Genomic DNA, 70,727 nt, shown 5'->3' on the forward strand with positions numbered 1-70,727 from the left:
GAGAAGACTTAAATGCAGACCAGTACCAAGGACACTAGACCAGAAGCACATTCCCATATCCGCACTGCAAAGCCAAAGAAATGGAAACATGCGCTGATGCCCTCACACTCCAGCTCTACACACAACCTCATGAGCATTTAGCGTAAGAAATCATACTGACAGTCGACAGTCCCACTGACAGCCATAACTAATAATTAACTTGTATGCCTAGTATAGTACAAACAAACAAACAAACAAACAAACAAACAACTGGTGTCAAAGAGCACAGATTGAGAATGTGATGAGAATTATATAATTCACCCACACATACACATGTATACATAAACTACAATTACATAAGCTACTATTAATGTTTAAAATAACTGCAATAGGGGGATGTCTCTGTGTCAGCTGGCCCTGCTGAAACATACTTGCTGATGTTTAACACCTATTATGGATTTTACACCAATAATCTATTATTAACAAACCAGCAAACAGTGTATATCTGCACGGACTCTCCTTCTACACCTCACAAAAAAAGAGATGGTCCTCTTGAAACGCAAATGCCAGTGGAACTAAAGGCATGATCTAAAATGAAAATATTTAAGCAGAGATTCTGGTAAAATTTCTGATATAAATGTGGTTTAAATCTTAGCTAAATCTGTGTGCCATCTTGCTAATAACACCTGTGGCCATGGCATATTCACAATATATTGTGTGGAATATATGCAATATACAATATAACATGTCATGTACTGCTTGAAAACTCTCACCAAGACCATGTTCATTTGAAACCCAGGGGATTTGAAGGCTGAGTGTCACTTGACTGGTGAAAGGTTGCACTAGCAACAGATTGCATGACTGTGTTAAATAATTTGTTCACTGGCACTACAGTTTAAACAAAAGGGTCACAAATTGACACCACTTCTAGATTAGAAGAGAATTCACTACACACCACATTTCGTCCAAACTGGCCAAAGAGTAAAATTAGTAAAAGGTGTTTCTGTGGCCTCTCAATTGTTGTCAAATGATATCTGTGTATAAAAATAATGAATTTGTTCCCCAATATCCAAAAAAAGTGCAAAACAAATGACATTTACATTATGTGGATCTGCTAAACCAAACTCTCTCTCTCTCTATCTATCTCCCTCTCTGTCCCTACCCTCTTGTAGCAAGGGCGCATGCTATTGTTGACAAAAGACAAATCTCACTTTCTCCATAATGCGAGGTCAAGATGGCAAACAATCATCGGAGGGTTTCATAAGGGCGCTGGTGCAAAAGTCAGGCTTTGTGCCAACACCAGTGCTTGCTAAAATCTAACCTTTGTCCTGCCATCGCAGTGAATAACACTACGTACATGTATGGCAGTATGACACATTCATGACATTATGGCTTGAACGAGATGTGGTCAAGGTAGTGAGAAAATTGGAGGGATCACGTAGGGGTCAACAGGGTACCTAATAACATCACAAATGTGAAAGGGTTCAACCGAGGAACATGGTCGTCAGACAGCGGCAAATTGGTGTTCTTGTAAAATTGCTTGCGACCTTGTTGACATGATTTCAAGTTTGACACGATTTCAAGTCCTTTGGCGGAATTGCTTGAGCTGTTTACTCTCTGAGGAGGACAAGAGTGGACACAAGTAATCTTACATGCACTGTATGTGCAAAGATTACCCAGCATCAGTGAATCGTTACATAAACAAAACACTCGTGTCTATTGACTAACTTTAAGGTGAATCAGAAATAAGACAGGGGACATACCATTATAAAACTGAATTACAGCCATAAACCTCAGGAAATAGAAAAAAAAAACATCAATATATATATATAACGATCATGAAAACAGACATGACATCTATCTCCATAGTTTCAAATCATACGGAACACAGATACATTCAAATGCCCTCGATTCACAGCAATATGCCTTTGGTTGGTGATGACAGTGATATGGTTGACTTTAAGTGATATTCTGACCTCTTTGCCCCTGACAATCTATCTCCCGCCAGAGTTTGCAGTGGGTACTGCACGGACTCCTGCATGCCTACCCTCCTCCTGGTTGGCCATCTGCTCCATAAGCACAAGAGCCATGCGCTAAGATGGCACTACAACATGTTTCCCTTTGTTCCTCTGACATGGTTCGATCTATCTTCAAAATTAATTGTCTGTAAATCCGTTTACAAAATTCAAATAGTCCTCTTTCACCTGCTGAAACAGTCAAATCAATTAACCTTTTTCTACCTGGAGCAGTTCACACACTCAGCTTGGACCCTGATGATCACAGCTTGCAGCCATTTTACAACATACTATTATGAGAGTGTATACCCCTGTCCTGTTATAAAGGTTGATATTTGTAGACCTATATGTAGCATTTACTCTACATTTAATATTGTATTCAAAACATATTCTTGCCTTCAACTAATAATCCTACAATTTTATATACATGTATATTTTTTGTAACTTTGTAAATTAATGCCAAGTACAGTAATACAATGAAGCTCATATTGTTACTTTTGTATACATGTAGATTTTACAAAATGCTCAAATTTAACATAAAGTCATTTTCATCCTCATATCCCTAACGGTGCAAACCCATGACACCGTTACGAGCTACACGATATTCTAATCCCATGCATTTCAACGGGAGCCAATCCATTGTGACGTAAACCACCGTTGTGGGCGACGCGACCGATAAAAGTTGGAAAATGTTGAATCCTATGCAAATGAGGAGCGATTTTTCCCGGCAGCGGCCAATCAGATTGTTTGGTGTCGTCTCTGACGGTTTGAAAATGATATTTCCACACGCTACAACACGCCCATTCAAAGCGATGGAAGCGTGTCGCTGTCATGGGTTTGCACCGTTCAAAACCGCATGACAACACTTACAGACACTGCTTCACGCCCAATCACTGTACCGTCGCCACATCCACAAACTCTAGTTCCTTAACTTTTCACTCAGAATAAGACATATAACAATCTTTTTAGACTACTGTTGCCAGAATAGTGAAACACGAGAGATGCTGAAGACGCTGAATTCAGACACAACAGATTAAACGGGGCGTGTCAAGCATCTCTGGTCTCAACCTTGATCATATAACAGCACTACCTGTCTGCCGTTCAGTCTTTCATATTAATGTGCTATGCACAGAAATCTCCAAGAGCACGTCAGCAATTTACTCCCATCACTTTTAAACTCCTGCCAAGAGATGAGTCTCATTTTCTTTATTTGTCAACCCTCACACACACATACACACACACACACACACACACACACAAGGGATGAATCTCATTTTCTTTATTTGTCAACTCTCCCTCCCTCTTTCCTTCCCTCCTCCCTTGCATCCTAGACCCTCCCTCTAGTGAAGGAATTGAGGAAGGGATGCCACGAGGATGGAGGAATGAAGGGCAGTCATACATGAAAAATGAGATGCGCTCGCTTACTCACACATCACTTTTAATCGGATGTCAACTACTGATGGCAAAGCAGCATCACCTCGTTATAGGACTTAAGAGAGGCAACAAATAACCACTTGGGTTGTTGCAACTTTTGGGGCGTGTCACCACAAAATGAGTCCTGTTGGTCAAAAAATGTATTATCTTTAAAATAAGGGATCGCTTGTTAAATTAGCAAAAATGTATGATCCATGCTCGATCTTCTTCCATATTGGATTTCATGAAAAAGTTCACTTCACAGGCCACAATTTTTTTCCCAGTCTTTACCAAAATCTTTTTCCGATGTTCAGGCAAAGCCTCACAAAAGTTATCAGATGGATTTCTTATTTTCCAAACCGTTACAGGCGCTACAGTCACCAAACAGGTGACCAAACAACTGAGCTTATAGGCATGCCCTTGACATAATGACATCAAGTTTCCATGGCAACTATGCCCTGCTGGACTGCTTGGCCCCCTCATCGCTGCTTGCGGCTATATTTTATGTTAGCTGTTGGTAAAAAAACAGTAATATAATTTATATCCACTGTATGCAAATATACGAAGTATGTTGTTGAAGAAGAGCAAAGTCAAATCTTTATCCTATTATACTGTTTGCAGCCAAGGTTTCCCTGGGACATAATGTACAGTCAAAAATGGTAATAAATTGAAGCCGACACAACTGCTGCTTATAATATACACTTTCTATTCACATTTGTGGCAATCTTTTTTCCTCCTGTTTCTACATTTTACACATGAATTAGTCTTTTTAACTCTAACCCTGACATCATGAGAATCCATGACTCATCCCAGTCTTCTCAGTGTTCTCTTCACTCTCTCTCTCATGTCTACTGAAATAATCTCCGATAATATTCCTTATTTGCCCTTTTTCTTTTCTTTTTTTTCACTACAATGTTTCAATCACTTACGTATTCCTGTTCACCCTTCTCCTTGTCCTTGCGGTTCTGTTTGCCTCCTGGGTCTTTGTTTAGGCACCCTATTTAGGCAGCCTCTTTTCACCTCTTCTCACAGAGGAGCTTTTATGATCAATACTCCTCATTGGTACAATTTAGATACACTGAGCAAAAAAAAAAAAAAACTCTCAATGAGACTTCCCTGGTGTTTAGGAAAGCAACTCCGGCCACCATTGTGTCAAGGAATGCAGATGTGCACAAAAGCAGGTAAAAACATAACTGCACCCACAGCACAGCCGCACTCTCCTCTAGATGAAGGTTTGCAGTGATGAGTGGAATGAGTAGAACAAGTAGAAGGAATGCAAAAATGTAAGACTGTGAAAAAAATGACGCCCAGTCAATACCTGTTGTGACATCGAACTTCACTGACTTGGCATAGGTTGGTGCATACAGTGCCATACTGGAAAAGCAGCAATCTGTCGCCGGATCTTTGAATTCATGGGGGGGTATGGGAGGAAAAAAGATCTATGACCTTGGCGTCAAGGATGCCAGCAATAAGTAGTTGCTGAAGTAGTCCACTCCAAAGTCTGCAAACCAAGACAAGGAGTTGCCCAATCTGAATGAAATGCTGTACTGGGCTGAGCTCAGGGGCTTTAAAATCAGTTTTACAAGGCGGGTCATGATAGTATTTTACAGACTCTTATTGTAATGTCCCTATCCTGTGGCTCAAAAGAGCTTGGGTCACAGCCGTAAGGTCCTAGCGTATTATGAATATGATCAGATGTAATCAAGCAATTTAACATGCTAGTTTCAATCAAGCCATTTATGAACTGGCCTTTTAATACTTGTGTCAGGGTTGATTCCTGCGGGGCTTTATCAGTATGCACTCAACTATTAAAAGATAATCAAATTATTGTGTCTTCCAGTCATCATTTGGGAGGCTAATGAGCTGTAAAAGGTTTAGCGGCTCCTGTCATACCACAAAATGGTATCGGAGTTTACTTACAGTGCCATGTGAACACATATTTGAACTTGTTTAAGAAGATTAGTATGGTCATACCAAACCTTATGAAATATTTTTGTGAGTAGTATCACAACACATCTTTTCCAATTACTTTTTATGTTTATCGAGTCAGTATTTTAGCCTCTGTTAGTCAAGCTTCAACATTTGCATAGTGACAGGCTTTTTGTGACCTTAAACATTACCCAGAATAATTGCTCTACCTGGAAACATGCAGGACGAATTCACGTTGATGGAGAAGGTAGCCTTTACGGATAAATAACAAAAATAAATAAAACAATATCACAGATGCAGTGCAGGCAGCAGGAGAACAAATATGCCACCACACCTTGAAGTGCCACATTTTATACCGTCGGCCAGTCCTTACACGTCTCACACAAGCCACCAAGACTAATGTGCTGGGTTATTCTCAAAAGTGGAACAATTTGTTTCCCAAAAGAGCCAAGACACAATGTACAAATGTCCTGAGGCCAAAGGCAACACGCTGGAGAGGGGGCAGAATGATCTGCTACACTACACAACTGGACCTGACTAGACTAGACTGGCCTGGTAGACTGTGCACAGACTTAGGCCAGTGTTGTCTACTCTGTGCCAACTCAAAGGCCTGTGACAAGAGCCAACTCAAAGGCCTGTGACAAGAGAAAGCAGTTACGTAACAGGCCAGGTGGGTGCCAGTGGCAGTACCTGCAAAGTGCTAGTGTGGGACATACACACATATCTAGGTCCTGCCCCAATTACAGCCCCATTCCTCTGGGGTTTCTGACAAGTCTTTAGGGACTTCTTGTCATTCCCATGTCGTTATGCCTTTAACACTGGGTCACTGAGGTGGGGGCTGTTTCGGCTGATAAGCAGGAAAGTCTTTTCAAGACAGATGTAAGATGGCACATGTTGGAAAATTTGCTATGGTGGTAAATATCTGCTCTAAGCATTTCCGCTCCTAGGGATGCTGGCAGCAGTCTCTGCCTGCCGATACCGAAGGCCATCCTGTGTTAACACTCACTATGGGGACATTTCTCTTCACAATACACTTCTAATGATGTAATACGGCTCTTCTCTGTAGTGTTCATTGGATGCTGAATTACAGTATTTTACAAAGACATCTAGGGGCCTTGGCCCAATGGAAGAACTGAGAAAGACATGTTTATATGAAAGGAATAATTGTATGTGTTCTTTCTTCGTATTCTGAGATAATGGCAGTGCTCTTTGCCACTATGTTTCAGCCAACACTCGACACACCTCAAATCAATCTAGCACTGAGTGCACTAGAGTTGAAACTGCATAATTAAATGATGACGCCTGCACGAGCAATTGATAACACACCAGATAGGAAGCACGGGCCGGAAAAACAGACTGAACACATGATAAGCAATCTCACTATCCGGTGGTTTCCACTGTATACCAACAGTCAGAAATATCAAAGAAAACTCTTTAAAACACCAAAAAAAAAGACACACACACAACGGAAGCAAGGACTGCTCTTACCGTTCGCATTCTTTCCACAAATGAGATGCTGGTATGGCTGCAGAAGACCCCATAATTCCGAGTCGTTGTTGATAGCCTGCTCCAAAGACTCCAAGGTAAACTTAGGGATTCCGTTGTCCTTCTCGATCAATGCACTGCGTTGAACACGGCTGAACACTTCTCTGAAGAGACTTTCCATGCACGCAGTAAGGTATATAGCCGCATGCTCATGGACCCGCAAGGCCACCCGGCTGTCGACCATCCACTTGAAGAACTTCCCAACTGAAAAGACCAGTCCACAGCGCGCTGACTTGCCCCGGCTGAACTTGTCACCAGTGCTCATATTATACAGCGACAGGGCACTAAGCGCTGCAGTAATACAATTGACAGAAATTGTCCATGAGAGGACCACCTTAATTGCGCTCTGAATTTCATGCTTGGTGCATTTAGCATAGCGTAAGCTCAGGCGTTGCGCCTCCCGGGCGATTCTCACCAGTGCGCGGCTCACCAGAGCTGAAAGCTTGGCCAGGATCTCCCTCGTTGGGCACCCTACTCGCAGTTCTTCCTCCTTTCTGAGCGCGCTCTCCACATCTCCGAGGTTCCATGGCACGTCCTCCAGCTCGGGCAATTTCGCGCACTGGCCAGAGCACTCCAGGATTTCTGTGTCTTCCGCCAGGACTGTGTTTACTGTGTCCAAACTGTTATGTCTGCTATGCATGGACTCGGTTAGATGCCAGCAGTTGCCCCCATGCGCGTACGAGAGATGCGTGTCCGAGCAGCACAGAGACACGCTGGACGACCTGAAGGAGTCCGCGGCTCCACCATAACCGGAATCTAACGTTAAATCCTCCAGCGTCTTCGCGGCAGTCTTACCGTTGCCTGACATGGCTGCACCTCATAGTGTATACCTGTTTTTTAAAGGAATGCCAAAAATCCGTTCTTGTACTTCACTGCCGCCAGGGTTGCAGTTTGGTCCTTGCGTCCGTCTTGATAATTGTTTTATCTGATCTCTAATAAAGACCGAAACTCTTCTTCCAATATCCTTTTTCCTACTTCACCGAAAATGTGGCATCAAGTCGCTGTTGCGCTTAACTTCGTGTGCGTAACTTGAGAGCTGGCGGACTCACGACTAACTACTGCATTGCTCTCTGCAAAGCATCTCTCACGAATGGGAGGGGTTATATGCATAAAGGAAGAAGGCATCCAATCAGAGATGTCAATAAGTCAGCTCTGGCAGGGCCAACCTGACAGCTCGAGATTTCGAACAGTGACTGTGCTTATCTGTTGCAGAGATGTTCAGCCGGGAAACAATCATGACTCAATTCGTGTTCACGTTTGTTCAACGCGTGGGCTATCGGTGCTACTGGCGATTATGTGTATAATGTTCCCACGTCAAACAGTCGATATAATTCCCGGTGTGTTTCTCACGTCCTATGACATCTACGTAATTGTCTGTTGTAATAGAATTATTCCTACTTACATGACATGAAACGAGCTATTTCAACATCTCAACTCTGCTTGTTTAATATGCCAGTATATAAAGAAGATTCGACTCTGTGCATAAAGGCAAAAGCATCTGTATTTTGATGGCTAAACATTTGGTAGTTAAAGAAAATCGTGATGTTGGGAGGTGATTCAAAGCAGGCAAAGTTCCTTTGATGACAGTCAGGATCAAAGCAATTTGGTGCAAATCTAGTTCCTTTTATCCATCCGAGCCCATCTAACTCTAAAATTGAAGTTATTATTCCCCAACCCGTGACAGGGCAGACTATCTACATCAATTTCAAGACAAATAATTAGATGTCAAAAACTAAATCATGAATCAACTGTGTTAAAGGGATGGAGGGGATTTTGGTTAAATCTTCTTTGAGAAATTATGTGAATCGTATGATGATGCAACAGGAAAATTCTCTGTGAGGTTTTTAAATCCAGAATAATCCAAAGTTTAAAGTTTCAGCAGCCACAAGCAGTCTGCACCACTGCAACAGTGCCTTTTCTGTCCTTCTCAAAAGGACCATTCGAGAGCTACAGCTCTTTCATGCTGCCACCAGAATTCTTACATAAATCAACTGAGCACATTATTCCTATCGCATACTGGCCTGCAGTTAGTAACATGATTTTTATTTTAAAGTGTCACTTGCATATTGGTCATTAATCGCCTTGGGGCCAAAATATATGTTCAGTAGACGCTTGAAGAATACAAAGTATGCAGCTTATCCCCAGCCCATCAGTCAAAAAAAAATCAAGGAAACAAATCAGGAAACAAATTGGAAATAATCATTAATAAACACACAACTTCTAATTTGACCATGACATGATCTCTGTGGTACCAAAAATCTAAACAAACAGTTGTAGTGGAGTTGTAAGCTTAATTACAGATTTGTCATAAGCTCATAAAACATTTACTGCATGGCCAGTCGTAGGATTGCACTGTCAGAACTGTCAGACTGCAGTTGACAGCTGAGTTTTTAGTAAATAACTGAGGGGGGGCCCTGCTATCACTCAACGGGCTGCACATTTCAGAAGTTACAATATATATATACGCTGAGCTTCATGCTGCTCAGCGGTTCCGGATGAACATGCTTTGGTTTAGTCACATATGTTAATTATGTGTATATATATATATATAGCATATAGCATAGAATCATATCACCAGAAAATGACCAGAACATGTCTAATTTGACAGGCAGACATTAATTGTTCCACAATATTGGAATGAATGCATAGCTTCCCACTGCTATCCAACCCGTTTCATTGTGTCCAATGTGGTCTGTGCTCCCACCAGAGATACACATATGGGTTAGGGCTGTTAGTAAGGCAATCTTCTGCCGAGGTTTCAATTAATTTAATCATGTTAAGTTGATCTTATCAAACTATTGACAGATGAAGCTCTGTCCTCATTATGAATGGCACATTAACACCTGACGCTATGCTCCACTTCCAAATTCCCAGGCATGCATACTGTAGAATCTATATCCTACAGCTCCCACTGATTCAGAAGGTTTAGCTCTTCTCTTCTCGAGCTCAAGTGTTCTAGCTCAAGTGTTCATCGCTGATAGGGTATTTTAAAGAGGAAGGACTGTGGTATGGATTGTGTATGTACAATCATTCATCCTCGGATGAGTAAACAGCTCTGATAATTACAACAGCCCAAGGAGATAAAAATGCCCTCTCGCTTCCAATTGCATTCCATCTGTCTTCTCCACCAATTAGGTGCCGCCACACATCGTTTCCGTGCAAAAGAGCCTGTATATGGCAGTAAGTAAGAGCTGAAGACCCACTCCATGCTTCGTCACCAACATTCTTTCTCCATACCAACAGCTGGTTGCCTGGAAACCGCCTGAGAAGTAGCCAGAGAGCAGCCGGTGATGTGCTCCTGGTAGAACCATTAGGCTATTACTCTATGCTCATTAATGCATTTACTAAAGTCACTGCATATTCCACAAATAGTTAATGCATTACATCCACCAGGGGTATCTGCACAGTGTTACCTTTGAATACAGTTTACATTTTAGTTATTTCAGTAAAATTTTGCAGCATTTTTTATTAAACCACCCAAACACATGATGAAGCCTTTGACAAAGATTGGCAGAAGTTAAGATGCACAGCTTGCCATCGTGTTACTGGAGCCTAACAATGTATTTTTAGCAGCACAGCTTACTAATAATGAAAAATGAACACAAACTTAACTTAGATAACGCTGGAAATAGGTTTAGAGAACAAATCTTAAAAATGCTGAGGAGGTGAATTTTTCATAAGTAGCATCATGAGTATTAGTTGTCATGTGAGTCGATGATTATTAATTCCTAATCCGAACTTTTTGCACCTTTCAATCATTGCTGTTGAAATAATACTCCAATTGCATTCATTAGATTGTCCATGTAACCAGCAGAAATAACTGCTATTGGTGTGCTTCTGTGTGAAGACTAGGGTAGACAAAGATGTGTCTGGGCAGTGTGGGTGTGGCTGCATGCAAGCTGATCCATCATCAGGGAGTCACCTTAGTTTTTTAGATTTAGTATTGAGATTTGAGATTTGACCACAGGGATGGTAATCATGGTCTAGGCACCTAGTACTCTGCGCTCCTCTAAATTCATGGCACTCTGCCCTGAACACAAATTGTTTTATTCATGTCCTTGAAGCTTTAGCTTAGATATGATGACCAGTTAACATGTATGGACTGTGAACTGTTGTCATGTAATGTGCTTTTAAGATTGATTTGCATGTGCACACAGAAGAGAGAGGGGAAAAAAAGAAATCCAGAAGAAATGAAAGTAAGCCTGATCTACTGTGCTCCACCCTTGATTTTTTTTATAATCTTAATTGTTTTATCTTAATATAATCTTTTAATGATGATCTCGGCTGCATAAAGTAGGGTGTGGTCCACAGAAAAATATTTTTTCCTGTGCTTTAAGACTTGTTGCCTGTAGCTGGTACCAACAGCTCTTATGTTAAGCCACTGAAGGGGCCCACATCTGAATATATGTGCTTATTACCATCCTAAATTAAATGGGAAGGGTCTAGATAGATAGATAGATAGATGGATACTTTATTAATTCCGAGGGAAATTTAGGTCATCCAGTATCTTATACACATATATACACTTATACACCTCACCGACATACATACATAAATCACATATACATACACATAGGGAGAACATATTCACACAGAGTGTTTCCAGATACAGGAAAGGGTCTGACCCTATTGTACAGAGTGCAATGATTGTGACAGTGTCGGTGTCCAGGAGGAAAGTGATCTTGTGGTGCTGGTGTGGATAGTGCAAAAAATATATAATGTTCTTGTGCTTGTGAGGATGGATAGTGCAAGATAGTGATCTTGTGCTTGTGTGTGTGTGTGTGTGTGTGTGTGTGTGTGTGTTTGGAAAGTGCAAAGAGCAAAGTGATAGTGCAGAATATGTAAGTGGTAAAGTCTGTGCATGGGGCTGAGATGAGATGAGCAGGTCTGTCAAAATACTAAAGCATAGCCTAATGACAATAGGTTGTATACTGCAACAAATAAGCTATATTGGGAAATTTTGAAAGCAATTCCATGTTACATAACACATAAATAAATAATATATGTTTTACACACAGAGAGACACAAATATGGCTTATTGGCTTACACACACACACAAATATAGGCCTATCTGTGTTTTAATATACAGGCCTACGTGTAAGCCAAAATGTAGGCTATATCGTTTAAAATTCCAGATGTTCTCAATTTAACAGATTTATTGTCAGATGTTGCCAACACTGAACCTATGACAGATTGAACATTTGTTGTCTTTTATCGCCACCTAGTGGTATATATTCACACAAGAACTGAACGCTCCTAAAATGCATCTCTATCACAGTCTGCCTCTGAAAACACTTTTATATATGCTGCGCAAACCGTTTGGTGAGTTAACATGTCAGTCGCTCTTTTTAAACAAACTGTTGTCTTGTCTCGGAAAAATAAAGGTGTTGCTACCAATATGCTGAAACAGAAAAAAGACTAGGCTAAATCGTGTCGCTTGCCTAAAGCAGCATGTTTGACTCTAGAGTGGTATCCATGGTTACAGATAACTCTTAACTCACAACCCGCAGTTTGTTATGCAGTGAGACTCACAGATTTTCAACATTTCTCATGTCTCACGTAGGCTACTTCACATTTAATCTCACGGATCTCACAAAATCGCATTTTTAAAACGGATTTTCACGCCCAATACCATACAACAATAATTGTCCAATGCCATGCTGTGCAGTGCGTGTGACACTGCCCCCACACTTTACGCCCTGTCCCACATTCTCGCAGCAGCGGATCACTGCATCCAGTTCCAATCATCCCCGTCCATTCCAAGATATTTGGTCAAATAAAGCAGGCAAACATAAAAAAGGTAGAATATTAAAATATCAACGAATATTTGTATCCAATCACATGTATACAGTGTGTACACTGCAACCAATACAAATGTTTCAGTGCTGTTACTTTCTTTTTGTTTGTTTGTTACGTTGTTCTGTTGGTAATCTAGCTATCTGAACCTAGCCATCAATATTCCGATCTAAATAGGATGGCCTAATTTATTACTTCTCTTCTTTAAGCGCTATATTTACAGAAAGGACAGAAACGTATTTTCCTGTACGCACACAATAGACAGCACATCAGCAAACAAAGCAACAAGTCCCAAAGTAAAACATATCTAATTAAGTTAGGATAACTTTCTCAACCTGCGCACGGTGGCATGGCTAGCTCACCAAACTCGCTTAATTAACACTAATTAGCGCTGTGATGTCTATGAAATTGATTGGTGAAACAAAAATCCAATCAATAAAACAACCAATCGGAACCATAGAACTTCGAAACAGTCCTGCCTTCTAATTCTGGCATTACATAACATAGCATGCATGTGTAAGCAAAGTGCTGAGAGGCCGTTGCGGGCTCAACAACACTGTGGTTAGCCTGTGCCCACAGAGCTAGGCAGGGTCATATTCAGTGTGTGATTGGCTCATTCCCACTGCAACCCCGCTATCTCTGTTGTTTGGATGCCCGATTTGATGGTAACTGTCCAGTGCTGAAATAGTGCGACAAAAGCGCCCCACACAGCTATCTCATGCATGCATTCACACAGACAGACAGATAGAGGCACTCAATGGCCCAGGACCTTAGATTAAATTAATTGAGTTACCTGTGGCTTTAGCCTTAACCATCATACCAGTGTGAGAGAAAGTGGCACGGTGGCTCAGGTACTTGCACTGCCGCAAGAAGGTCCTGGGTTCGCATTTTGCTATGATAAATTAAAAAGAATGCTTTGATGCCATTTTTCTCATTTTACTATGCAAGACATGAAGTATCACTCATTATTTGATTTACTGATTGTCACACTTTTGCAGGTTACTGGCACATCCATTTGTGGTGTGGATGGAGGTAAATCCAGGCTGGAAGCAGGGGAGGTTCTTCAAAGGAAGACGTTTTCTTAGAAGAGCTGGGGAAAGCCATGGTAGCATCCCTCATTCAATGGTGCCAACACCTTCCTCGAACACCATCCTCTGCTTTCTGGATTGTTGAGCGATCTACAAGGACCCAGGGCTATGCGGTTGTTATTTAGCTACCACAGGTGTTATTTTGTCGATTTTCCAAAACCCCAATCTTTCTCTCATAGGGATTTTTTCAACAAACCAGATAATCTGCAGCATATAAAATGACTGTCACTTGTGCACTTTATGTCTGGCTGGCAAGACATCGGCTTAGAATGAATTGCCAATGTAATTTATCGTGTATTGATGAATAGACAAGATTGTAGACTATGGAAATCAATAATGAACAGGTCATCATGTCATGTAATCATGTGCAATGGATACATTTTCAAGACATTTGTATTCATGAGCTGTAAGGTTCATACCGACATAATAGGGCTGGGCCATAACAGGAGGAAGTTATTGGAGTTTATAAATTAAATGAATGCCTGGATGGATAAATAGCGAGAGGGAGAGAGAGAGAGAGAGAAATATTAACACAAATACCTTCAGGGGCCGGATCCTAGTCCCTAGAAAACTAGGCTATATATTCAAAGACCAACAGAAGAATGGTCTTATATGCCTACTTACATGTAGGCATATGTGCTTGCATTTCTTTATCCTACTTAATCAGAATAGCTTGACCCGAAATACACCAACATTTTACCACATGCCTGGAGAAAAGGAGATTCACAACCATATGGTGACCAATCAGGTGCCAGGCACGTTCCCATTCAAGAGGACATCACTGGAAACTATGAGGTAATAAAGCCTTCAATTGTTTAGTTAATTGTTGTAAGAAGTTCTGCTGACCAGGAGGCCAATTGGTGAGCAGGGAGGCAGGTGAGCTCAGCCTCAGTGGGTGAGAGATAAAGCAGAGCTTTAAGCCCCACACTAGTTTATGAACTTCTTAATTTACGTTGTTGGATATAATAGGTCTAAAGTCTGAACAGACATGACATACACATGCATTGTATTGAACGGAATCGAATGCCGGGTTAGGGTTAGGATGCTCTCATAGTTATTTTTTTTTATTTACCCTTTTCATAACAAACCGGAACTTGCAAAAATGGCTCTCAGGGCCACCGTAGTCAGGTTCAGGACTATTTTCACCAAACAATAATAAGATGTATGTGCTGTTTGCTCAAAGTCCGTACAGTCTTGCTACAGTGACCCCAATAGCTCTGGACAGGAAGCTCGCCAAAATGCGCCATGGAGTCAGGCTTCATCGCACATGCGGCCAAACGGTGTATCCTCATACCCCGATTCATGTGCCGATCCGGGACTTTTTCAATCGACCAATGGAAATCAAGAGAGGGAAGTGACCGTGTAACTGTTGTTATTTTTATTTATTTTTGTACGTCCCTTGGGGTTTTAAGAGTGTTTGAACATTTAACTATAACAAAGCAGCACTTCAGGGTGAACATCTGACACGTAGCAACTTTGTAGAACCTTACCATAAACTATATACGACAGTTCAGATTACCACACTAGAGGAACGTGACCAAGGGCAAACTACGTATGTGGAGCATTCAACCAATCCATACAGAGTATTGGAAATGCGTATGAGCATGGGCGGAGCTGAAGTGTCAGAGATCGCAATTGAATTGTGTGGCTGCTTGTATGAGGAGTGCCGTTTATCTGACAGATTTTCGATTGGATTTTACAGAAAGTTTGGATCTATCGTTTCAACTTGAGTGTTTTAGAGTGGATACACTTGACGCAAGTGATATTTTTTTATATCAATTCAAAACGTAAAAGGCTCGTATAGACGTGTTCTAGCAGATGTTAATGTTTACATAACCTAGTCACCGAGGTTTGCACGGTTTTGTAGGCTACGGCCGTGTTTGCTAGTTGACATTTAATATTTTGGTCCCGTGAAGTGATACAACTTTGGGTCAGTAAAACAAGTTCTCAATTTTGTGATCTGTTGTATTAATTATTGGAAACTAAAGGTGTCTGATATTATAGTCTTTCCATTCAGAAAAAACACGTTATACAACAGGGAAGCGCAGACTAAGTATTAAGCGCGGTCCTAAAGCCGGTCAAATTATCGCCTAAACAGTGCGTGTAGCCTACTCTTGGCCAAATGGTTCAGTTTCGGTCATTGTCAAGATTCTTTGACATAATGGAAAACGTTTTATTGGAGCAAGGTTAATTCACAAAGAATATTTACAACAAAGCATATAGTAAGTCTTATCAAGTCGGTTAGTTAGTTTGACACAAGCCTTCCATCAGTAAGGGAATTTAGCAGTGGGTCTTAGCCGCGTCAGAGAGTAATTTGAGGTCGACGGAGACATTTAAAGCATTACATCCTAAGGGACTGGTCCAGTGGAGTAATGGTCGTAAATACGATCCATTGGTTCAGGAAGGGCTTGCGGCTCCACGACAATCCTTCGCTCAGGGAATCCATTCAAGGAGCAGACTCAGTCCGCTGTGTGTACATCCTCGATCCGTGGTTTGCGGGATCATCCAACGTTGGAATCAGCAGGTGGAGGTATGTACATAAGTCACTGGGTTTGGTTTGACTTTGTCTTTTCACTTGTTATATTTTCAGCTCTCGTTCATTGCTATTGTGATTACTGTATTATTCATGAAATGCTTGGACAAGAGACACATCATTTTTCATGACCATTTGGGGTGGGAGAAAATGTCATAGCGTCCTTTTTAGAATCGTCAAACTGCTATAATGGCCCATTTCACAAGTGACAAGGCAGCCTCTTAAGAAAAAGCATGAGGGGTTTGGAGTAATATGCAAGGTGCAGAGTGCTGACCATAATGCTTAATGGATACGTGGATGATTTAATCTCTCTGCTTTGTATTTCGTTACCGTCCTAAATATATTTAGTCTGTTAATAAGACCATCAGAAAATGTTGATATAGCATTGATAGTTGCATAAATGAAAGTGAGTCGGTACGTCTTATCACACATCTATTTCTTTATCATGTTTGAGAAAGCCGGATGTAGGTAAACAGTGGTGGTCGATCATAAAGGCATGCAAGCCTCTGGAACAGTGTGTTGTTGTTTCACGGAATTCAGCTAGGAGGTAAAACTAAGACGCGGTCACGCGGAACAGGAGCAAACGGAATGGAACAAGTAGCTGGAAAAAAGATTGGATCAGTGGAGACCAACCTCTAAGTGGGTGGATCTCACTTCAATGCAGTGTGCACCTCACCCCAAATGACTCATGTACAGTATTCCTGAGGACAGCTGCTTGAAAAAAAGCATTCAAATATGTCCGATTTTGGAGTCCAGCGAATGTCACAGTGACAGCCAGTTCAAAACCTCAGCAAGTACCTAGCATAGGTCATACAAGGTCTCACCACCAGGACTTGTAGAGAAATGCTAGACATATTTTGTTCTGGACTTAATCTCTGAGCATGTGGCAAAGTGGAAGCTAAAGAGTTGCTCACACACTCAAGCTGTAGAATGTGTTGCTTCTTGTAAGTGTGATAAGATTCTCTTTGATTCTGCTCTGTTTTTAAGGTGCCACACCTCCCCTGGTTGACTGGAAACTGTTGACTGTGGGTGAAACAGAATGTGAAATGTTATTTTCTGATATCTAGGGTGAGGGTTCATTTATCGAAAATGACAATATACATATTGTTATGTAATGATGAGGGTAGTAATGCAACTTAAGTAATGATTAGAGAGCTTAGAGTAGGGGCCTCAGGCAATGAGGCAATGTGCCATTAAGCAATATTGACAGTGTTTGGGGATACTTTGGAGCATTAACTGTGCACAGGCAATAGTATTGCCTATTATCCCCTCCATATTCTGCCATTGAATGGCTAGATCAAAAGAGTGGGTCGGTTAAAATATTGAGATGAACGCTTCTGAGTGTGCGTGACTAGAGAATATTATTCTATCCTTAATCTAAATGGCCTCAAGGACTCATCGGATATTGCTATTGTTCTGTTACCATTAATACAAGTACTCTGACTGTAAGAAGTAAGGACGATTTCTGTGATTGTGATTGATTGTCATGTCTGCTGCTTCCTACTACACAGATCATAAGTCCTCTGCTTTCAACAATATAGTGAACGGCTACATTATCAGTGTCTTGCGAAACACAGGCTGCCTATTAAACTGTCAATATCTTCAAAGGTCAACAGTTAAAATTTTAAGAGGAATGTGAACGAGAGAAGGAAAAAAAATGATTGTTGATGTTTTGACGAGTGACGCATCATTTGGGTCCTCGCACGTGTGTATGTCTCTCACCTGAGGTCATGTGATGTGGAGGTTGATGTGCCATCGCTCTACCCTCACCGTTAGGCATGGCTGTGCTCCCTATGGATCACCCACAAGCTGGTACAGAGAGAGAGACATGGTGCTCCCTATGGATCGCACACAAGCTGGTACAGAGAGAGAGAGACATGGACTGATGTCAATTTGACATGAGGAATAGCATCACTCTTCTGTCCTCCATGCACGAGTTTAAACGATTAACATGAGCTGGTAATCCTCCACATGGTGGCATGTTTCACACACATGACTAAGACGAGAATCCTGCCCTTACTTTATGTCCTACACAGAACATAATGGCCAAAGGGGCGTTTTAGGATATGTTGTATGCTGTGAAGTAAATGGTTTGGAAAATCAAAGAAAGTTTACTATCAGAAATGTGCCAAAGAGCCTGTGTGTGTGAGAGTAGTTTCCCCCACATTAGCAGTGTTTAGAGCAAACAGATCTCAGTGATTACAGTAACCACACGTCCTCTGCCTCATTAGTCATAACGGAGTTTCTCTGTGTGCCCGGTTCTGTGCTTGTCCTCGTCCAACAAAGGGGTGATGTAACTTATTGCGCTTATTGATCACAAATAGGTCAGTGTGTCACGAAAGGGGTGGAGGCACATGCACCCCCCCCCCCAACACCCCAACGTCTTCACTCGCATCTTACTCCAGGATGACCCTTGACCCTTGTTACCCCTTTTATTGGCAGGTTTAAGACAGAACGTGGTAGTAGAGGGGCAATGGAGCTCGGACACATGCATTCTTTTACCCGCCCGGCTCATGAGCGCTTATGCAACGGCGGCATAGTTTCTACTGTCATTGACAGCACTATGTCAAAAAGCAGCACGCTGGCTCAAACAAATGAAACATAGCCAAGCTTTTCCAAAAGCCTGGCTTTCATCCAGTGGCTAAAAAGAGAGTAATCTAGGCGAGTCATCGAGAGGCTGTGACTGCAGTCAATCAAACTGTGCAGACGGGGGGCTGGTGAACAACTCTGCTACGTCACAAAAACCAAACTTGCACAAATTTTGCAGATAAGGTATGTTTCTGGAACAAAGAAAACATGCAGTAACCTAAATACCTCTTGCCTACGTGCAGTTTCATTGACAGGGGAACATCTCATACTCACCTGTGCCAGATATTTCAGTTGAGCCTCCCATCACAGGGCCTTGATAACAAGGGGGAGCAGTTTCCATAGAGAAGATGGTAATTACCCCCCTCCCCCAGAAGTTTCCCTAACTGTCCAGACTAGCTGGGAGTGAGTGCAGATGAAGGATGTGCATCTGTGTGATGGAAGTGGTAACCATGACGATATGCAACAATATCAGAGAAGAGCTTTGGGCGCGCACGCAGATTACACTAGCAATATTTTCCTACCCTTCCTGTTTGTTTCATACAGAGATGCTACCCTTCTTCCACTTTGTACATACAGAGGTAGCTGTATTCATGAGCCCCACCCCCCCAATGTATTGACAAAGTGAGTGCATATTGCGCTATATGTGTGTTAGTCAGAGGATGTTATTTGTATTCTGGTGTGGGTGATGTTCTGGTCATCAGCCAGTTGCCTGGTGTTCAGAGCTTGCTGTTGAATATGAATGGTAATTCTATCAAAGAATAAAGTACGGGTCATCATGAGCAAATCTTTTAATAATAACAAACAGTGCTTATCCACTCACATTACAGAGGATATGGAGATACAGCATCAGCTTTACCTTTTTTAATATACAGAGTGGCTGTAAGATGTGTACATGGCAGAGAGAGATATCTACGTGTCAGCCCCCATCTAATTCCACTAGCCTGCTGTGATTTCAGAGGGGTTGGCCAGGGACTTGCCTTATAAATGGTAGCCTCTGTCCTCATACATATGGCTACAGCCGATTACCATGTTGGTCAAAACACCCTGGATCATGCGTCATATGATCCTCACATGATTTTCTGTTGTTACTGTTGCTCCAGCTGGACAAATCCCTTGTTTCTGATATTAGGCCAGTGTCATGTCATTGAGCTCATTTAGCTTTTACGTCCCTTGAATTTTAACCAGGCTGAGATGTTTTTTCCAGGTGAGATGTTGACTCCTGGCTGAGATGGACAATGTTCCTCCAATCGGGGGCCTTGTTGTGACGGGGTCAGTGTGACATCAGTCTGCGTCCGATTGTGCGGGGGCGTGAGGCGTAGGAAAAGAGAGGGGGCGTAAAGTCACCACATACCCTTTCAGCCTGGCACCCTGCCACTCGCAGAATTGAATTCTCATTGTTGACGCTCGTCATCCATGAGGGGCTAGATTGTCCGCCTTAAAAGGATGCCTCTCCAGGATGCACTCAGCCCTTTTTTTGTGTGTGTGTGACCTGCATGAGTCATAACGGCGCATATGCACAGCACTTACAGTGTTCACGGTGATCCACAATGTGACAGCGAGGTGTGAGATGTGCCTCCCACTCCTTTTGTCAAGCACCTTGGGTCAGCAGAGATGGACACGTGCATTATATCTCAAGTCCCAATGCTGCCTCAGCTGGCACTTCACTTTTATTCATAGTCCTCTGGGGAATATGTCAGTTCTTACTGTCTGGTTGGTTCATGCAACACACTCCTCCATAGGACAGTCACTGTTCACTGGGTGACCAGACTTGCTGTTCGGGACCCTGACTGCCTGTTTTAAATAACTGGCGTCTCCCATCTGGTATTATGTATTACAGCCATAGGCTTCTGCTGTGGGTTTGTCTGAAAAATGTTTGTGTGTCTGCTAGCTTGTCTGTCCTAATAACCACGCAAGTTTTTCACTGAAAGCTAAATTTCAGCTCAAGCGATGAGCCCAGTAAGCCTGATCATGACGCCAGTTGTCCATGAAATGCCATTCTTGTTCAGCCAATGCAAGCAAGCGTTCGAAAACAAACTCAATGTACTGTTGATTAGCATTAGCTTATCATTCTGTATCTTCCTTTATGAACCCCAACAGCAAAGCCAAGGTCATTTGTGCTTTGGCAAACTGACCCTCAGCCGAGATGTCTATCTGCTGGAATTGGCCTTTCTGTTAATGAGTGCACTGTAGAATGCATAGGCTGTATGCTGTTAAGCATATAACCCTACCACAGGGTCGGTGATGGGTTCAAAGCAGCAATAAGGAGTTATGTTCCAACAATTCAATTCAATTCAATTCAATTCAATTCAATTTTATTTATATAGCGCCATAACAATACAATTGTCTCTAGGCGCTTTACAGAGCCCAGAGCCTGAAACCCCCTTAGTGCAAGCACAATGGCAACACGGGCAAGAAAAAACTCCCTGTTAGTCAGGAAGGAACCTTAAGCAGAACCAAGGCACATAAGGGGGAACCCATCTGCTTGAGGTCGGCCGGGTGGAGATAGGAAGGGGGGATGGGGGGAGGGTTGTGTGGCAGAAGGGGAAGGGAAACAACAGGTGTTGTACATAGCCTGCATTTGGTAGATGTACATAATATATATACAGACATCCGGTGGTAAATACATGATACAGACAAGACCAGTTTAGTGGGTATACACTGTGCTGATAGGGTTACTATTACAGGGGTAAGGGGAGTAGGAACAGAGAAACATGTTGATGGTGGCAATAATATATATTGTATATAAATGCTAGCATAGGGTATGAGGTAGAGTAAGTGTACGGCAGTGCGGTGGCGGTGGGTGCAATTGGCCGAGGGTTTCTACAGGTAGACCGGGTGGAGAGATTACAGCAGCGTCCCATAGCGAAGATAGTCTAGATTAGGAGAGAAAGAAAGAAACCATAGCAAGCTTACTACCTAAAAGGCATGGAAAAACCTTGCAAACACCACCAACAGCCCAGTTGACACTGATAGAAGCTTGCTAACACAGTAACTGGTGTCTTTTGGCAGTATAGCTGGCAATGCCATACTGTGAAAGCTTTTCTTCCATTTTTGCAGGGTGTTCCAGCCTGGAACACAGAACTACATAGGGCATGTCCTGGATGGCTAGTGGGAAAGACACAGGTGTTTATCTGTCCTTCACATGACCATATGCTATCAAAATGAATTTGAGGAGGGTACCAAAACTAGTTGCCTATAAAACCATACCTCGAAATATGTCAAATTGTTGCATAGTGTTACTTTAAAACAGACACTATCTGTGGCGGGAAGGACAGCTGTGGCATCGAGGAGATTCCCGCCCAGCACACCGCAGACGACTGCCCAGGCTACCGGCAGAAGGCATGACGGAGGAGAGAGAGTTAAAGGGGACTGAGGGAGGAGGGGTGGTTACGTAAGAATCTTGGGCACGAGCCAAGTCGGGAAGTGGGTTTCCTGGTCACACCCTCGTCACATCAGGGGCTCTGCCCTCTTCACTCATAATTTTTTTTTAATGACGTTGTTAATGCATGACAGACCGCTGAGCAAACAGACTGACTGGTTTGAGCGGGACTGCTGTGGCGCTGTGGTTTTTGGCCGAGTTGTTGCCGTGAATACCGCTGCAAACTTGTCCTGCTTAAACGTCACAGTTCAAGCTTTTGGGAATAATTATATCCCTGCACATGCAGTCTAGGTGAAGTCATAGTTTTATCTGGTTTGTTTGTTTGTTTGTTTATGGGAGCCCTGCTGTTTAGCCGGTCTAATGCAACCATCCCCACTTCACTCTGAAGGTTCTCAGTCAGCACCGCAATGTCTAACTCTGCGCCCTACTGCCATCTAGTGGAGAGAATCACCATCTGCTCGTCTGATGCCGTCACTGAGCTGTGCTGTCTCCGGGCACATTTTGTTCTTTACTCCCACTAATCTATGCTGTGACGCAGCAGGAAAAACAGTTGGGCCTAACCATAAAAGAATGAATTATGACCATAAATGATGTCGATTCATGTGTTTGATATCATCATAATGCGATCCGAGACTCCTACATTTGTCTTTCATTCTGGGGTTGTCATTCTTTTTGTCTTTCATTCTGGAGCCCTCTTGTTCTGTTGGTGTCCACTCTGTACGTCCTGAGGACTTGTCCTTGTAGTAGACCCCTGTGAACCACCTGTGATCTGTAGAGCTGTAATCATTCAATCCAAATTGGGTGGCTGTACTGTGGCTTACTGCTATCTTAGGGATTGACCTTTACTCAAACCTTGTGACCATAAGATCTGTAATTGTCAGCCCCCTGTGTTATATCTTAAGGCTGTGATGAACTTAGCCATGTGTTTAATTTGATTTGTAATGATGCCTTCTGTTTTGTTTTTAAAGGTATTTAACGAGTGGAGTCGGTGACTTTTATCTAGGCTATTCCTTGCAGCGATCATGATTTACTTTGTTTTGCGTAACCGTGGAATCGTACTTGTTCTCAAGCAGATCAAAGTCAATCTTGGCAACGACATCAATGGCTGTGGTTAGTAAAAGAATGCTGTCCTACGGAAAGGTTCATGTTTGGTGTTCTCTGTTCCGCAGGTTCTTGCTTCAGTGTCTTGAGGACTTGGACGCCAGCCTGCGCAAACTCAACTCTCGGTTGTTTGTGATCCGGGGCCAGCCCACAGATGTCTTCCCCAGACTCTTTAAGGTACTGAGGGCAGGGATGAACACACACACAGATACACACACACACACACACACACACACACACACACACACACGCCCACCGATGTCTTCCCCAGGCTCTTTAAGGTATTGAAGGGCAGGGATAAACTTGATGTCTAAATTTGAATCATATATTGATTGTCAGATCTGCCATTGTTTGAATTACCAAATGAAATGCAAGGTCTTATCTTTGTGTGTGTGTCACTCACGCAACTGTTGTTTCCAGGAGTGGAACATCTCTCGCCTGTCCTACGAGTACGACTCTGAGCCGTTCGGGAAGGAGCGTGATGCTGCCATCAAGAAGCTGGCCAGTGAGGCCAGCGTGGAGGTGATCGTGAGAATATCCCACACGCTCTATGACCTGGACAAGTAAGTCACCTTGAGCCAGAGCTTATTAAGAGTCACGCACTTGGTGCTTGAAATTCATTCATGATTTGAGTTTTCTGTTTTTTTTTCCTGATATATTCTGTATACCTACTTCTGTTCTACACAGTATGCTTTCAATCGCTCATTGTCCCTCTCTTTTTTTCCTCCATTCTTCTCCCTCTATCCCTGTCTTCCCTTCCACCCACCCCTCCCTCAGGATCATAGAGCTCAATGGCGGCCAGTCCCCGCTGACCTACAAGCGCTTCCAGACTCTGATCAGCCGCATGGAGCCGGTGGAGATGCCGGCAGAGGTCATCACCGCTGACGTCATGGGGGCCTGCACCACGCCCATTTCAGATGACCACGACGACAAGTTTGGGGTTCCCTCTCTGGAGGAGCTGGGTAGGCATCGCCCCCTTGTCTCTCGCTCTCGCTTTCCCCTTTCCTCCTTTTTAAATATGAATATATTAATTTTCCCTGTTCAGTACAAATATGGCATGAAAGAGAAATCCTGTGGAATAGCAACCAGGATAACTATTTTCTGCATATATAATTTTTCATGTAGTCGTCTAGTATTTCCCCTTATTTGATCCAAATGTGAAAACGGATAATTTTTTATGGCCAGCTTTGAGAATTTTTTTTTACCCCCTTCCTTGTGTTTGTGTCCTGCAGGCTTTGACACAGAGGGTCTCTCGTCAGCCGTGTGGCCAGGGGGCGAAACGGAAGCTCTCACTCGTCTGGAGAGACACTTGGAGAGAAAGGTATGGGAAACACACCTTCAGCACACACACTTGTTCACACTAATCCACATAGTGACACTCTTGTGCACGTATTTTTGCCTGGTTATGCGTTTGCGTCAGCAGTCGTTGACTTGTGTTCTTGTCCACAGGCGTGGGTGGCTAACTTTGAGCGGCCCCGGATGAATGCCAACTCCCTGCTGGCCAGCCCCACAGGCCTCAGCCCGTACCTGCGCTTCGGGTGCCTCTCCTGCCGCCTGTTCTACTTTAAACTCACTGACCTGTTTCGGAAGGTGAGTCTTCACAGAGAACCGATAAACATCTCCTCAAAAACCTCACAAAGTCCTCTGTTTATTACCTTTAAAAAGAAATCTCTGCCAAACAGATAGTCACACTTCCTGTTATGTTTTTTTTCCCCCTGCAGGTGAAGAAGAATAGTTCCCCGCCACTCTCGCTCTACGGCCAGCTCCTGTGGCGTGAGTTCTTCTACACGACGGCCACCAACAATCCGCGCTTTGACAAGATGGAGGGCAACCCCATTTGCGTGCAGATCCCATGGGATCGCAACGCCGAAGCGCTGGCCAAGTGGGCCGAGGGCCGGACGGGCTTCCCCTGGATCGACGCCATCATGACCCAGCTGCGGCAGGAGGGCTGGATCCATCACCTGGCCCGGCACGCCGTGGCCTGCTTCCTCACCAGAGGGGACCTGTGGATCAGCTGGGAGGAGGGCATGAAGGTATTTTTTGGGGGGGCACCTGGAAGAAAGAGAATGACCTGTGTGGAAGTGGGCTTTGGTTTCAAACGGATGATTTTGACAGAATATTTTGAAGAGGAATGAGTGTGCAAATTAAGACATCTTTTATTAATTGACTGAACATATGGACGTACAGAACATGGTTCCATGTTAACAAGTCGGGCCAAGTCACTTATATAGCACATTTAAAAACAACAGGAGCTGAAGAAGGTTCCAAGGGAATGATATATGTATTTGTAAGGATAGGCGCGCTCTACTTCCAAAATAAAAGCGATTTTGGGTGCGAGTGAAAAAGACTGATAACTTAAAGTAGAAAAAACCGCACTCTCAAGCTTGTCTCATTGCTTATTTTGACCAGTTTATTCACAGACGCGTTTCGGCCTAAGCCATCGTCAGTGTGTAGCGTGAACACCAGAATGGATGCTTTTTATCATCATAATGATATATGTATGACATCATGTTTTTGTATTAAACTAAAGATATTTGTATACATTGATACATTGTGTACACAACAAAAACATAATTCGTTTCTGTGGCAACGTGTGTGAATGGCAGGTGTTTGAGGAGCTGCTGCTGGACGCTGACTGGAGTGTGAACGCCGGCAGCTGGATGTGGCTCTCCTGCAGCTCCTTCTTCCAGCAGTTCTTCCACTGCTACTGCCCCGTGGGCTTCGGCCGCCGCACCGACCCCAACGGAGACTATATCAGGTGGGCTTGCTGCTCCTGTACACAATATGATTGTCTGAAAACAGCTTTTTTTAATGGAGAAATCTGTTCTCTCTCACCGCTGTTTGTTTGTTCATCTTCGTGTTTGTTTACCATATCTAGAAACATATTGACCTCACCCTTTGGCAAATAGTGACTTTTAACCAATGTTTACATGAAGCAGCCCCCCACCCCCCACTCCCGCAAACAGTAATTGAGAGGGAGTGGGATACTGAGAAAAAGGGCTAGCAGTTTGAATACAAATAATCAGATGTAGAACAGATGCTTTAACTGCTCATTAATTACTCAAGTCAGTAGCGTTTCGCAATGCTGAATTTGACTGTAAATGTATGAGGTGTCTGCAGTCTCCCTCCCATTGGTCAGTCCTATGCTTACCTCTCCCGTGACCCCCTTGTGTTCTCAGGCGTTATCTGCCCATCCTGAGAGGGTTTCCAGCCAAGTACATCTACGACCCCTGGAACGCCCCAGAGACTGTGCAGAAGGCGGCCAAGTGCATCATCGGGGTTCACTACCCCAAGCCCATGGTCAACCACGCCGAGGCCAGCCGACTCAACATCGAACGCATGAAGCAGATCTACCAGCAGCTCTCCTGCTACAGAGGCTTGGGTCAGTCCAATATTATATATTTTACTGCTGCTTATAGAATCTAAGCAAATGTTGTGTGACTTGTTTGATCTTCTTTGGGGGGAAAAATATGAAGTTGCTGTGATGGAATTCATTTTCATTTAATCAAATCATTGTATGCCTGTGATTTTTTTATTTATTTTATTATTATTATTTATTTTTTATTATTATTATTATTATTATTATTATTATTTTATTTCATTTATTAGACACTTTGTTCTGTAGGCTGGGTAAAGTTATAGGCATAGTTTTGACTTTTCTTTGTGAACTTTGATGTGTAGGCTTGCTGGCCACGGTGCCGTCCAACGCCAACGGTAACGGCGAGGCCTCCAGCGGCATGATGGGATTCTCCAGTGCAGAGAATACACAGGAAACGGGCGCCACCACCTCTTCGGGTACGTCAGAACTTTATTGATTGAATCTACTGACAGAAGGCTTGACTGGTTCTACCATTATGATTTTGTGTGTGTGATGTAACACAATACTCCAACATCTAAAGAAACTTAAAACATTCAATCTGGTTGTAGTTGTAATGGCAGTAAGCTTTTCAAGGTTGCCAGTTAAAGTGACATTTATGGTGTTGGTTGCAGGGTACCAGATGCCCATGGCGTCCCAGGGAGAGTGGCACAGTGGGGTGCTGGCATACCCACAGGCAGACCCCAAAACTGCCAACACTCAGCGACCAGGTGAGGCGCAGCTACTTAAACATGAACACAATGAAGCCTCTCTGATATTTACATTTAGTCATTTAGCAGACGCTTTTATCCAAAGCGACGTACAAGGGAGAGAACAATCAAGCTACGAGCAATAGAGACCTAGTGTAACAATAAATACTATATCTAAGAAATAGAAAAAGTGCTGGAATGTAACTACTGTTAAGTAGTTAAGTACTAGTAGAAGTGCAAGTTAGTACTAGTAGAAGTTATGTTTGTTTAATATGTCAAGCCGGTGTGAGATTGTAATCTGTGGTTCTGCTTGTGTGTGTTGTGGCAGGTAACCTGGGCAACGGCAGCAGTATGGTGTGTTACAGGCAGGAGGCCCAGCTGATGGCAGGACCCTCAGCGCATCAAGGTATGTGTCTCACCCCCATGGGCCTCAAGGATCCAGTCGTGACCAGTATCAGTAACATACCAAAAACACATGATATAGTTTAGATTTAAACATTTGTATCTATCCATCTCTGATAATGGTTCTGGAACTTAAACGAAACTGAATGATATGTTGTACTTGCACAGTGTCAGTGAAGCATTTTTACTGCTGATATGTAGATTATGGCACACGTGTGTTAGTCTTGTCTGGGAAAGGGCCTGCTGTTGTTGGTTTTAGCATGGCGTCATCCATCTATCTCAGTTTCTGAAGGTGTTTCCCTCCTCCGTTGACATCTCTCTCTTTCACGCTTCCCTCCCTTCCTCAGGCCGAGGGCTCCACACGGCCAGTGTCCTTACGTCTGGGAAGCGTCACAGCGAGGACTGCTCTCCCATCACAGGCTCGAAAGTGCAGCGGCAAAGCATCACTTAGTCAGGTGAGCACCACGCTTTAACCGGGCCGGCTGAATCATGAGTCACCACAACAGCATGTAGGAAGAATTGAATTTTTGCCACCATTTTAATTGTCTTTTGCTTGTGTGTTTTTTGTTTCTTCAAGAATTGGGATGGTGTCAAGACCGCAACAGACACACAAAAAAAAACGAACACGCAACCAAAACCATATTATAATTCATGACAGGAAAACCCGGAGACCGAAAAAGCTGTCGTCACCTTCTCGGTTACATGACCGTAAACAGGAAGGAAGAAGACAAAAGCATCAACAACAACAACAACACTGATTCGACCAAGCTCATATTTGTTTGTTTGTTTATTTGTTTTCGCTCTAAGCACATCCACATCCAAAAGTCTAGAACTGTAATATAATTACTAGGACTACACCCAAGCTGGTGGAAGCGTTTTTACAACCCTGCAGCAAAAAAGACTTGACTGCCCTGTGGCCCCTCCAGCCACTGCACACCTGAACTGTACGCCTGAGCACTCGGACGGCTTGGGCTGAAGACCTTTATGTATATAAGGATTTGATGAGTTCAACTCGCATACAACCTGTACATATTTGATATTGTATGTGTTCTCTCTCTCTCTTTTTTCGTGTAGTCATAGACTCATTGATATATTTTTGATATAAAGAATTATTGTGAAATTGACTTTACTCTGCTTTTATGGAAAGTAAAATAAAAGTAAAAAAAAAAAAAAAAAACTTTGACTCCCCACCCCCAGAGGTCACCAATGGCCTGGGTCTCGCTGGCACTTTTGCTTCCTGCTGTTCAACCCAATGACACTTTTCACTCTCGTGTTTCCTTCTCTGCCCCCCCCCCCTTTTTTTTTTTTTTGCTGTCTTTTTGTCTCCATTTCCAAACATTTCCTTCTTCACTTTCTGTGGTTATTCTGCAGCAGATCACCTCAGAATGTTCCGGTAATCCCCTCCCCTCCTGTGATTATCTGTGTTGTACTATTTCAGTGTAACACATCACTTTGTGCTTCTTCTGCCCTTATGTTGTTTTTGTTTAACAAATAAAATGATAAATGTGAATTATTGCAGTAGTTGTATTATGACTGAAATGAAAATGGGTATTTATACAAAGCAAATACTAAGGCCAATGCTACTGTATTAACTTTTTGATGATAATGCATCTTTCAAAGTCTATCTCTTAATGTATTGGTTGGCTATGTTCGTTGCACAAAGCTAGTACATCTTAAAGGAACAAACACCAACTATAATGTAGAGCAGTAAATGAGATTGTCTCTAGCCTAATCAACAGGCATATGAAATCAGGGATTAATCAGGTTTAGTATTATATCCAGTCAATGCATTCAGCAGCAGCACTTTGTCTTCCAGCAGAACATCCGGTGAGCACACCTGAACCATACATCATGGATACACACGCTGAGAAGTTTGTTTTGACAGTTCGATCACTTCCCTGATTTACTCACATGATATTTTCAAATGCCCATTGCCTGGTGAGAGACGCATGCATGCTCACAGGGTTTCACGTTGACTAGGTCTGTGTATTTGCATAACCACTTAAGGGACAACACGGCATGATTCATTGAATTTTCCCCAAAGGTGTAGGTAGTCAACAGTGAGTAAATCATGCCATATCCTTCCTGTCTAAGCATATGCCCACACTATGCAGCGTTTTTTGTTGACTAATTTTAAAACTCAAAAACCTCTTACTAGACGTTGCAAAAACCTTTTCCCAGCCCTTTTCCTTAAAACACTGTCATAGGCAGCCAGGACTAACAAAGGACTGAGGACTAACACTGTTGTGCTCTCAAATTCTTAATCTTACACCAGAAGTTAAATAATATCTGTGGTTATCTAACAACCCTGTTTACTACTCATAAAGTTCAGGGTGGGTGGTAGCTGTTTCATAACAGAATATTATTAGCCTGGAGTGTATGAAGGCCGTGAGTGGACAGCATGAAGGCCTGGAGTGTATGAAGGCTATGAGTAGACTGCATGATGGCCTGAATGAAAACTAAAATTGCAAGTGCAAGTGGGGTCCAAACACTGGAACACTGGCCTAGTGAAAACCCTGTTATTTGGTAGTTCTGTCAGGATGATCTGTATGAGACGGAAAAAATCTTTTTGTGTGCAAATGAGGCCATACTGGGTTGATAAAAACGGATTGAGTCACGTCTAGACCAGGGTTGGACTTAATCAGTGTTCAAGAGTTGTGTGTTGCATAACACTAGAGTCAAGGAACAGTGGTTCTTTGCCTCCAAATAATTGCAGTGACTGCATGGCTCCACTGTAACCTTGGTGGGAAAGTTACAAAAGGATCATGATATTGATTAAGCCAGAAGACCTTCAGTTATCTGTGTGTGTGTGTGTGTGTGTGTGTGGCCAGACAAACCAAGAGTTTGCCCAATTTTCTTGGGCTGAGTGCAACCATACTAGTACTGCAGAAAAACTACATATCAATCCCACAAAGAAAAATGTCACATGCTAGAACCCAGAGCATTTTAATGTATATCAAGTGTGAATAGTGGAAAAGACTCTGCATTGGTGAATACTACATTTACAACTGACTAACTAACATATTTCAACCCCTTTTTTATTTAACAGGCTGACACAAATAAATAAACAAACAATTCAGATTTATTCATATGTATTTCACAGCTCTTTTCCCACGTCAGTGTTTACAAAAAACTGCCCCAGTGTTGTGTACATTTGGGAAGCGCACAAGCACTCAACCACTCAGAAGTCTGAGAGACTCCAGCCTTCCAGACTAATATTTCAAACTTCAAGAATTCCTACAAGTTTGGTACTGCATATATAAGGGTGGGTGGTATTTTGATGCTTCTGCTGATCTTAACTAATATAAGATCCATGTCATAATTAACTTAACACTCGTTAATTAACTCACTACCACGCAACATTATATTACCCTCTTACCCAACTTACATTTCACAGTACACTGCCACAAATAAGCCCCTTAACCGTCTAACTGTTGACATTTTGTTAGTCGATAAAAGCGTTTGCTAAATACCGTACCTTAACCTTAATAAACTTAATCAACATTTCAGGTTTACAGTAGTGATCTGAACACGTTTTTACTGTTCATGTAATAATGATAAACTCTTGTGTCCGGTCATTTTATCTCCAGTCTGGTCTCATCATCCTGGATTAACCCCACAGTTTATCATGGAAAGAGAAGTCAGCCGATCCCCACAGCACTGAGACTCATCACTCCTCAGAGGACCTTAGTGGGGCCACTGGGTTGAAGAGGGGCCGCTCCGTGCGTAGCTTCAGCCGGCCGTGGCTCTCCTCAAAGTCCTTCTTCGTCCCGACGATGACGTCCAGGCTCCCGAAGCGCACATCGTAGCCGTACGAAGCCAGCTTGCCGATGCGATACATCACGATCTGCGTGGTGAGCTCCAGCACGTTGGGCGTCTCTCGCACCTGCTCCGTCGACAGACCCGCGTCCAGGAGCGCGCTGAAGCGCCCGGCCAGCACGGGCACGGAGTAGTAAAGCAGCGCGGGGCAGCGCAGCAGGGTGTCCCGCAGCTCGTCGTCGGAGCACTCCAGCGCCCCCTGCGTGTAGTCCATGGCCTGCTGCATGGCGGCGGGGTCGAGCTCCGAGATGCAGGCACGCAGGCTGGACACCAGCTGCAGCAGCTGCTCCGTGGTGAAGCCGCGGTCGTGCAGGAAGCCCAGGCTGTCGCGCCAGGCGTCGGCCGGGCGCAGCATGATGAAGGGGTTCTGGCTGAGCAGCTTCTGGAGCCACACGCGCAGGTTGCCCTCGTCGCCGCCCAGGTCCAGGTAGGTCTCACGCAGCGTGTGGATGACCTCTTGGTTGCACCCGACGGGCCGGCTGAAGGTCTGTGGCGCGCTGGCGATGAGCTTGCCGATGATGCGCTTGCTGAGGCGCAGGCTCTGCAGGTAGCGGATGTTGGCGCGCTGGTTGGCGTAGTGCGTCACCGAGAAGAAGGAGGCCGGGAACTTCTCGATGATGCCCACCAGCTCCCGCTGGTTGGGGCACACGGAGGCCCACAGGTCCCGCTGGGCGACCACGTCCGCCGGCTGGCACAGGATGGCCTCGGGGTGGGTCTCCAGCACGCGGGCCACGCAGGCCGTGTCCGCCCCCATGTCGCGCAGCAGGCTGGCCGTCTCACGCACATAGGTGGGGCTCTCGAACAGAACCCAGCCCTTGAACTTGCGCACCTTGCGGATGTCCACTGACAGGTCGTAGAGAGAGTCGACGGTGTGCTGGTTCTCTGTCAGATTGCTGACAAGTGTGCCGTTGGGTAGATTGCTGACAAGTGTGCTGTTGGGGTAAGCACCGGGGGAAGGCAGGAGGCGTAGCCGATGGCAATAGGCACACAGGGATGCAGTGGTGGCACGAAACATGATGGCAAATATATCAAGCTCAGGACACAACCTGGCAACAAAACAAGACCATACATTATAGAAACATGAATTACATTATTATTATAATTACATTATTATTATAATTACACTTGTTATAAATAGTTGCATTATGGTGATTTGTGAGTTTTAAGTGAGGATGAATAAGATCATAAACCCACTCTTATCATGACACTAACGGGTGAATTCCTGTGGTGTTGCCTAACTAAATAAGAGTCAGGTGGGAGGACATGTGGTGAGTTTTGGCATAGCATGTTACTTTTCATGGGGACATCATGTTCCAACAATTGAGAACATCCCGGCACCACAGAAGGCACGGTTAGACAGCATGTATTAATATACAAAAACAAAGCAAAAAGAGCCTTATTTGCTTATATGTAGAGGCGTGGCAGGTTACATTTAAAAGAACCATGTAAAGTGACGACAGCACAACCCGAGTGTTCGGTAAGCAAGCAGACAAACATGCAACTCTGCGTTTATGCACAATACCACTAAACGCAATTGTTATTGTTTAAATCAAGAACGTATAATAACGAGGAAAGCTCACCAAACTCAGTAGGGGCGTCCTTGCCCTTCTCTGCACGTCGGTAGTGTGTGACTGTTTTTATTCCAGCTATACAACCAGTTTGTAATAGCGTGCTTGTTCACATACATTAACATAAATAGTTTTGACCAGAGCACTTACAATGTTGTCACTGTCGCCTACAGTGACTAAGGGCTTAATTTGTACGCACACTAGCATGTATAGGTTGTACACTACGCTTTTGACTGACACAGCACGTATAGCCAGTCATACTTGGGTAACATCTCGAGCCTGGCGTAACAACACAATCACGTGAACTCCATCAGTAGCGGCTGGACCAATTGAATCGCTTGGCTGCAGGGCTACACAGGCCACATGGAATACTCGTGGTTTAGTGACAAACCTGGGTAAATTAACTCAGAGTAAGCGGTAAAACTCCTAATAAAAGAACCCTATGGCTATAGGAGGTTTACCACTTACTCTGAGTTAACCTACCTAGGTTTGTCACTGAATCAGGTGGAAGGAAGGGGAAAGAAAATGTCTTTATTCTTTCCATAAAAATGGTGTAGCCTCTGTATTGTACATATACAATGATTAGGTTAATACAAGAAAATTACCCTCTAACCTATAATTAATTGCTCACCCATAAGTACCTTATCTTTAAATTAATGGAGGAGTGAAATGAAAAAAGTCTGACACCTGACCCAAACATTAACTTTTTTGTAATGTCTATTTCAGGAGCATATGGATGTAAACAAATAAAAACATGAACGTTTTAAAATGCATTTATTGCATAGGAATATACAATAACAACACGATATCAATAAAATGCATTTTTGGCAAAGGAATATACAACACTGACAAGGTATGAATTTAATTGAATGAATGGAATGAACAGACTTGAATGTAACCCTGTGTTTTTTAGAATGCCATTGTAATGTAATTCTTAAATGTGACACATTGCACCTATAAAGAACAGTGACCTCCATACAATCCGTAGATCACCATATGTCTAGGACAGTAGGCCATACCTAATCATCATCCCAGGCTTCTGCCATTCCATGACCTTACTTACCCTGTCTTGGTGGGTGGTGAGCATGACTGAAGTGTCCCAATGCGTCACGAGAGAAGCTTGATCTTGGCCAGTTGATATTAGTTGCTCTCTGAACTTTGGTTCATTGTTGAGGACCTGGACAGAACATTAGCAACACATTCTAAACTAGAAGTGGCAGCCTATGTTACCTCCTCAGCATTATGTCAATGTGACATGCCAGAAACGAGCTGAGCTTCGGTAGTCAGTAGTCATAGAGTGCTATCATTTCAGCATGTGCCATAACATAGCCACCTCAACAACAAAAAATGGTCAGTTGTCAGCTTGACCAGGGCCGGATTAAGAAACACAAAGGGCCCTGGGGCTACACCTAATCAAAGGGCCCCCTCAAAATTATCACACAATATTGTCAGGCCATTTAAGAAATGTACCAATTTGCAACCACAATGAAATACCACATCATTACTATATCACCCTTAACACAACACATGCACACTTCGTGGGAGGGTATGGCAGCATTTAATCAATGGCAACCCAGTCACACCTGGTAACACCAAGTGTGAGCAACTAGATTAGATTATGCTAATCATAATGTCACAAACACTCAATGATCCTGTTAATGTGAGTTCAGTCCATTATAATACTAAGTAAGGTGTGTGGATGTGGTTTATTAGTAAACAATTTATTTTATTTTGAACCTGAAACAAGGACAAAATCAAGGCTATATTTACAGGAAACCAATGCACAACTATAACATAAGAAAGGCAACATAAAATACAAATTAAATGCTAGATCTCCACAGGTAACACAACACACACACACACACACACACACACACACACACAACAGTGCTATCAGTCCAACCCGCATAGTACAATTAGGGGCTGGTCGTCTGGAGCAGTGCGCTCAGCTAGAGCCTCTCCGCCTCGTGAGGCATCATCTCCTCTCTCCTCAGGACCGCTTGCAGGGTTGGGTGATGCTCATTGCTGCCGGTAGCTTTTGTCTGCATACTTGTTACAATGTTGCTTTTTAGATGTTTAAGTTGCTGGTTTTAAAACTAACCATCTGCCTTTGTGCCTCCTCTAAATAAACTCACATAGTACCTTTCACCTATTATGCCAACCTGATTTCCTTTTCATTAATAATAAAACGACATCTGACATGCATGCCTGTCCTCTTAGATTCACGGAAGGCTTTGCAGGCAATTTGTCATAGAGAACGCGTTGGATAGTCGGACAGGTCTCATAGCAGATTTTTCAGCCAGTTGATTTGTATTCTGAGAGAATTCGCTATTCTGACATGCAGTTTGATTGCCACCTGCCATCATAGAAATCAGATTTGTGTTTTTATTTATTCTGCCAACATGGTATCGGTCCCTTTTTATAACACCAAGTAGGTTACGAATTTAGAGGCTTGGGCAAATTTAAACTGAACCGATAAAGACTGAACTCCTCTGTCAACTCTGCCAGCCTGTCAACCAGGGCCTTGACCTTGACACCAGGGCCTTGACCTTGACACCAGGGCCTTGACCTTGACACCAGAGTTGACAAAAGGAACATTTATGACAGCTGAGCTTGGAAAGTTTTTTCCTAAAGGACCTGCGTGTATGTGTCTGCTCATGCCTGTTGCCATTACAATCATGCAGCTGAACCAAATGCCCCGAAGTAAAGTATTATAAAAATGTATTAAATATGTATAGGCTACCCAAGTCTATAATGTTGGACACATAACCAGGAACTCCATGCCACTTTGCAGAGTGATATTTCAGTTCCTGTTTTTTTCTCATTTGTAAAACTTCTCTTTTCTCATTTGTATTTACTTGCCCCAGTAGTCTTTGAGCAGTGTTGCAACAGTGTGCTGAATTATTTAAACCAGATTTGTCAGGAAGTGTGAGGGGATACCCTGATGTATCAATCACTTTGCATGCTACTGTATACCGCGGGTAGATGGGCAGAACAATCTTTATAGCAAACTTGAACACAGCAGTGTGTAGTCTGCATTCCACATTTACCATATTTAGTAAAACTCCTTCGAACAATATCTGACATATATCATTTAGTCATTTAGCAGACATTTAGTCATGTAGCAGATGCTTTTATCCAAAGCGACGTACAAGGGAGAGAACAATCAAGCTACGAGCAATAGAGACCTAGTGTAACAATAAATACTATTTTATGTAAGAAATATGTAGGAGTGTAATGGAAAGTGCAAGTTAAGCACTAGTAGAAGTGCAAGTTAGGAATGGAGGTGCTCTCTGAAGAGTTGGGTCTTCAAGAGCTTCTTAAAGGTAGAGAGGGACGCCCCTGCTCTGGTAGTGCTAGGCAGCTTGTTCCACCAATGTGGAACTACAAATGAGAAAAGTCTAGATTGCCGTACTTGCACAGACGGCAGTGCTAAACGACACTCATTAGACGAGCAGTCTGGGTCTGGCCCAGGGCTGGCCCGGATCTGGCCCGGTTCTGGTGAGGTCAAGTGAGGTCCAGTGAGGTCCAGTGAGGTCCAGAATCACTATCAATTTACCGAGTGCTGTTAACCACTAATAAAAGGTGAGGATCACCTCACATGTTGTGCCCTTTGCTTCCCGCAGAAAGTGCACTTACTCCAGACTAAAATGTCTTGTGATGTCATGTTATGATTACTACATACTTATTATGAAGATGGAAGTATTGTTTGATTTGGGTGTCTTGGGAATATGTAGCCTACCATGTTGTTACCTTAGGCCTTCTATAATGTTTATATTTTCATTTTGCTGATAATTGTTTATATAATATAATAAATTCATATGCTGTATATTTTTTAAACTTGATTGGCAGCCTACCAATCTTTCTGGTGTCATAACATCTGCCTATAGGTATATCTAAGCTTTAATTAAGAATATTTAAGTTACTGAAGAATCATAAAATAGATCAAAAGATCAGTGGGCATCAAACCGACTTTGTTTAACATGCCCTCTTATATGTCAGTTTGCCAGGTAAAGCTTCTCCCTGTCAAGTGTTTAGTTTAAAGTTTTTGTTTTGTTTTGTTTGTATAGTTGAAAGCATTTTAACAGTGAGGAAGGCTGGTGTTATTTTGAGTTCCTGCCAGGCTCCGCCTCCCTGCTTCCTTACTGACAGTCACAGCTGTCTCTCACCACCATCGTCCAATCAGGGGCCTCGATTTAAATACGATCACCACCTGCCAGCCACAAATGACTACAGGGCCTGAATTGTGTTACTTCTTATAGAAAAATGAAATCCCCATGAGCAAGGATGGTCATTGTATGCATTATATCCTCCTGGGAACCAAGAAAAATGAACAGAATAGCTCAAAAGAGTAAGAGGGTATGCATGATGTCTATGGGTTGGTTCTCAGGAGGTTACGCACCACAGACTAATGCATTCCTCTCCCGGGGTCTTCTGAGCGTAGTCCATTTTGCTGTCCACACTTCAGATAATGGTCTGTCAACAGCTCATTAAACATATTTAGGCTTTGCTATTACACCACGGACTCGGGTCTCTAGGGTAGTGTTTTGGTTGAAGCGCTTTTCTCTAGTAAATCTCTATACATGCAGTAAATCAACTTGCTTTGTCTGCATTGTACTGAATGTAGAGATTTCTCTCGTAACAGACAGTGAGTATCACGCAGTTATAAGACGTAATGCAGGATTTACCAAGATGCGTACAATGACACATACAATTATTCACAACAAACTGTGGCTAGTTTGTGTGATTGTTTCTTTTCTGTTTTGTTTTTGTGTTTTGTAACAATGCCCTTGTGTGATATGGTATTTGTAGAATACCTTGAATACCTATGTCATTGTTATGTTACATTGTGTTTCAAAATAAAAAACTGTGGCTAGCTACCAAGGAACTGTGCAATGGAACCCCTTCAAAGCACCTGTTTGTGTATGTCACCTATTCCTTACTTCATGTTGTGGCATTTTCTTACAAGCAACAGGCTTTAAGCTTTTTAAAGCTATTTATAGTTCCTTTCATTTGTCTTCTGTTGTTACTGTCTGTCTGGAAATCCAAACAGTGTCAATGTAAACAAAACGAACAAAAAGGTCAGACTGTTCAAGGAAAATATTTGAATTGCATTCTTAAGAAGCAATGATGGAAATGGAAAAACACTGGGCTTAGTAACTGGACGACTCTGCTTCCTCCATAAACATAGGAAAGATATTAAAGTTAAAGATATTAAACATCCATAGTTAGAACAACTGTTTTTAAAGGCCAGCTCAATTGCAGTTGTATTTTTTGGTTAGAGAAACGTCATAGAAAAATACTGTGTTCAAATTTGTATACATTATACAAACATAATAATTGTCATTGGCACTTCCTTCAGAAATGTGTATACCCCCATTTCATGAATGTACATTTTAACTACCAGATTGGGACCGACAAAGAAATTACACTGAAACACTGTAAACCATTTCCTGAAGCAGAGAATGTTTGCACCATCATCTCCACTGTCAGAGGACTGGGGGAGAGCACAAGTGTGAGTGCATCTGTCTCCGCGTCTGAAATAGGCCATCATCTTCCTCTTCCTCATCCTCACAAAGGAATGAGAGCCGAGAAGGGCCAGTGGTCCTGGGAGAGGACTGGGAAAGTCTCGGGGCAAAGGAGAAAATAGATATCCCTCCATCTGTTCAACGACTCCCCCCCACCACCACCACACACACACACACACACACACACACACACACACACACACACACACACACACACACACACACTCACACACACACACACACACACACAAACACACTAACACACACACACACACACACACAGTTCTGCAGCTCACAGCTGGGCCTGTCTGGGGTCACATGGGCGGGCGGAACCCTATAAAGGTTTGTGGTTGTTGAGCAGCTGGACTCTTTCCTCTTTGACGGAGCCGCTGGGTTTGAGGGCTGACCAAAAGCAACACACACTTCTTTTTCCTCTTAGTTCAGAGCGGATTCACACCATGTCTGACACTGAAGAAAGAGTGGAGGAGTATGAGGAGGATGTGGAGGCTGAGGAGGAGGTGAAGGAGGAGGAAGAGCAGGACGAGGAGGAAGAGCAGGAGGAGGAGGCTGAAGAGCAGGAGGAGGCTGAGGCTGAGGAGCAGGAGGAGGCCGAGGGGGAGATCGAAGAGCAGGCGGAGGAGGAACCAGAAGAGGTGCCTGAGAAAGAACAGGAGGAGGGAGAGGTAGAGCAGAATGAAGAGGCAGATTCCAAACCCAAGACCAAGATGTATGTGCCCAACATAGCACCACCCAAGTTGCCCGACGGTGAGAAGGTGGACTTTGATGATCTCCATCGCAAACGTGTGGAGAAGGACTTCAACGAGCTGCAGAGCCTCATCGAGATGCACTTCAGCAACCGGCAGAAGGAGGAGGAGGACCTGATAAACCTCGTCAGCCGCATCGAGCATCGCCGCGCCGACCGCGCCGAGCAGCAGCGCGTCCACACCGAGAAGGAGCGCGAGCGGCAGGCACGCGTCGCCGAGGAGCGCTCCCGGCGCGAGAAGGAGGCCGCCGAGCTCCGTGCCGAGGAGGAGGCCAAGAAGAAGAACATCTTCACCAACAAGGGCTTCGGAAGCTACCTGCAGAAGGTGGAGGTGAAGAAAGGCAAGAAGATGACGGAGCGCGAGAAGAAGACCAAAGCGCTGATGGAGCGCCGGAAGCCACTCAACATCGACCACCTGAACCAGGACAAGCTGGCAGAGAAGGCCCGCGACCTGTGGGAGTGTCTGACGCAGCTGCATGCGGAGAAGTTCGACCTGGCCGAGCAGCACAAGAGGCAGAAGTATGAAGTCGGCGTGCTGCGCAACCGCGTCAGCGATCACCAGAGGGGCAGCAAGACAGCCAAGACCACCAGGGCCACCGCCAAGGGCAAGACAGGGGCATGGAAATAAATGCCCCCCGTTGGGCGGCTTTTTGTTTTGGGGCCATAGCTCAAAAGGTTTGTAAGTGCTGCATGTTTGTATGTGATCTTGGGGCCATCCATGGCACCCATGCACCATTGAAGCCACTCCTGTTATGGACTGTATAAATGTTGCTGTAAAACCCACAGACTCTGTTAAAAGGCATGGCTGTTAAATCATTTTGATTCACACCAAACTGCCCAAGGAGTGTTTAATTATTAAAAGGTCAATATTTCTGTATATTTAAACTGATCTGATGTGGAATCATAGTGCTCAGTATATGAGTGTAATTTAAATCAAGCGAATGTTGGCCTTCCAGAGTATATTACATGTCACCATTTCACTCCAGGAAGACATTAAGATCATTATTATCACTGTTTGAACACAGATGTATAACAAAAAATAAAATAAAAATGAATATTATTGTTTGATGTGATGAGATGTATCCTTAAGTGTGTATAGTTCATTGACAAATAACTTGTAAAAGGAATACTTTTCTAATCTCTTGATTTTTTTATTTAATCTATTGAAACAAATAGGCTTCCGAAAGACTCCTGTTCAGATTATCTTTCTTTAGATATAAATGAAATAAAATGGGTCATATTTATAGAAACTGCTGGAACTTCAGACATCAAAACCATAAAAGGAGCTCACCGTTTCTGTCAACCCCTCACTTCATCAGTCCGTGAGCAACCGCTAAGTTTACTCCACAAGGGAGCCGTACTCCTGACTCATATTGTCCAGGCGATGCCCGTTAGAGCAACTGTGGCATTCACGTCTGTCCGCCTGGCTGTTTGGTTTGGGACAGCTGAGTTCAGGGAGTAACCTGGCTGTTTGGTTTGGGACAGCTGAGTTAATGTGGAGGAATGTGGCTCAGTTGAGCTCAGAGGCAAGGTGAAGGGGTCAAAAGCCAACATCCGAAATGCAGTTCCTAAATGTGTGTCCATGCATAGTACTTTATGTGAACATGTACACTACATATTATACACACTGTTCCTAAATGTGTGCCCATGTATAAAATACTTTATGTGAACATTTACACTACATATTATGCACACTTATATGACATTTATAATGACCTTGAGTATTAGAATGAGTTGTTGTGAGTGGAGTGAGACTTGATCTATATGTAGTGTTCTAGACTCAGCAGTGTGAACACAGTACTGGATTGTGTGAAGCTTTCTTTCTTAACATAATTGTTAGGACCTATATTAACATTTTATTCAACTGCATTTGAACAAATATACTGCAAAAAAGATGTCATTTGAAGAAATGTACTGCAAAGATGATGTCATTTGAACAAATATACTGTAAAGATGATGTCATTTGACTGCAGGGGTTATGGCTCTTTTTATTTCTGGAACTACATCCCTAGTTTGGATGATTACAGGAAATGTTCAGTATTTTAACAAAAAGAATTCCTATATTTAAATTTCAAGAAATATATTTAAGAAATGTGTTACACAATGTAATGTACAACTAATAATTAATAATGACAAAGTTTAGGAGGAGCCCATGGGGATGATTGACAGCTGTCACTCACCCCACTTTCGCATTCTAGGAGATTTAAACCTGCCTTTCCTGTCCCATATGCCACACACTCTGGCATTGCAAAGCGCCCCACCTCCTCCCAATGATCCACCATTTCATTAATAGCTCTAAGCTCACATTACTCCGTATCCATAGAGGGTGTCGCACACATGTAATCTCCACTATAGGCATCCCAGGACCACGGCTGACCAGCTACCAAGCTAAACATGCATTTTATCAGCGCTCTAAATTAAGCATTCTGATGGATGAACTAGTGAAATTTGTGTTTTGCATATGTTGGTGAGCCTTTAAATTCAGGCATGAAGTAACTAGAAACAAACAAAAATGACCTCAAACTAAATATTTCACCTGTGCATAATCTATACACAGGATCAACGTCACTGTCCTCATGTTACACATCTATAAATAATGTAGTCATTTCTTTGGTCCAGCTTTTGTTTACATTTGTACTTTTAGCTCAAGGGCCACATGCTAATCCCTGTTATTGCTGCTAAGCATCTTGGGGTAGGATGTCCCAATAGAGAATCCGTACCGACACACGACCACCTCCAGCAGGTATTCATCCACCTTCACCACCACCTTGGTGACCTTCTCATCGGACGTGAGGAAGACCAAGGTGTAGAGGGCCACTTCGAACTCAGGACTGACCCCGATGAAGGAGCTGCCCACCGGCTTCACCAAGTCCTTCCAGCTGAACTGCAGGTTCAGGACATGGTCGTCCTCATCTGGCTGAGCACACAGCACACGGAAAACATATGATTAAACACTGAAACCTACACTAACAAAGACAATGCTTTCCACACACACACAGACACGCACGCACGCACGTACACACACACACACACAGACACACAGACAGAGACACACACACATACACACACACACACACACACACATACACACACAGACACACAGACACACAGTGATTAAATACTACTATGGCACATAAGTGATCCCATATGTCTGACTACTGCATAGTCAACACACACCCACACTAAACCTGGGGTGCAAAACAGCTTCATATCATTCAAGATGAAAGATACTGAAAAAGTGCCAATACATGTGACCTCTGGTCTAACGTTTACTTACTGTGTCCTTATTGCCTCTGGCTTTGTAGCCCTTGTAGTCAACATGGCCATGTTTTTCCTGCAGATAAAACTGAACCCAGTTGTGCAGACCCATAATCTCCTTCCCGTGCTTGGTCTCTCCGACAAACACATGCTCAAAACCACAGGAATCCTGCCTGTGTACAGAGAGTGAGAAAGAGAGAGTGACTTTCAAACAGAAAGGGCTCCTAAAAAAGAAATGTTTATGAAGAAGTATTTCTTAAGCATGATAAAACTCAAGAAGGACGACAGGGCTATCAGTCCAATGGATATGCATAAGGTAAAGCCAAAATGTCCTGACATTTACGGTAAACTGGTTCATTGTAATGGAAGCTACAGTGCCATCTAGTGACAAGTATGTATACAGCAGTTTTATTGCCGAATGACTTCCTGTTTACTACAATCGCACTCAGTTTTTATTTATTTATTTATTTAACAGGGACAGTGCATGTGAATGAACATCACCGTAAATATGCCAGAGTTGGTCAAAAAGGCTATTTTTCATCAGTATTTTCATTTGTGCACATGTGATTAACACAGATACAATTGCTATGTTCTTCTGAGATGCCACACTGTTGTGTGGGCTGCATATGAGGGAGACTGCAACAACTAAGCACATGTAAACGCAAAGAAATAACATGCGAGAGACTCACCCGCCACTTCTGTCTCGATGGTAGAGGCGAAACCAGATGTCAAACAGCTGCTTCTTAAACTGTTCCACATCTGAAGAGGCCTGTCCCTTCTTGACCAGGTATCTGTGGGCACACTGTGAGCACAAAATACTGGAGTCACTTAACACACTATTTGGCTGCGTTCATGCAGTGTTATTGGATATGAGCAAGATGCAAGTCCCTTGTACCTTCATGACCTCAGTTTGAAGGATGGCATCCAGAAACAGATGGTTCTCCATCCTCTCCTGTGATGTCACAGTCTCGGACACCCCCGTGGACATCTCATAGTTGTCGAGGAGATTTACGAAGTCTGCAGACACAGTTGTGTATATATAAAATGGTGCATTAATGTCGTGAAATGATTGAATTTAGTACAACAAATTTTTTCTTCAAAGGAAAAATATCCACTTGGGTATGAATTTGCTGTACGTACGAGCGTAGGTCTCAATGCTCCTCAGCTTGTCCTCGTCCACGTAGGAGAAGAGTGAAGCCCTTGCTCTGTCTCTGGCCTGGTTACTCCCCTTGGCCACATAGCCTGCTCGTCCCTAAGCACACAACACTCATTTATAGACCTATAACTGAGATCAGATGGTGCTCACGGTATCAAAGGCATTAATTCAATACTTATCATCATGCGTTACATGGAATAACAAAATGTCTGTTCGTATATCTTCATTTTTACCCTAAATTGCAAATAAAACACAAAAAGTCTTGATGCTGCTTTTGTGTAGGCATCATTTCTAGTAGTGCAGTCAAGATCAACCATTAAAATGTTCTCTTCTGGATTTGACTCAGTAACACAACTGTCCACTATGACATGCTGTGCCAAATCTATGCAAACTCATCACTTAACATTTATTCAAACTGTAGAACCTTCTCCTTGTAACCCATTGCTGGTGAGAGTTGCCTTGTAAGACTGTTTCAACTGTGGATAAAACAATGGAAGGCACCTTATCGCAAACATACAAAGGACAGCATTTATTTGGTGACATTTTTCCTCAAATTCTACTAATGCCACCAATCAATGTCTTTACCTGCACTGAGATGATGTAATCCTTTCCAGGCTTCAGCCGATTAGCATCCAGGTCCCACAGTTCATTCAAGACAGCAGATATCTCTTCATTCACACCGTGACTACAAACACATGTTAAACACAACATTCACCCCAATCATAAGATAACAACAAACAAGGATGTGACATGATCAACACAAGTGTTGCTGATTAAGTCATCAATAGGCGTTTCATTTTTAGACAAAAAAGAACAATACAAGCACCTGAAATTACAGTCAAATCCTTTTTTTGCCAATGAGTGTTGCACAATTTTGTCATAAGTGTTGAAACCCGTGTTCCTCTATGTTGCTAAATCAAGCAAACATCTCAAATTTTGGACTCACTTCTCTGTCTTGTAGCCTGGGTGTCAAACCACTCACTCTTATCCAAAACTGTGCTGTTGCTGGTGACCCTAAACAGACATCAACAAGCCTATGAGGTGTTGTCACAACAACCAAAAGGGGAACAGAAATAAAGGTCTTACTCATGTCAGCTGCAACTACACTGGAAAGTTTACGACTGAAAATTGAATAATTAATTAGCTCTACTATTGATAGTTTTCGATCAAAAGGATTGGTTTTGGTTTGTTTTACTTTACAGTCCACCTTAAAGAGAATTAATGTATTTGCCATTGCAACATAAAAAAAATCTTTGTTTTGAGAAAAACACAAAAAACAACCCTATTTTGCAATCTTAAAATGTTTTAGTGAACCTCCATTTTCACTTTCTACTCAGCAACTTCTCAGTTGTTTCCATTGTGTGACTTGGTCAGCGGGACTGTCAATATACGCGCACAAACGGTGCCTTGCCATGCTGTAACTATAGCCTACAAAAGTAAACATAACATAACAGAAGAATAGGACGCCTACGGGTTTAAGACTTGGGTTACTAACTTCACAAAGAGTTCCCCCTGAATAACCCAACTACCATTTCTTTTGTCGGAGCAGTCTAACCACGCTACAATATTCCTAGAGCAATAGCCTACTTGAAAACACCAGGTGCTGTGTTCATTTTTTATTTATTTTTTTGGCTTCCAGAACAGCAGCTGCAATGTGAACTATGAACTAAACTATGAAAATAAATAAAGTCGTTGTAAAATCTACCACCTCAATAAATCCCACTCACATCATTTTAGCGAACTGTTGCCCAACCAATCGATTTCAGTTATATTGGAAAACATAGACAAAATCATAAAGGACTTAACAAAAAGTAACTTTGGAGAAAAACGCTCACCGATATGCCATTATTACTCTTCGGTTTTTGCTTCCGTGTAGTTGTAGACCTCTGTCACCCACATGAAACGGATAACTGTAATCGTTCCGCAATTATAAAATAACTGTCCATCAAAATCAACACCCGCCCTTAATTATACGAACCAAGGTTGTATTGGTTTAGCCTTGAAAAGAGGAGGGGTGCTTCACTTTCTTGTCCGGATGGAGAGGAGAAGCCAGTTGTAAAGGGGTGGCTTAAAACGGACGTCAAGAAGAGACAGGGGAAAGTGTTTGGGGCATTCTAAGGGACTAAAGCAAGACACTCTCGCAAATAATTGGCGTGATTATCTACCTATCTGATGCAAGCTGAGAAGTATTTTTTAGTCTGGCTGATAGTTAGCTAACGTTTACATATAGACAGACGTTTTACCATCTTGGGTTAATTCACAAGAAGTGCCATAGCGTTAGATTCAATTATCAAAAGGTTATGCATGGTAAAGTTAAGCATAACTCTACTTAACTTAGATAATTTAACGTTAACGATACCTTGGTGACTTAAGTACAAATAGCTAACGTGCACTATCGATGGCTGTCTAACGTTACAGCTTGTTCGATAACGTTACAGTGCTGTTGATAGTGCATGTAGTGTATGTAGTGCAATTCACTATCCCACAGTGCCTGTAATATTACTATTTAATGCTGACAAGAACATGTAACATTTTGATATAGATGCGCAGATGTTGGCATTACAACATCATATTTTAGTATGCATTTTGTATGAAACATGAGAATTGTAATTTGTTCTGTGTGCTCTGCTCTGTATTTGTGTGTTATCAAATCCACTCATTACTATATTATTTGTGAAGTATTAACAGCGTTCTGTGTTTGTTTACATATTTTAGATCATCAACCATGACACTCGAAAATTCCAATTTTTCCTTAACTCCTCAAATGCAGTCTTGGGTCTGCCCATCGGTGAGTTCAGACAAAATTAAGAGCGTGAGAAAGAGAGACAGAGAGAGTGAGAAAGAGAGACAGAGAGAGTGACTTTCAAACGGAGAGTGATTCTCAAAATGAAATGTTTATGAAGTATTTCTTGAGCATGAAAAACTCAAGATGGACAACAGGGCTATCAGTCCAATGGGTATGCCTAAGGTCAAGCCAAAATGTCCTGACATTTACGGTAAACTGGTTCATTGTAATGGAAGCTACAGTGCAACCTAGTGACAAGTATGTATACAGCAGTTGTATTGCCGCATGACTTCCTGTTTACTGCTACAGCACACTGTTTTTATTTATTTAACAGGGACAGTACACATGAATTAACATTCAATTAAAAAAGGCTTTTTTTATCTATATTTTCATTTATGCACATTTGATTAACACAGATAGAATTGCTAAGTCCTGCTCAGATACCACACTCTTGGGTGACCTGCACTAATCACACTTGTTTACTCATTTCAGCCTGGTAAACTATTATGAACTTCCAAAAACAGACAACTTCTCCACAGCTAAGGCCCCTCTGTCACCTGCAGCAGTATCCCTTTCAGGTTAACGATCACCAAAGCCCCAACAACGGACTGAAACAAGGGATACATACTCTGAGCATGCGCTTACTCCGTGTATGATACCAGTACTGCGTGGACTAGTACTTTTGTGATTTTGGTTAAGGCCTAAGTGAGCTGCTGTCAACTTACATTTACATTTACATTTACATTTACATTTACATTTAGTCATTTAGCAGACGCTTTTGTCCAAAGCGACGTACAATGGAGAGAACAGTCAAGCTAAGAGCAATAAAGAACATGGTGTGACAATAAATACTACTTTACATAAGAATTAGAAAAATGACCTAGAAAGGAAAAAGAAGTGCAGGAATGTAACTGCTGAAGTGCAAGTTAAGCGCTAGTCAAGGTGCCAGTTAGGAAGGGAGGTGCTCTCTGAAGAATTGGGTCTTCAAAAGCTTCTTGAAGGAAGAGAGGGACGCCCCTGCTCTGGTAGTACTAGGCAGTTCGTTCCACCAACGTGGAACTACAAATGAGAATAGTTTGGATTGCCGTGCTTGCACAGACGGCAGTGCCAAACGACGCTCACTAGACGAGCGCAGCGTCCTGGGTGTGACATTTGCCCTTACAAGAGCATTTAGGTAGGTGGGAGCAGAACCAGCAAGCACTCTGTAGGCAAGCATAAGTGACTTGAACTTAATGCGAGCAGCTACCGGCAGCCAGTGGAGCTCAATGAGTAGCGGGGTGACGTGTGCCCTTTTCGGTTGGTTGAACACCAGGCGCGCCGCTGCGTTCTGGATCATCTGTAATGGTTTCACCACGCAAGCCGGCAGGCCCGTTAGGAGGGCGTTGCAGTAGTCAAGGTGGGAAATCACCAAGGTTTGCACCAGCTGGGTGGCATACTGGGTTAGGTACGGCCTGATTTTGCGGATGTTGTATAGCGCAAAGCGGCACGACCTGGAGACAGGCGATGTGGGCCGTGAAAGTCAGTTGGTCATCAATAATGACCCCCAGGTTTCTTGCTGTTTTGGATGGAACAAGAGATAAAGAGTCAATATTGATATTGATGTTATGGTGGATGACCTGTTTGGCTGGGAAGACCATCAGCTCCGTTTTGGCCAGGTTCAGCTGAAGATGGCGATTTTTCATCCATGTGGATATATCAGCAAGACAGTCCGAGATCCGCGCCGAGACCGTGGTGTCCTCAGGAGGGAAAGACAGAAACAGTTGAGTATCATCGGCATAACAGTGATAGGAAAACCCATACGAGCGGATGATAGGGCCCAACGAGGTGGTGTAAATGGCAAAGAGAAGTGGTCCCATCACCGAGCCTTGGGGCACCCCAGTGGTGAGGAGGTGAGGTACAGACAGCTGACCTTGTCAAGACACGTTGAACGAGCGCCCAGTGAGGTAGAATTCAAACCAGGAGTGCGCATTGCCAGAAATGCCCATACTTGACAGTATGGACAGAAGGATGCGGTGGTTGACTGTATCAAACGCAGCTGATAAGTCAAGCAGGACGAGAGCCGAGGATTGAGCTGCTGCTCTAGCTGTTTTTAAGGCCTCCGTTACAGACAGCAGGGCTGTTTCGGTGGAGTGACCGCTTTTGAATCCAGACTGGTTTGGATCGAGGAGATTGTTCTTTGACAGGAACTCGGTGACCTGTTTGGAAGCTGCCCTCTCAATGGTTTTAGATAGGAGCGTGAGAAGTGAGACCGGTCGATAGTTTTCCACCTGAGTGGGATCGAGAGACGGCTTCTTGAGCAGCGGCGTTACCCGAGCCACTTTGAAAAGAGAAGGAAATGTTCCAGAATTAAATGAAGCATTAATCACCTGTGTTATTGCCGGTAAGACGGCAGGCGATATGGCTTGAAGGATGTTGGATGGGATGGGGCATGTAGTTGGACTTAAAGAGCAATGCTTTGTATTCCTTAAAATCACTAGAGTACAAATATTGAATGTGTTTCCATTGTATTGCAAGTTGTTTTTGAGTAATAAGTATAAAGAAAAACTCTAATGAATGCATTTTTAGTAACTGGGAGTTAGTGGTTGGTTGAGAGGGTAAGAGTGTTAGTGGTACCTTAGGCAAGGCTTCAAGCAGGAACCCAACGCCACAGTGGCACTCTACCAACACACCAGAGGAGAAAGGGTCAGAGAGAAATGACTAACTATGTGGGTGTGAATGTTCAGATATGAACAGATATGTAGTGTACACTGAATTTCAGAGAATTTTATAGTGGATCAAGAGACTCAAATGCAATAACTTCATAGCATACTGTAATAGGAGGACATAAGCTTGTAATGTCTTTCAGCTCCTGTAAAAGGGAAATATATTTTTCAACAAAAATGGACCTAGATCCCTGTGTACTGTGTTTGTATTTCATCCATTGTATATAGTTTACTTTCAAGGTTTTAATTTTTTCATTTCTGCAGATAAACGTCTACTATGTGGCCTTATCAACGTGAATGACCACATCTACTCACAGTGCAAGTGTTTTGTCTGTGTGTGTATAAATGCATTGGCTAAATGCGAATTGAAACGGTCAGATGAGCCCATTGAACAGTCCTGGTTGGAAACTCAGTAAGAGCAGAAAACCTCTGTTGAAGCACTGCAAAGGAGAGAGAGCAGTCTTTCCTCCTGTGTTCTCCTGCACTACAGACCTCGAGAGGGCCGCACATTCCACAAACGATCTGAACGGTGCACCGATGTTACTGGTCCAAAAAGCCACCGGCTCCTAGCAGAGATAGAAAAACACACAAGGGCTGTAGAAGTTTGGAAACCTCATTGTGGATTCCGTTTGGTAAATAACCTCTGATTCATCCTTTCTCTGTAAAGTAAAACTTTTTTTTTATTTAGAGAACGACTGAAGGGTTTTATATCACACTACAACCATTGTTTAGACTTCAAAAATCATATTCAGCAATGTCCGGCGTGGTATCGTATTTTACGTGCGTGAAATGTAGAGATAGCATTCGTAGACAAGTTCCCATGTGCATGTGTTTCCACAAACCGCAAGTATCTAATCTATGAGCCACAAGGTAAATAATGATAATCTCCTTCATCAGACTTCTCAGCCTTAAGCAGTCTCTCACCTGGTTTCCATCAATGACATAGTCATGTTTGACAGCATAGACCTTTGCCACAGCAAACCCCACTACGGCCACGGGGAAAGCCTCTACTACGCTGTACTCCATGACAAACCCCACTACGGCCACGGGGAAAGCCTTCACTACGCTGTACTCCTTTGCCACAGCAAACCCCACTACGGCCACAGGGAAAGCCTCTACTACACAAAAAAGTGCTGGAATGAATGGAAAGTGCAAGTTAAGTACGTTAAGTACTAGTAGAAGTGCAAGTCAGGAAGGGAGGTGCTCTCTGAAGAGTTGGGTCTTCAAGAGCTTCTTAAAGGTAGAGAGGGACGCCCCTGCTCTGGTAGTGCAAGGCAGCTCATTCCACCAACGTGCCCTAAAGTTGAAGCCGTAGGACACGCTGCATGCAAGTATGGTCTATTAGAGATAAAGCACTTGTTAACATGCCGTAATCAGTGGTCCCAGCCTTCAGTGTGAGAACTGAACCTCACCACAAAGGTATTGGCACGGGGAGTTTTGACTTGTACTTGTCATTGACTTCCTTCACTCCGAACACAGCCAGCACGATCATGATAGACCAGATCACAGATGTTAGTGGAGGTGATCTGGGAAAATATCTTCTCCAGCGTCTGAGACCAGTACCATGTACCATTTATGAGTATTCACCAATATGGCTTTTTTACTTCAGCCCCAGTTATACCTGGACTCTGTCCTTATAGTTTGGGTCCTCGGTGAGAGCAGAAGCACCATCATCATTATTGTTTATCCAGTAAGTGTTCTGAGCTAATAGGAACTAGGTTTTGTGTAAACACAGGTCATCTCTACTGAAGACTCCGGTAAAACACATATACTTGGTGGATCATAAAAGATGCTTAGTCACATCCGCAGCTGCAGAGGGCACTCTTAACATGGCAGCCGCAGAGGGCACTCTTAACATGGTGTACCCTCCAAGTGAATGCGCCAACGGAGTGGTTGTGGGTAGGGAGGGTGTAGTGGGCCCATGGAACATGTAGCGGAGTGGAGAGATGGTCTCGATACTGGAGGGAAGACTATGTCATTTCAGACGGTCTGTCTATCATCTCTGTTACCTAGGCAGCATTTCTGGGGAGACATGCCATGCGATGACTCCAAACCAGAAGAACGATTGCGTCATACCTTTGTTCACGCCACCCAGGTACAATGTCCACAAGTGTTCCCCGATATGATAAGGAACACAATGTTATTTTTTCAGATTTTCTGTCTTATCAATTTTCTGTCTCTCATCTCTGCATTTCTGGGAAGACATTTCATAGGATGACTCCAAATGAGAACATTATTAGGTCATACTTTCTAGTCATACAGGTACAATGTCCACAAGCATTCCTGTTAGATAAGAAGACACTTTCTGACGCTCTTAACACCAGGATCACATTGCTGTAATTAACTTGTTCATTTACAGGTCATTGTAAATGTGAGTGAGCATTTTCTTCCTAGTGTGACAGCTATAATCAATTGGAAATCGACTATGATTGATGTCACAGAGGTCTTTTAAGAAGGCAGTCACCATCTTGGAAATATTTGTTATTTTTTTTTATTTAGACAAACATCACAAGATTTTCCCCAAAAGAGCATTTATTTGATACCACTGATTTAAAATAGAAAATGTAAAATACGAAAGCTTCTCTAGAGAATTTACACAGATACAAAATGCGTCATTTACAGACAGACTACAAACATCTCCTTTCTATCCTCTGATCTCTACAGCTATTTACATAAATTCATCATCGTATTATCAATCCAACCATCCAGCAGTAGAAAATAACATAACGGCAAATGACTCCTGTCCAAACGTGGACGTCCGTGGAAGGGTCTTCCACCAAATGAAAAGTTAGATCCCTCAGGCTTAAAACTTGGTCTCTCCTGGTTTGTCCTGCTGGGAGATGGAGTCTCTGTTACTTTCTGGGTCACTTTTACCACACACACCCTTTTACAAAATGATTAAGTGCAAACTTTTCTGCTGCTTACCGTTCGCTCTCGGCTGCGCAGACTACCTCTGCCATTACTTAGGCTGTCGAATTTTTCGTCTGAGAACACCTAAAAGAAAAGAAATGTGAAATATATTACGTGTACTCTATGTACGACTGTTGAATAATAGACGGTGATAGTTTGGTTTACTGGACTATTTTTTTCTTATGTTGTTGTGCAGTGAGGCGTAGCTTTCTTGTTTACCTTCTCGGAAACACTGTCTAGTTTGCTCGTGTCAGGGTGTCTCTCTAGAATGTGAAGCATGGCATCATGCAGGGTCAGGAAGAACATGGACGTCTGGATCTCGTCGTCGAAAAACTTGCAGCTGTGCAATTTCTCATACACGTACACTGCGTGAAGAAGGTCATTATTGAAGAACATTACTAAAGCAACAATTGGCACTGGCTACCACTGCAAGGATCGTGGAGATAATAGTCTGCTTGGGGTGACTTCAGGACAATCTACCACTACCTGATAGTCTTTCTATTATAAAACTGACCTCACTGACCTAGATGCATCTGAGATAAACAATTACTCACTGTCACAAGCCACGATGTAGATGTTGACATCAACCCGAATAAACTCCTTCAGAGCCTGCAAAAGGGTTAATCAAGGAGTTAATAAAACTGTTGAAGATATCCCTACCATTAAATGCACAGTAATCTCACAATTGCAGATAGCATTCTGTGTCAGTTCAGCTCAGGTTAAGGTTAAGGCAAAGTATTTAGCAGACATTTTTTATCAAAAACAGATTACAGAACATACAATGTACAGCAGACAATGGATGAACTTCATCTTCTCCAAGACCTTACTCCTATGAACTTGAAATCATTGCGTGATTCTACTGGAACTGCCCATGTTAGTTAATATTTTAATATTTTAAAATATTTTTTACTTTTTACTTTTTTTATATATTTAATTTTATATATTGTTTTTTTTATGTGTAGTACTTATTGTGTTTTTATGTTTTATGTTTATTGTCTGCACCAATATGCCAAAACAAATTCCTGGTAGGTGTAAATTTACTTTTTTGATTCTGATTCTGATTCAGTCTAGACATGAGAGACTCACCCCTTTGAGGCCCTTCATGGCCGACATGTCAACGAAGGAGACGGCAGCGAAGTCCAGGACGAGGCTGTGGATGGGCACTTGGGGCACACAGATGTTGGCGGGGAGCTGGGAGTTCCAGTTCACCTGCACCGGCAGCTCGGAGTAGTCTGAGGGCAGGTCCAGATCCTCCATTTTGCTCTCATCTTCCGACTCCACGATGGGGCTGGAACCACTGGGCAGTAGTCCCTTCTGCACAGTGACATTTAAAAACGTACATCATTATATGTCTGTGGTGATAATAATGATATTATTTATAATGATATGCATTCTGCACTGAGCTACACCATTATACCACCAGTAGCAATTTTTTTACTAATATTGTAGCCAATCAGAAAGCCCTTATGTGACGTGAGCCGAAGACAAACGTACAGCTGTAACCTGGAGTTCTCCCTTCTTCAAAAGCTTCTTGATCTTCCTCAGGGCTTTGTTCCTCTTTCTCAAAATTCTCAAAGGGTTAAAACCAACCTGAACACACAAGTTGTGAAAAGGTGTAATTAGCTGGTTAGCATTAGCAAAAAGATGACCATGATATATACAGCAAACTTTTCAAAGCTAAACAAACTAGTGAACTAGTCTTATGCAATGTTACTGCAATGTGTATCAGATTTATTTATGGCTCCTATCAGTAATTGCAGTGAAAGATTAAAAGTGTAGTGCAACATCTTCCAACATCCAATACATCAGTTGTAAATGTCACAAGATCAGAGGCAGGTGTGATGCAACTCTGCATATTTCAATATGGTCAGGTGTTGCAATTTTTCCATTTCACTAAGCAGCACAATAAACCCTTCTCTTCAATGCCAATAAAAAGGTGGTGAATCATACAAATGCATTATTGCCCAATTATTAAAGAACACTGAGCAGCAGTTTAAAGAATAACCACATCAAACGGAAAATGGGACCAAACAATGTAACTCATCCTTACTGCTTCCACAAGCTTCCCTCTGAAGAACTCAATGTTAGCGAAGAATATTGGAGAGGGAATTCTAAAGATCTTCACTCCCTCCGGCTCATAAATCTGAGAAGGACAAAGAGGCGACACTAATATTATAACCCACACATAATCATTTAGCGCACCAGCGGTGGCTGTGTATATGCCGTGGCTCTGGTAGCTCAAACAGGGGGTAAAAAGTGTCTGCGGCTCACTCACGCTCAGGTAGTCCTTCCGATCTCGGTAGATGTCAGTGCCTTTGATGTTCGCCAGGACACTGCAGCGAGGGCTGGAAAGACAACAGGAAGCCACATCACATTTACGTTAACGTTCACTGATAAAGAATAATATCCTGCCTCTGGCCATTGTCTGCATAATACCTAAAGGAAAGTGTCTTGATCATGCAGCATTTATTGTATGGCTAAAATGTAGCCAGTCCTTGCTATGGAAGCTTCAAATATATAATTTGCTATTATTTGCAAATATATTATTGTTATTATAGGCACAATATATTGAAATGTCGAGTTAATGCCCTAACCCTAAGATAACAACATGTCTTATAATAATGAGATATTACAGTAAATCAACAACTATGTTGAAATAACAATATAAGTGATCTATTTGTTACTTCGGGATCAGTACTGCATCCATAGTGGACCGTGCACACTCACAACTGAGTCCTGAAGACGACAGTGAGCAGCTCGACGCCCAACCCCACACCCAGTCCCAGATCTAGACCCAGGAGGATGGAGGCCACACACGTCACCAGCCACACCACCTGGGACAGGAGGACACCATGGAGGAGGGAGCATGTGGTTGGAATATAGTAGTTTAATAAATTATGAAAGGCATATGTATGGTGTTTTCATTCATGAATGGATGCTACTTGGATTTTTAAGTTAAATTTAACAACAAACTGCAGTGTACTGAGAGTGTCCATAGCAGTCTCAACTAGTCTGATAATCCTTTAAACATGTTGAATATCAATCATTGATTATTGCTCATCAATTTCATATTGATATGTATATGGATAATGATTATTTCTGGGGAATGGTGATGTTATGTAAGGGGGGCATTTGACAGCAAGCGAGGAGGCACTCACACAGTCAGGACGATCTTTCCTCCAGAGGTAGGGCACCTCTCTAACCTGCATTAGCATCCCTTTCAGGTTAATAATAACCACAGCTCCCAGAACAGACTACAATACAGATATATACAAAAAAACAGGTAAATTATGATAACTGCACATCTGCAAATACATTGTTTTGCTGTCAACACCTGCAAGAGTTTCCACAAAATAACGTGAAGTAGTTTGAGTAAAAATTGTAAATTTGTATTGCTTTATACCTTCTGAAGAGGCTCCAGTAGAAACCCAACTGCCAAGATAACGATCATAACTATGATAGCTGAGAGAAGGCCAGCAATCTGTGGACACAATTAATATAGAATATTAGAGAACCAATGAGGAGCAACAGAACATTGAAGAACCAATGAATATCAGTGACCCAGTGATCATCAGCATCAATGAAATGATAGAGAACTGTAAACATCAGTGGAATGAATGTTGACGAAAGCATTATCAGAAGAATAAAGTATAAAAAGCGAAGTGAACTACCGGTATGTATGATGTGACCCACGCCTATTTAACTGAGATGTCTTTGCCACTAGAGGTCAATATTTCTATAGATTAAAAAAGATTGATGAGAAACGTATCCGTGAATGGAGAGTGAATAGCCCACACCAAAATGGTGATGAAATGTACTGAGGATCCAAGAGTGACAGTTTTTGGAGAGAATAAGTGTCGTGACGGAAGATGTCAGTCCTACCTGTGTTTTACCTCCTGTGCTTTCCTGCACAGCACTCCTGGAAAGAGCGGTACTCGCTGCCAAGGATTTGAAAGTCGCCCCGAAGATGTTACTGACTCCAAAAGCAATGAGCTCCTGTGCGGGAGATAGAGGGTATTTTTTTTTAACGTTTACATGTAAAAAAAAAAATGTCATCATTCATCACTCAGTTTATGGTGTATATTGTTTACTTTCATGTTTAAAACAACATGCTAATCATAAATCATTGAAAACGTTAGGGGGAGTTTGGTCTGAATTATGTTTTTAAAATATCACGTCACTGAGGCTCCTCTGGGTGCTAATAATTGTTATGCTAATTGGTTGTTTTATTCACCTGGTTTCCATCGATGAGGTAATCATGTTTTACAGCATAGACTTTTGCAACGGAGAAGGCCACAGCAAACCCCACTATAGCCATGGGAAATGTATCCACTGCTGTCATCTGGAAGATTTGCAGGCTGGGAGCCGTTGGGGGCTCAAACCTTAAAATCATAACGGACAGTCGGACGATCAGTCGACTGAACTGATACTGAAAAAAGAATTGCTACAGGACATGAATTTGGTTTGCTACTTACCCGCTTGGTATTTTCCCCACAATATCTACGTTATATTTTTCTTTGAAGTCGACTGCGTAAGAGATCCCACAAGCTATAACAGTCTGCCAGGAACAGAATAGGACAGAAAAAAAACCATTTTGTCCATAGGAGTAGGCTCCGTATCTTTGTTTGAGCTATTTTCCCAATAAACCAGAGGGATAGTCATATTAGCTTGGTTACGACCCTCCCTACATAAGTATTAACTATAGCATTGATTGGCAGGACTATATATCTATATACACACTATGCTGAAGTGAATGATATAGTGTTAGTCTTTTGCTCACCATTATGACCTCTATAGGTATGGGTACAGGAAGCTTTGACTTGTATCTGTCGTTAAGCTCCTTAACGATGAACACCACAACCATCACCACGATGGCTGTGACCAAGTCACAGATGTTTGTTTTCGTGATTTGCCCGAATATGCTTTCCAGGGTCTGCAACAGAAAAAAAGAGAGGGTGGATTTTCATTTTAATAGGATAGATCTCCCCTTTTCACTATTTGTTCACAACTTCCATTCAAAATAGTTGCTGGATTCTTGTCTTCTTAGTTTCCAGAATTTTCAAGCACTTTACAAAGTCTCTTACACTGGACACGGACACTATCTTGTGCTTCGAAGAACAAAACAGAGTGTTCCCATAACCAGAAAAAGGGCATCATAGGCCTACGGACTGTAACTTAGATCTTAGGAAGCTTAGGAACAGATGTTACAGGGTTATGTTCTTCCCTTAGCCAATTTCTGTCAAGGTGAACAAACAGGCTTTATGTCTGTGGCAGTTTACAATAGATATCAGAAAGGGAGTGTTGGTCCATTAAGATATGCACTGTTAAAGAAATCTTAAATGGCTGGCATGTGTTGAAAGGTCGGCTTGGGAGATAAACAGAGCACACACACACCTCTCAGTCAGAAGAAGGAAAGTAAGGTTTTTAAAACCAAATAGAAGTTTAAAGGTCTCCAGATCAAGTGGAATAAAAGTAGCATACCCAGGCTACGTTTACACAGAGCCTGGATTGCCTGAATTCGGAAAGAAATTCGTCCACACGAACCCGGCGGATTGGGTCACTGAATCCTCAACCTTTTGAATCCGGACTCCAGAGTGGGTAGATTCGATTTCTAATTCATGTTTTTGTGTGTTGATCTGAAACATCACTGGTTTTTAACACTGAGGTACTTCTATTACAGAGACTCTGCCAGCTCCCTCCAATATATCTCTCTGAGGTTCATGCCACTATTTCTTTACGTGCTCAGTCATTTTGGCATGATTAGCAAGCCGTTTTAGGAAGGTGGGTTAACAAATAAAGTGTTTTAGGAGAATTTGACACCCAAAACCAGATCATGTTTTGCAGTCATGAATAACAAATGTGTCGTGTCCTGTCCTGTCTGTGTGAACTCACGTAGATGATGGAGAGCGGTCCACTGAAGCCAGGCACCGTGAGGCCGAACACAAACTTCAGCTGGGACACCAGGATGTGCACAGCAGCAGCTGTGGTAAAGCCAGACACCAGGGTGTCCGACAGGTACATGACTATGAAGCCCACCTGAAGTAGCCCCATGCCCAGCTAGCGCAGGTAGAGAGAGAGGGAAAGATGTTCCACAGTTAATGATGTGGGCCTCCTTTGCAGTACAATGTGATGTCTTACAATCTTTATTTTTTTATGTATATTTAATTTCCGATCTGAAATTGGGTTTAAGATTAATGCAACTGTTTGTGAATGAACGAAAATGGAAACGTACAGTACATAATCTTTTCAGCCTTGCTGACACATTTACAAACCACGGCCCAGTACAAGCAAACATGGGAATGAAACTTTACTACGTTAATGACAGGTGGAGCTGTTTCAACACCTGGAATATGCCCATGAGGAAGGTGACAGAAGCTGCCACCATGGCCCTCTGCTCATCCATGGTCAAGCCCTCAAAGCCAGTGATGTTGGCGGGGGGGCCATCGTCTGGCACCAGCCTGGTGACCACAGTTCCAACCATCAGACTCAACACGGGGAACGCGCCTACAGAGGAAAGCAACGCAGAAGGCTTGTGTACGGCACGCAAAAACAATAATAAACAATAAACAATATTACCGTATACAACATTGCACAGTGCCTTACCTAATTACATGCGTATGATGCAGTGAACCAGTGTGATATTTGTTTAAGCCTAATAGCACTGCATGTTGAAATCAAACATAATACATAATTATAACATCATTTGATGTACTAACACACTGGCACTGTTCATAGCACACTGAAATCATTTGAATGATGAATTTATGAGCACTTGTACAGAACTAGTGGTAAGGAATAATGACTCAGTTAAGGAAGGAGTTGACTATGTCAGGCTTGGATACACAGCGGAGAAATGCAGGTTCTGAGCTGTCTTTTGTTGTTCCAGGTCAAAGGTCAAACTCCTTACCCACAGAGATGTGTCTCGAGGTTCCCAGAAAGAAGTAAGTGATCACGGGGAAGAACGCTGCAAACAGGCCGTACCAGGGAGGGATGGAAGCCAGGAGGCTGTAAGCCAAACCTGAGGCACAGAATTAGAAAAACAATTAGAAAACATTCAGGATCGATTCATTAGTGAAATCCCTTTCTCCCCATCTGTTATCGTAACCTGCTAATAGTCTAGTAATAAGTGGAACCTATTAAGATACGCTATCACACTTGAACAAAACGTGTAGATTACTGCAACATGGGACGGTGAGGTGTCATATCACTTTCCACACAAGAATAGGTGAACAGGTGAAGAATACAATAAGACAACATGCAATTGGTGAACAATTGGTGAACAATTGCATGAAATATGCTTTGCTTAAAATTCTTCCATTCGTATGTATCACTCTCATGTGTTATATTTATTATCAGATTCTCATTTCACTCGTGTTCATTTAGCTGTATCTGATTTATTAACTGTGCACTATGCTCAAGCCTTCCTACCAAGACTGTCACTCCAAATGTGTGCCAATCGCTTGCAGTTCATGTAAATGTTTTTTCAGTTTTGGTTGATGAGTACAGAGCAATAATTTTGCAAATATTTGCCCCGTGTTGTAAGACATGCGATGAGGACCGAACATCTTCAAAGAAGAAACAATAAGAGCTCTGTCTTCTCTGAAGTTTATTGGCGATAAATTAGAAAGTGCTTAATTACCTTGGAGCACAGCCACTAGTCCAGTACTGACCCCAGAGACGATGTCATTCAGCAACCATTCCTTCACTCGGTAGATTTTGATCCAGCCGATGATGGGCAGCAGGGACAGAGCAGCATTCTTCACACGATTGCAGTCACAGCTGGATTGGAAAAAAAGAGACACAGATATTCACATAAAGACAATATACTAGCCTCTGCTTAGAGGCACAACAGCAGATACTCCATCATATGTCAACAACAAACATCAGACTGCAATTTACGTTAGATATAACACATTTGGCAAAATGCATATATACTGTATATAAATATCAAAGATCTATCATTCCATTCAAACAGACACATTATTAAGTTGTCAAGCTAAATAATTTATATTCAAACGGGCAAATTAAGTTGCTAAGCTCAGTTGCATAGCTAAATTAATAAATGAATAAGCTAAATTCATTATCGGCATCTCAGTCGAGTATAGAGTATGGAATAGATCTTACGTAAAGTACTGTTTGATGTGGTTCCTCAGCGTCTTTCGCTTTCTTGTGGTCTTCTTATGCTCCTCTGCAAAGGCGTCCTCCGAGTACAGTGGCCTGGAGACCACATAGTGCTTACCTGCCGGCTGCATCCTCACCTCTCCCCCTGATCCTCACCAGGTCCCTCTACCCGTCTCTCCGCCGCTCTGCCATCCATCAATTACACCAGTGCAATACGATTACAATTAGGCCCCTTTAAAAAAACATCCTTTGATATTTTCTCGTCTTATGCCTTAAAGGAGAGGCATGCTGTGTTTTATGGTCAAGCACAACAAAGGTGCCGTGTTGTGCCTGTGCAGGTTAACCACATTAAGACAGGTCTGGCTCTTATCTCCACCTGCCAGCGGGCCTGCCACCTGAGTCTCATCTTTCAGCCCAGGGTCTGGATATGGGGTCTAGGCTGTGATTGCAAGGCACAGTTAAGGATTTGTAGGTGCGCGTACACCCATATTAAGTCAGTTATACGGTATACCTCGACTGACCGGTAGGTATCAAACTGTGGTTGAGGGGCACGGTGGCGCAAGCCGATAAGTCCCCCCATTTACGGGCTTCATTGCCCGCGGGGACACAGGTTCAAATCTGGCCTGATGTCATTTCCCAGTCCTCTCTTCTCCGCCTCGCTTCCTGTCATACACTTCACTGTCCTGTCCAAATAAAGGCATAAAAAGCCCCCCCTCAAAAAAAAAACTGTGGTGGATTGGGTAGACCAGGGAGGAGACAGCTAGTGGATTGCCCCTGGTACAGAGGAGCTGAATTGCCCCTGGTAACAGAAGAGCTGAATTGCCCCTCCACTGGTACAGAGGAGCTGAATTGCCCCTGGTACAGAGTGCTAATGTAATTAATGCAATGTAAATGATGTAATTGTCATTTCTGCTCTGACAGACAGACCACAGCTGTACATATCTCAGTTTTCCATCTCTACATGCTCCTAGGAAACCTGATTGAATTGAGATTGGAGGAGAATGCCGTGGACGAGCTAAATCAGCTCAGAAAACCCTGTAGTCAGGGTGCTGTACGGGTGACAGAGACAGCGAGGTGACACTTAACATTATATTATTGTCAACAAATTAGTCAGCAAATATTCAACAGCTCTTTACCAAAACTGTCAGCTAATATCTGTCAACTAGTTGTAAACTAACCATGACCAAAACATAAACCTTACTCCCGGTCGAGGCTTGTTTGTTGTCCTTAATGATTGTTCCCTATCAAAAAGTCATTCAGACCATTGGACCCAGTGATAAAGGTACAATTTTTCATTTCATCCACAAGTAAACAGCTGTACACTTTCTGGTTTGCACATTTGTGACACATATCTCCGGCAGCAATCACAGTTTAAGAAATTGACTGCATATTAGTGTATTGCCATCTTATTCAATTGGTTGTATCAGCTTTGCCAACACAATCAGTTAAAATCTTGCAAGTCTTACCTATTAACACCCGTAAGTACTTCCAAAGCTAGTCGTTCTGTCTTGCAAGTTGGTCTGACTACTGAACTCGCCGTTTCACCCTTCCTGTGTGGTTCTGAGAATACCTGTTCTTTCTCTGATTCTTTCCATCCATAAATCCTATCAGTGCGCTTATCACATCTATAATCATTAACAGTGATAATTATATAGCTTTTTTTACACACCAGGGCTCCTGCCTACCTTATCCTTGACATTGTTCTTATTGATAAATGCACAGCTCTGCGCCACCCAGAGAAATACACAGTGCTGTGAGCTCACATGTCAATCATCTGGTCGACCATCTGAAGACCCTTCCGGGTCCAAGAACCACAGACAGGAGGTAAACTAGTGCGGTACATCAGTGTGTTAGTATAAGTAAGTGTTATAGTAATGAGTCACAACGTATTTTACACAGTCCATATTTGCTGGTTAAACATTCATAAATGCCTGTGTCAAGAGCAGTAAAGATGAGATATGTCTTATGACTGTTTACTTAAGTCAATACAAAAGGATACTTGAAATAAATATTTTTTTTATAAAAGTGACGTTTTAGTGTTTTTGTTCAAAAAGTGCACAGTTCCTTGGGAGGGCTCTTTGGGTTGTAGAGAATAGTCTAGAACAAACATGATTTAGCTCATTTCCACAGAGCCCAAAACAGACATTTAAAATATATATAATATATGTATCTATATTTTCTGCTTAAATGCTCAGTTATTACAGTGCATGAAATGCCCTGTATTGTTATTCCTAGGCTTCTTATTCTTCTTCTTATTATTATTCTCTTTACCGACTTCTGCGCTTAATTCAGCTTGAACCGCTTAACGTAGAAACTTCGTTCAAACTTTGCTGCATAGGTCTTCTAAACGACACTTATGCTATGTATTTTTCATTTGTCTAAACGTTATACTTTTTAAGATATTAAATAAAAACGAATACAAATTTTCCCATTGACTTACATTGGGCCATTATGACATCATAATAGGGTCATTAAACTGGCTTGCACCTGTGCTTCACTGACACCTGCGCCAAGGTTCCAAGGCTCCTCTTCTCTCTGTCCCTCTCAATTCAACTGTATAACTAGGAATATTATTATTTCCTTCTTCCACTCTTCTTTCCTTCTTCCACTCTCCTTTCCTTTCTTCTTTCCTTCTTCTACTCTTCTTTTCTTTCTTCACTCTTCTTTCCTTCTTCCACTCTTCTTTCCTTTCTTCTTTCTTTTCTTCTTCCACTCTTCTTTCCTTTCTTCACTCTTCTTTCCTTTCTTCTTTCCTTCTTTCACTCTTCTTTCTTTTCTTCTTTCCTTTCTTCACTCTTCTTTCCTTCATTCTTTCCTTCTTCCACTCTTCTTTCCTTCTTCCACTCTCCTTTCCTTTCTTCACTCTTCTTTCCTTTCTTCTTTCCTTCTTTTACTCTTCTTTCCTTTCTTCTTTCACTCTTCTTTCTTTTCTTCTTCCTTTCTTAACTTTTGCATTTCATGCACTGGTATTTCCTTCAGGAAATGCATTTTCTAGTTACCATTTGACATTTATATTTATTAATAAAATATTTAACACCAACATCATCTTTCAGCTGAGTTTCTCAGTGCTGAGTGCATGCTATTTACAGAAGACAGCTTTAATACACTACCAAAATGTGCTTTATAGGTCACTAATGTTACCGATCAGTGTAATGTACATCTATCTGGACAAATGAGTGAATTCCGAAACTCCTTAGTAACCAGAAGTGAACGTGTGAATCCTCAGTGAGACATTTATAAGGGCTCAAGGTGTGATGGGCAAAAGGCAATGTTCAGGCCTCACTCTGTCCACTCAGCTCTATATAACAGTAGATGTTGGGAAAAAGTAGCGAATTTCAGACTGTACGTGGCCTCCGTTAAAAGTGATTTGCATTGGCAGAAGGTGGTGTGTTTTGTTGTGGCTTTTCTCCCTAAAATCAAACCCCACGATAAGTTGTGTTGTTGCCATTATGCCTTATAAGATGCACTATAAAACAGATTAGTGGAAATGTTTACTGTATATCTGTTAGAATCTAATGAGCATGCCAAACTTGAAGAATGCACCGGAAGACATAGTCAGGATAATTGGAGTTAATTTTGACGTGGAGACAGTAAGAAGGTGTTGGCATTTATACCATTCAGTCAGGTAGGAGAATACAGGTAGTGGTATAGGGTGTGGTCCTAAGGTTATGGCAGATGGCAGGAAGGGGGACAATGGAGGGCTTCACCCGTGGGGGAGCAGGTCCTCTGAGTGGAGTTGGGGCGGGGGGTGAGAACGGAAGAGTTCAAATGCTCCCGGAGAACCTGAATTCTCACATAAGCCATTTGAATGCAAACGAGTCAGGTCTTAGCTATTTGCTCTTTACTGAGACAGAGTCCATATCCAGGGGCCTGGGTCACAGTCAGAGAACATATCCAGGGGCCTGGGTCACAGAGTCCATAACCAGGGGCCTGGGTCACAGAGTCCATAACCAGGGGCCTGGGTCACAGAGTCAGGTGATACAGAGTCTGAGACAGAGTCCATATCCAGGGGCCTGGGTCACAGTCAGAGTACATATCCAGGGGCCTGGGTCACAGAGTCCATAACCAGGGGCCTGGGTCACAGTCCATAACCAGGGGCCTGGGTCACAGAGTCAGGTGATACAATATAATGTAAGCACTCAGTTCATGTCTGTAACAACAGGAAAACAGCAATATTCGGTTCCATCACATCTAAATTGACCCAGATTTCTCTCTCGTCCTCAGTACCAGTAAACATCCATCCTATTTATAGACAAGTCTGCTAAATCTGTGGACTTTTTCTACAGGGTTAAAGGTCGCATCCTTCCTTGTGCCGCCACCTAAATGTATGTTTCACCACGTGGCAATTCGAACACATTATCACTGACCCAGACGAGACACAAATCAAGCACAATGGATGTTCATTATCTACATAGATTTAAATGACCTGGGACACATACAACCACATATCAACAAGGAAATGTGATGAATTGAGTCAGGATTGCTGTCTAGTTTGAGTGAGATGACTGGTGTTATATATCTTCAATAGAATTGTGCATATGTCTTCTATCTTTTTATACGTCTTTCTTGTGTACCATGTTTCATGCTATAACACATTCTGCATTAATACATCTATCACATATATGCTGCACTGACAGTTATGGAGGAACACAAATCTCAGTCAATGGAAAAGTTGCAAAAAAACTACTGTATGTTTATTCTGTGCCACTGTAATCATACTCTGCAACTGTGTTCATTTGTTTGTGGTTCTGTATTGATCCACTAGTAATCTGGACACAATCGCGACAGGCATCTCTTTGAAGTCAGAGGCATTAGGGCGCGTGTGTGTTTAATGGTCAGATAAAGTGTAAGGTGCAGTTCTTCTACCCACGATCAAGGCCAACCTGTTTCCACTCACCACTGAATTAATTCCCACTCATAAAAAATAACTTCAAGGACTAAGAGAACAACCACAGGATCTAAGCTGCCAAACTCAAATCAACACCAGTTTCGATACATCCATCCACACCACACACACACACACACACACACACACACACACACACACACACACACACACAAACACACACACACACACACACCCTCACACACACCCTCACACACACACACACGCACCCTTATTATGTCTTTTCTGATGGTTGGCATTCTCTATAACAGGACACCTATGAAGTAGATCCAGTGGAAGTTTAATCACCATTCTATATCACTGCAAACTTTGTATGGTAACTATAACAACCATAATCTGCTTCGTGTCATGGAGTTCTATTCCTCCGCCTCGTTCATTATTTCATGTAACGGAACACCTCGGCAGCCGTTATCCCTTACGTAAAATATATGTACTGATATAGTCATCAATTAAATCCAACCACAGAACTATGGTCTCAGTTCTCCTATGTAGAAGAATGCCTGTTCAATTAGCACTTTGAAAATGTAAATATTTGTAAAAACCTAATTGTAACAATGTGAAATTATGCGTCATGAAATACGTTTTGAAGTATATATGATGCAATGCATACAAACTGCTTCTCAGGCTTATTGCAATCATTTTAGTTTATAGGTCTGTATTCTGAATATTAATGACATTCAGTTGCATTCTGTCATATTGTGTCCTTACACTTACACTTACACTCACACCTGACTATCTGATGATTTCGGGAATGATTACCAAATAATTGAAATACTGCATGAGTATATTTTTGTAGGAAATAATGTGGCTTTAAAAGTATACATAAATCAACATTAGAACTGGGAGGAAATGAGAAGACAGTTTCAAGCTGCCAGCTTTGAGTGTTGAAGTTGAATTGGAAAGGCTTTATTTATACGTAATGAGTGGAAATGGAAAAGGTTTTTCTTTTACAACAGCAGACTTTACCCTAACTTTAGCCATAAATATTTACTACTGGGATGACTATCGAAGATAAGCTGAAATAGCACCGGAGTGGGAACGTTACTGAACGTGAGCTGTACCTGGTTTACAATCCACCCTTTAATGCGTATCTGTCCCGTCACCTATTAAGCCAATAATAGCACAATCTGATATCTTCAGATCTTTATCGAGTTATTGTCACTCTCCTGTGTTCATGAGAACACCATGACCCCAGCGTGTTATTAATGGAATTGTTTTTATCCAAGGCTAAGATATATTGGAGAATACTTGTGAGGACTTTTGTTTTTACATTTCTATTACCTGCATTTCTTTAAAAGTTAGTGTCCCTCATTAAAGACATATTTAAAGAATGAGCTTGAACTTACCTCAGTCCTTGATCAACCGCAGAATGGCAAATGTGCGCTGAACCAGTGTGTATTTGATACTCTTAAGGACCTGTAAGTGTGTGTGTGTGCGTGTGTGTCCTTAGTGTGTGTGTGTGTGTCTGTGTGTGTTTGCGTGTGTGTGCGTGGGCGTGCGTGTGTATGTGTGTGCGTGAGTGTGTGTATAAGCGTTTGTGTGTGTATGTATGTATGTGTGTGTGGTGGTGGTGGTGGGGGGGGGGTTGTCGGTAAATGTGTGTGAGAGAGAGAGATAAATGTGTTTAGTCACATTCCCTATGACTGGAAGTGTCGAGAACTGAGTAAACAGCAAGGCTTTGGGCTATCAACACAGGAATGTCATTAATGAGGAAACAAGCCCTTTATTGTGCTGGAGGACCCGTATCAGCCATTACAAACACAATCCCTCACCTCCACTATTACAGAGAACAGCGCAATACCCCATGAGAACACCATGAGAACAGCCCAATACCCCATGAGAACAGCCCAATACCCCATGAGAACACCATGAGAACAGTGCAATACCCCATGAGAACCCCATGAGAACAGCGCAATACCCCATGAGAACGGCCCAATACCCCATGAGAACAGCCCATGAGAACAGCGCAATACCCCATGAGAACAGCCCAATACCCCATGAGAACGGCCCAATACCCCATGAGAACGGCCCAATACCCCATGAGAACAGCCCATGAGAACAGCCCAATACCCCACGAGAACCCCATGAGAACCCCATGAGAACAGCGCAATACCCCATGAGAACGGCCCAATACCCCATGAGAACAGCCCATGAGAACAGCGCAATACCCCATGAGAACGGCCCAATACCCCATGAGAACAGCACAATACCCCATGAGAACAGCCCATGAGAACAGCGCAATACCCCATGAGAACAGCCCAATACCCCATGAGAACAGCCCAATACCCCATGAGAACACCATGAGAACAGCGCAATACCCCATGAGAACAGTGCAATACCCCATGAGAACAGCGCAATACCCCATGAGAACACCATGAGAACAGCCCAAAACCATATGAGAACGAGAACAGCGCAATACCCCATGAGAACACCATGAGAACACCATGAGAACAGCCCAATACCCCATGAGAACAGTGCAATACCCCATGAGAACGAGAACAGTGCAATACCCCATGAGAACAGTGCAATACCCCATGAGAACACCATGAGAACACCATGAGAACAGCCCAATACCCCATGAGAACAGTGCAATACCCCATGAGAACGAGAACAGTGCAATACCCCATGAGAACAGTGCAATACCCCATGAGAACCCCATGAGAACAGCACAATACCCCATGAGAACAGTGCAATACCCCATGAGAACAGCCCAATACCCCATGAGAACAGTGCAATACCCCATGAGAACAGCCCAATACCCCATGAGAACAGTGCAATACCCCATGAGAACAGCCCAATACCCCATGAGAACAGCCCAATACCCCATGAGAACGAGAACAGCGCAATACCCCATGAGAACACCATGAGAACAGCCCAATACCCCATGAGAACAGCCCAACACCCCATGAGAACAGTGCAATACCCCATGAGAACAGCCCAATACCCCATGAGAACAGCCCAATACCCCATGAGAACGGCCCATGAGAACAGCGCAATACCCCATGAGAACAGCCCAATACCCCATGAGAACAGCCCAATACCCCATGAGAACACCATGAGAACAGCGCAATATGAGAACAGCGCAATACCCCATGAGAACAGTGCAATACCCCATGAGAACAGCCCAATACCCCATGAGAACAGCCCAATACCCCATGAGAACAGTGCAATACCCCATGAGAACGAGAACAGTGCAATACCCCATGAGAACAACACAATACCCCATGAGAACGAGAACAGTGCAATACCCCATGAGAACAGTGCAATACCCCATGAGAACGAGAACAGTGCAATACCCCATGAGAACGGCGCAATACCCCATGAGAACAGCGCAATACCCCAATAGAACAGCCCAATACCCCATGAGAACAGCCCAATACCCCATGAGAACCCCATGAGAACCCCATGAGAACAGCCCAATACCCCATGAGAACAGCCCAATACCCCATGAGAACGAGAACAGTGCAATACCCCATGAGAACACCATGAGAACGGCACAATACCCCATGAGAACAGCAGCGCAATACCCCATGAGAACAACCCGCTAAAAGGCAGCTGACATTATGGCTGGAGTGTAGTAGCGACCAGGAAGGAGAAGACATCTGTGTATAAATCACACTGTTATCTTGGTGACTTTGAATAGAGGTGGTTTATCTTAATATGACTTTGTACAAGGAAACAGACACGGAAACGGGGAGCTGTGGCAGCATCCCAATCATGTCTGGGTCCAGGAGCCTAACAGACCCAGGTTCAAATCCAGACTTGCGGCCATTTCCAGATCTCAATCTCTCTCCCACTCAAGAGCCCCAAAACAATAAACTTGAAAAAAACAAGCAAACAAACAGATTGTATAAAGCGCTGTGGTATACCTTAAAAAGTTTGGAGTGTAAAGGTCATTTCTCTTTTTTTAAGTTGAAAGGGAATACAAAAATACAATCATTTTGTCCAAATAGACAAAGTATTTGCATGCATGCAAGACACATCAGCGCAAGTAACTGGCAACTGTACAGAGCCATCTGTAACAAAGGTATTTTATTAATGTATAGATTATAACATGATGTATATACATTAAACACACAAAATGGAATATACAGAGACATAATGATCAACAAAATGTTTATCTCCATGACTTTGTCCTTGCTCACAATAAATAATGAGACACAATGTTTTGTTTTGTTTTTTAATGACAAAGGCCTGTCTTTTTGTTTGTTAAATCAAAACAGTCCATCCAGTGAATCGTGTTGTTTTGATAGCTTTCGGAGTCTGACACAGGATTCACAGAAGACCAGGACCTGACCTGACTCAGAGTGTGTACTGGTGGACCAAAGAGAAAGGCCCGGAGTCTTCTAGTCAAAAGCTGATGGCCAAACCGTCCACGTCATCTGTGGGTTCATACGAGGTTGTTTGAGTCCACCCCAATCATGTACCCCACCACACACACACACACACACACACACACACACACACACACACACACACACACACACACACACACACACACACACACACAGACACACACCACAACCACACAGAGTCTGGTAGGGTCAGGCAGAACAAAAGAGGAGGGAGTTTGTTTATTTGTCCACCCAACATACTTCCATTGAGCTTCAGGAGCTACCAGGAGATGAGCGCATCCGGTGGTGTTTTTGTTTGTGTTTTCACATTTCTCGTTAGACAATCGCAAGACAAACTCCAATTCTCCAGGGCTACGGAGTGTGACCACGTTATTAGGAAAGGTGTGCCTGACGTTACTTTATTCAAAACGGTTCAAAACATTTTTGGGTCTGATATTAGTATTGAAAAAGGTCATTCATGGGTGAATCATCCTTAACCTCTGGATGCCCCCTCAGTTCAAAAAGGAAGATAAATCTCATATGGATACACAGAGGAGGAAAGTCCTGTCTTGAATATGAAGAGGGGCCTGAAGTGTGTCCTGCCCGTCCACTCTTCCCGTTGGACACAACAATGTGTGCTGGGTGTGGCATAAGTAGGTTCAGGACCGCCTGCATAGCGTCCTCAGTTGGACAGCTCATGGATGGCCTGAGAATGAACCGGAAACACAACGGTCAACCGCATGCCTTGCAGATTCACTGACTCTCTGGAGTAAACAAGAGACAAGTGGTACCCACCCTTGGCTGGTTATCGTAGGTCTCTATCAGGTCCTCCTCCTCAGTGAAAGGCAAAGGTTCCTTTATTTAGTGAATAATGAACAAACATTAGGTTCTTTGCTGTCCTGTATTTAGTGAATAATGAACAAACGTTATTAGTGTCATACCCCTGTCCTGTATTTAGTGAATAATGAACAAACGTTAGGTTCCTTGCTGTCCTGTATTTAGTGAATAATGAACAAACATTATTAGTGTCATACCCCCCAACA

At 42.7% G+C, this 70,727-nt stretch overlaps 7 protein-coding genes and 1 long non-coding RNA gene across 12 annotated transcripts in view; 3 read left to right on the forward strand and 5 right to left on the reverse strand.

The window, feature by feature from the left end:
* Positions 1-8,064, reverse strand: part of btbd11a (BTB (POZ) domain containing 11a) — a 133,057-nt gene extending 124,993 nt beyond the window's left edge. For all 4 annotated transcript variants that reach the window (XM_031582466.2, XM_031582465.2, XM_031582464.2 and 1 more), the window contains exon 1: positions 6,825-8,064. In XM_031582466.2, the coding sequence (XP_031438326.1) occupies positions 6,825-7,689 (865 nt within the window). In that variant the 5' untranslated portion in view covers positions 7,690-8,064. The remainder of the gene's footprint in view (positions 1-6,824) is intronic.
* A 7,209-nt stretch (positions 8,065-15,273) lies between these two features.
* cry1a (cryptochrome circadian regulator 1a) lies at positions 15,274-29,344 on the forward strand. The gene is made up of 14 exons (XM_012828044.3): positions 15,274-16,295; positions 23,436-23,544; positions 23,788-23,930; positions 24,145-24,329; positions 24,600-24,688; positions 24,817-24,957; positions 25,089-25,400; positions 25,974-26,125; positions 26,547-26,749; positions 27,049-27,162; positions 27,358-27,453; positions 27,761-27,838; positions 28,182-28,289; positions 28,412-29,344. Exons 1-13 carry the CDS (start codon positions 16,138-16,140, stop codon positions 28,283-28,285), a joined length of 1,884 nt encoding a protein of 627 aa, XP_012683498.1. The 5' UTR covers positions 15,274-16,137; the 3' UTR covers positions 28,286-28,289; positions 28,412-29,344.
* Positions 29,345-30,898: 1,554 nt separating this feature from the next.
* On the reverse strand, positions 30,899-33,612 carry LOC105900699 (transcription termination factor 2, mitochondrial-like). Its single transcript, XM_012828045.3, has 2 exons — positions 33,234-33,612; positions 30,899-32,699 (listed from the first exon to the last, which is right to left on the reverse strand). The coding sequence occupies exon 2, from the start codon at positions 32,666-32,668 to the stop codon at positions 31,505-31,507; it is 1,164 nt and encodes a 387-aa protein (XP_012683499.2). The 5' UTR covers positions 32,669-32,699; positions 33,234-33,612; the 3' UTR covers positions 30,899-31,504.
* A 5,521-nt stretch (positions 33,613-39,133) lies between these two features.
* On the forward strand, positions 39,134-40,580 carry tnnt2c (troponin T2c, cardiac). The gene has a single exon (XM_042710072.1). It carries the CDS (start codon positions 39,208-39,210, stop codon positions 40,138-40,140), a length of 933 nt encoding a protein of 310 aa, XP_042566006.1. The 5' UTR covers positions 39,134-39,207; the 3' UTR covers positions 40,141-40,580.
* A 900-nt stretch (positions 40,581-41,480) lies between these two features.
* On the reverse strand, positions 41,481-45,899 carry si:dkey-222f8.3 (Poly(U)-specific endoribonuclease-C-like). Its single transcript, XM_012828038.3, has 7 exons — positions 45,762-45,899; positions 44,512-44,611; positions 43,911-44,022; positions 43,666-43,787; positions 43,460-43,572; positions 42,790-42,943; positions 41,481-42,429 (listed from the first exon to the last, which is right to left on the reverse strand). Exons 1-7 carry the CDS (start codon positions 45,770-45,772, stop codon positions 42,172-42,174), a joined length of 870 nt encoding a protein of 289 aa, XP_012683492.1. The 5' UTR covers positions 45,773-45,899; the 3' UTR covers positions 41,481-42,171.
* A 3,791-nt stretch (positions 45,900-49,690) lies between these two features.
* Positions 49,691-53,473, forward strand: LOC116224156. The gene is made up of 3 exons (XR_004165464.1): positions 49,691-50,045; positions 51,427-51,508; positions 53,390-53,473. It is a non-coding gene; the product is annotated as an uncharacterized LOC116224156 (long non-coding RNA).
* On the reverse strand, positions 51,889-62,146 carry slc26a3.2 (solute carrier family 26 member 3, tandem duplicate 2). 2 transcript variants are annotated; one of them, XM_031583124.2, is made up of 21 exons: positions 61,911-62,146; positions 60,448-60,629; positions 59,963-60,102; positions 59,231-59,341; positions 58,667-58,827; positions 58,216-58,380; positions 57,104-57,256; positions 56,799-56,881; positions 56,558-56,705; positions 56,206-56,319; positions 55,727-55,804; positions 55,482-55,577; positions 55,051-55,157; positions 54,599-54,668; positions 54,374-54,466; positions 53,818-53,913; positions 53,410-53,637; positions 52,878-52,932; positions 52,543-52,688; positions 52,339-52,407; positions 51,889-52,243 (listed from the first exon to the last, which is right to left on the reverse strand). In XM_031583124.2, exons 2-21 carry the CDS (start codon positions 60,573-60,575, stop codon positions 52,217-52,219), a joined length of 2,268 nt encoding a protein of 755 aa, XP_031438984.1. In that variant the 5' UTR covers positions 60,576-60,629; positions 61,911-62,146; the 3' UTR covers positions 51,889-52,216. The 2 variants fall into 2 exon arrangements, with proteins under 2 accessions (XP_031438984.1, XP_031438983.1); XM_031583123.2 differs by having other exon boundaries at positions 51,889-52,246.
* A 7,221-nt stretch (positions 62,147-69,367) lies between these two features.
* slc26a4 (solute carrier family 26 member 4) overlaps positions 69,368-70,727 on the reverse strand; it is a 14,122-nt gene continuing 12,762 nt past the window's right edge. The window contains exons 20-21 of the mRNA XM_012828053.3: positions 70,480-70,539; positions 69,368-70,390 (exon numbers count right to left, since the gene is read on the reverse strand). Of these exons, the coding sequence (XP_012683507.2) occupies positions 70,367-70,390; positions 70,480-70,539 (84 nt within the window). The 3' untranslated portion in view covers positions 69,368-70,366. The remainder of the gene's footprint in view (positions 70,391-70,479; positions 70,540-70,727) is intronic.

Source organism: Clupea harengus, chromosome 16, assembly GCF_900700415.2.
Source record: "Clupea harengus chromosome 16, Ch_v2.0.2, whole genome shotgun sequence".
Lineage (NCBI taxonomy): Eukaryota > Metazoa > Chordata > Actinopteri > Clupeiformes > Clupeidae > Clupea > Clupea harengus.

What these genes read in the sequence shown, in the direction of transcription:
- cry1a (XM_012828044.3), top strand. Translation starts at nt 16,138, where the DNA reads ATGGTCGTAAATACGATCCATTGGTTCAGGAAGGGCTTGCGGCTCCAC. An exon ending in GCTGGGAGGAGGGCATGAAG is followed by an intron (nt 25,401 to 25,973) that starts GTATTTTTTGGG and finishes TGTGAATGGCAG; the next exon opens with GTGTTTGAGGAGCTGCTGCT. An exon ending in AGGACCCTCAGCGCATCAAG is followed by an intron (nt 27,839 to 28,181) that starts GTATGTGTCTCA and finishes TCCCTTCCTCAG; the next exon opens with GCCGAGGGCTCCACACGGCC.
- LOC105900699 (XM_012828045.3), bottom strand. Translation starts at nt 32,668, where the DNA reads ATGTTTCGTGCCACCACTGCATCCCTGTGTGCCTATTGCCATCGGCTA.
- tnnt2c (XM_042710072.1), top strand. Translation starts at nt 39,208, where the DNA reads ATGTCTGACACTGAAGAAAGAGTGGAGGAGTATGAGGAGGATGTGGAG.
- si:dkey-222f8.3 (XM_012828038.3), bottom strand. An exon ending in ATTACATCATCTCAGTGCAG is followed by an intron (nt 44,023 to 44,511) that starts GTAAAGACATTG and finishes TTGTGTGCTTAG; the next exon opens with GGACGAGCAGGCTATGTGGC. An exon ending in GAGCATTGAGACCTACGCTC is followed by an intron (nt 43,788 to 43,910) that starts GTACGTACAGCA and finishes CTGTGTCTGCAG; the next exon opens with ACTTCGTAAATCTCCTCGAC.
- slc26a3.2 (XM_031583123.2), bottom strand. Translation starts at nt 60,575, where the DNA reads ATGCAGCCGGCAGGTAAGCACTATGTGGTCTCCAGGCCACTGTACTCG. An exon ending in GTGGGGAAAATACCAAGCGG is followed by an intron (nt 56,706 to 56,798) that starts GTAAGTAGCAAA and finishes TATGATTTTAAG; the next exon opens with GTTTGAGCCCCCAACGGCTC. An exon ending in CCATGAAGGGCCTCAAAGGG is followed by an intron (nt 52,933 to 53,409) that starts GTGAGTCTCTCA and finishes ACCCTTTTGCAG; the next exon opens with GCTCTGAAGGAGTTTATTCG.